The sequence below is a fragment of the Macaca mulatta genome, chromosome 10, assembly GCF_049350105.2.
Source record: "Macaca mulatta isolate MMU2019108-1 chromosome 10, T2T-MMU8v2.0, whole genome shotgun sequence".
Taxonomy (NCBI): Eukaryota; Metazoa; Chordata; class Mammalia; order Primates; family Cercopithecidae; genus Macaca; species Macaca mulatta.
Window position 1 is genome coordinate 98,432,184 of NC_133415.1, and position 71,571 is coordinate 98,503,754.

The following is a 71,571-nucleotide window of genomic DNA, read 5'->3' on the forward strand; positions in this document are numbered from 1 at the left end:
CGTTTCCCAATCTCCTTTGCAAATATGTGGGACCATGTGACTATATTATGGTCAATGGAATATAGATTAAAACAATAAACTTTGCTTCCAGGCCTAGCCCTTTAAAAGCTTCTGTATGAGCCCCCATGATGCCTTTCTTTCCCTACTGCTAGTTGGATATAGAGGAACCAGTAGAGAAGCCCCTGGGAGATGACAGAGCTACAGATTTAAGGAGCTACATTCCTTGAATTATGGCAGGGATAACTGCCCACTGACCACCCTCAGTGAAATGCATTGTGAATGAGAATAACCTCTCATGGGTTAACTGTATTAACCCCATGAGATTTGTATAAATCTGCTTGAATATTTGCTCCAGCAATTAACCAAACTGGTTCATTCATGGGTCTAACTGGGAAGGCAGAACTGGGCACCTCTGCTCATGATTGAATGGGAACAACTGTTGGGACTGCTGAGGATTACAATGAGAGAAATTAAGTCATAGGGAGGAATTTTTTTAAAAATACGCAGAGCCCTGAGGTTGCTGTAGCAATTTATTTGACAAAAGCTTCAGGGTAAAGAGGTCAAGGAAATAGCAGAAAGGTTACTAGCTAGAACCAGTGGGTGTCCCAAGAAGGAATTAGGCAGCACTCTTCTTAGACCAGATGTTCATCCTTCAGCCCACAGTAGTGATCAACCAATAGAATCTAGGGGTCTAGCATTGATTTAAGGGGCTCTCTAGAAGAGAAAAGTTAATCAAAAGTCAGGAATCCTGGGAGAAATCCATTTCTAAAATTAATAGCACCCTGGGCCCCAGATAAAAAGGACAGCAATTTTTCTGTTAAATCAGAAGTTACCCACTTTTAAGCAATTTCCCCCAAGAAGTTTGCCAACTGAACAGACAGATAAATACTAGGTCTTCTTGGGCCTGGCTGAGAGTAGAGAGCCCGTGGAGAGGCCCAACTAAGTAGTTAATAATTGGAACTTTGCATAAAGGAGGGATGTATGAACTGATGGGTGATGCTTTGAGGGAAGCAAAGGGAACTGAATAAGAGTGAAGAAAAAAGTAGAGGACCTCATGTCGGTGTCTTGGTTTATTTTGCAGTAAGGAGCAGCCTAGGTTTGGAGAAAGGAGGACATTGTCTTTTGCTGCCTGTTTCTTTAATCAGGATTTGGGTGGCTGCAGTCTTTGGAATAGTGGGTAACGAGCAGTGATGAAGCATGCCAAGGCCCTAGCCTTCCCACCCCAAGCAACTCACTCATTGTCTAAGCAGATGTTTCCACAGTAGGTCCAGCAGCATGTATGATTTGGACGTATACAGGTCCTTATTTTAGTACACCTTTTCTCACAGTACTTATATGGAGGCTGTACCCAGCACTGCTCAGTTTGTTGTATCAGGTCTAGAACTGAGATGGAAGAAGTTAGCAGGGTCCATCTATTCACAACTCAGACAAGAAACCCTTTTTAAGCTTAGCAATCCCTTCTGAAACTTGAGCTCCAAGTCACAAAGTATTTCTCTGCCTACCAAGAAAATCCCTTCCTCAAAGTATATAACCAGTGTCTTGTCACAACACCATCCTTGCATGGCCTGTGTTCCTCCATCTACATGTCCCTACAGTATTTCAGACTCTAAAGATAGGGCCTGGGACACCCTGACCATACATGACACCAACCACCAAATTTATTCTCATGTAACCTTAGATTTCAGGGCCTGCAATATGCTCTAACCCCAATTTCCATAGCCAATTTGCAGAATGGGAAACTGAACCAAGGGAGAATAGAAACTTGTTTTTCTCCCCTTCTTTTTTTTCTTTTTTTTTATTTTTTTGAGACAGAGTCTTGCCCTGTTGCCCAGGCTGGGGAGCAATGGCACAATCTCGGCTCACTGCAACCTCCACTTCCCAGGATCAAGCGATTCTCCTGCCTCAGCCTCCCAAGTAGCTGGGATTACAGGAGCATGCCATCATGCCTGGCTAATTTTTTTCTATCTTAATAGAGACAGGGTTTCACCATGTTGGCTGGGCAGTCTCGAACCCCTGACCTTGTGATCTGCCCACCTCGGCCTCCCAAAGTGCTGGGATTACAGGTCTGAGCCACTGCGCCCGGCCATTTTTCTCCCCTTCTATTGTTTCCCTGATGATGCCACCTAAGCCATCAGTCTCTCCATAAATTTCATTTTTTTTCCTGGCCCACAACCCTCCTGCTCAGTGCCTTTGTTGTCCACATTTTCTTATCGTATGAACCCAAACTTTGACCCACTAAGGATCCTTTATTTGTCTTTTCCATTTTTCATGTTCTAAAAGACTCTTCCCCTCCAACTAAATTAACGTGTTAAATATTACCCTTTTGTCATTCATCAGAGGCTCACCCAACTGAGGCACAAAGGTTCTGAAAATATGGGCTTGGAGGGAAGCTGTGTTGGTTTTTCCTCTACTGGTCTGACATTGGAAAATATTATTTCCTGCTAACTGATGTAATATAGACAAAAGATATGTTCCCTTTTCACATACCTAGTGCTGCTTTCAGAGCTGAGAGAGAAAACTTAAAGGCATTGGGAATATCTAACCTAATCTTGCTTGAATATCTCTACTTAAGGAGAGATCCTTTAAAGGCTGATTCTTGAAATGCAGACCCTGAATTAGCTACGATAGACATCCCAGAACTGGGCAGAGCACCCCCTCCCTTTTCACACCACCCACGGGGATCTCTGGTCCAGAGGCTTCCCAATACAGGCAGAAGCATCACAACTCCAGAGATGAACATGATGAGTGGAAGAATCCAGGGCTTCATGGTGGTCTCTGTGTGTGTTTGGGTTACGTTCTGGCAGAAGACAAGTCTTTTCCCAGTGCTGCTAGAGGTAGAAAATGGATTGAGGAGAATAGGATAAGCAACAGGGGGAAAGTGCTTATGACTATCATGTTATTCTTTCCCTTTCTAGTACCCAGTAGCATACCAACTAATTCCCAGGCTAGCCAGTGACTTCCCCAGGTTTCTTCTCATCTCATATTACATACCCCTTCCTTTGCAAAATTACTTCTTTTTAAAATGAATTGCTCCTTTCTGATTAAAAACAATAAATCTTCAGATTATACAATTTGTAAAACAAAAAATACAAAGAGGAAATAAATAAGCATTAGTAATTCCACCATCTAGAGATAATCAATATATGTCTATACTTTTATATTGTTGTCATTATTTTTATGAAATTGGACACATCAGTGTCCTGATATTTTATTTTAAAGCATATGAAACATGATGATATAAAGAAGTTTTAGTGAAGATCCTAAGACAAAAGGCACTAAAGCAATTTAAGAAGGAATTACAGACAGATAACAGGACTTGAGAAAAGATGATGGCTGAGAACTGTTAGGGGACTCAAAACTTTAATGCACTAAGATGGTCCAAAGTTGGAGGAATTGTAGAGATTTCAAAGATTTTATTGGTAAAAAGCTTTGCTCATGAAACCCGGAATGCTGCCTTCTAATTCCAAGTTGAAAAAAAAGGTTTTATGATACTACTCATTGAGCTTGCTATGTGATCCCAGAAGTCTATGGGAACACAGTAGACTTGTGTTTGAATCATGACTGAAGACTTTAAAGGGTGACTTTAAATCTGGCCAAAGTGGCCTGTAGTAGCAGAGAAGAGGGCTCTAATTTACGAAGTATCTGAACTGTAAATAGCCAGACGACATTTGATGTCTCCAATGAACCCTTGAAATCTCCCATGAAAGAGTCAAGACCAGAAGCACAGAACCAGCTCATGATAATATCTATTATACAAGAACTTTCCTACTCCTCTTATTGGTTCGTCCTCCCTCTATCCCTAGGAGACAGAAACTTGCTTTAGTCCGGAGTGGGTGGAGGAAAGGAATAGAATTACAAAGAACCAGAGCAGGGGGCGGGCGGCGGGGGAAAGAGATTCACCACATCCTGTTCCATAACTGGAGCTTCTGAAGGAGGGAGGAATCCATAGTTCTGAACAATTTATGGAGTTGTGACTAATTTCATGGACCTGGACATTTAACTTATTATATTGAGAAGATGTTTCATGACTGGAGAATCACATAAAATTTGCGGAGACCTACCTAAATTTTCCTGAAGAAGCAAGGAAATAAACTAACAATTCTGAATAAAATATACAGGGAGGCAAAAATATGCTCACAACATATAAGTCGTGACAAGAATTCAGCCATAATTATTATCGTTTCCTCATAGCATCAAGACCTGAATAGTGTCAATTTCTTCTTATAAAAATGTTCTGATGAACCTCCTTATAGTTAAAGCTTTGGTACATATATTGTTATTTTTATAGCATGAGTTAATAAAGAAAGATTTCTAGGCAAAAGACATTGTATTTCCCAGACTTTGGATACTTGCCGCCACATTTTTCTCACTAAGGGTTAGGTTACATTTCCACCTACTGGATATCAAATGCATGTCCCTCCACCCCTTGTTCTACTCTAGGCTATACAAAAGTCATTTTCATCACCACACTATTTGCTGATAGATATTTTACAGAGGAAAGAACATGGGCTCCGGAGTCAGATAGGCTTGAACTAGAATCCCAACCCCACCAACTTCTAGCCGTGGAGCCTGGGCCAGTCACATAATCCCCAGAGCCTGGTTTTCCCCATCCATAGTATAGAAAAAATATCAATACTCATCTCATAGGGTCACTGGGAAGATTAAAGAATATGTATGAAACACTAAGCATAGGACCTGGAATATAGTATACACTTCATAAATGTTAACTGTTAGCATTAAGCTCAGAATATCCTCCTCTAGATATTCGAAAACTATTTTCAATTACAATTGTTTTCTTTTTACTTTTTTTTACACTTAACCTTTTAATCTGCTTAGAATCTATGCCTCTGTGTGTGGAGGGAGAACGGGGAAGTTCATTCACTCAGTAAGTACTTATTAAGTGCCTAACTATATTCCAAGTTCTAGGTATTAGAATATAGTGGTGAACAAAACAGACAAAAATCCCCCCATTCATACAGCTGGCATTCTAGTTAAACAAGATAAGGAAATGCATAGATGGTAATAAGTGGTAAGGAGAAAAATAAGGAAACGGAAGAAAATAAAATAGCCTGCAGCTGAGTGACAGCTGAGGGGTAAGGGGAACTGGAGTATGGGAACAGCAGAAAAATCTTAATAAAATGGAATAGATAGACATTTTCGTAACACTGTAACAATGTAACTATTGCAATCCAAAAGCCAGCATTCCACATTATAAAACTGAAAGTACTCCCATTAAAATTAGAAATAGGAAAAAAAGATATGCACTATTAGGCCTACTTTTTAACATTATTTTCAAGTGTTTAAGCCACTATAATTAGAAAAGAGAAAAATTTGAACTATAAATAATAGAAGAGTGGAAGAGGAGCCTAATTACAACTGAAACTTCCCAGCCTTCTCCCATCTACCCCCCTCATTCTCTATCTGTTGCTCTACCTTTGTAGAACCAAATAGGAAGGGAAACAAGAGTCAAAGAAAAGGATAAAATTCTGACATGAATTGCATGTAACAAGGCAGTGATTTTCCCTCTGCCTGAAAGTCTTTATATTTGTTCAGAAGTTTTCAGTGAAGCAAAAGAGATTTCTCTGTGCTGTTCAGTGTGGTAGCCACTGGCCACATATGACTATTTAAACTCATTAAATTAAATCAAAATTCAGTTTCCAGTCATTTCAAGTATTCAGTGGCCACATTTAGTTAGTGGCTATTGTCCCCAAAGTCTTTCTCTGATGCATCTCAATCCATTCATACATGGGACAATGGGAACAGTTTACATGAACCTTTGATTTCTTGTGTGTCCTATTTAATATTCCTTATTGCTCAGGGACGGAGCACTTCCATCATCACAGAAAGTTCTACTGAACAATGCTGCTCTAGATGAATCCACCAAAATGACTCTGCTCAAAAGCAGGGGTAATGCTAGAAAAATTTTAAAGATGCCGAATTTTTCAAAGGAGGCTTTGAAAATGTATTCTCCTCTTAGCTTCTGTGAAATTTGGAAGCTGAAAAATACAAGTTTTAGGCACATGTCATTAGATGTATTGACTTTTAGGCAATCATTTTTAAGAGATTTGAGCAGAGGCAAGAGCAACAACTTAACTTGGCAACTTCATTGAGTCATGCTTAGGTAAGCTGGTAGAGACACAGGTTCTTAATGGAGAAGCTTGAAGGGCAGGAATAAGCATCTAAGAGTAGAACCACCCCTCCCCCTGCCCACCCCAAATATCTGATCTTCTGCAATTTCAGGGCTTCTACTTCTCCTTTCCTTTCTCTCCCTAGTCTCCTGCTCTTGCTAGCTAGCAATGGTAAGATACCCATTCCTTGAGCCTGAGTCCTTGAGAACCTCAGAGTGTTCTTCTGATTATGTGAATATACCAGCACATGGCAAGACTGGTGAACCATGGAGATACTCTGTTATCTGCTTACAGCCGGGGATGTGAGGGATGAGGTAACTGGGTGAAAGTGGGCATGGATTTCAGTAGGCCTCTGGATTCCTGGTACCAGCCCTTTGCATAAAGAAGGAGGAATACTGATATACAGTGACAGGAACACCATAAATCCAAAGCATTGGGTTCCATGAGGCTGTTTCTTTGTATTCCAAAATACCACCCCAGACCCAAGTTTTCCGGAGCTTTGAAATCTGTTCATTCACACGGCCTCATTCTTACTCTAGTTTTCTTAATTTCTTACTTGCCCCTTCCCCCTTAAAGGTATTCAGGAATCTAAGGATGCCTAGTCCCCTTTTTGCACACCCCCAAGTGTACTAAATGATCCCAGACAAGAGAAACATCATTATGCCCAGGCTGGGTACTTCTCAACTTCTCATATACAGAGTGCTGTGAATTCTTTGGTCATCCTAAGACAAACTGCAGGACAATTCAAAGACCCCCAGGATCAGAAAGACACAGAATGTGGAATCCTGGGCTTTCCAGATAATGTTAAAGATGAGTGTGCTAGATTTAGTGTCAGAAATGCTGCAATCTTGTTTTGTTTCTGTCCCTTTTACCTATGGAACCTCAGACAGCTCATGTCACCCCCTCTCAATTTTCTTATTTGAACAAAAGCGACAATAATCCCTACTTCACAGGAATAGTAACACCATCTGGGCTAGGAATTATTCCAAGCAAGCCACAAATAGAAGCTCATGTATCAAGACCTTTATCCTCACCTACCTCTGAAGGTGTCTGAGTTGAGTGTCTGTAGTAACTGACTGACAGCTCTTTTGTCTGGCCTCTTATTATGAAGTTGTTTGAAGTGGGGCTCAAACTGGGGGCAGAAGAGCAGAAAAACAATGTTCAAAGGCCAGGAACTTAATGGTGATTTTGGTTGTGACCGATTTTTAATTTCTACCCAGAAACTACATGTTGGCTGTATCACAGATTCTTTCCTTTGATATTCACCCATCCAGACGTACTCAATTTTCTTAGGTGCAGGTGGGATCTTCTGATAAGCTGGGAAGAACATTGTGTACCTGGATTGCGGCTCAGGCCACCCCCAGAAGACCCAAAGTACATGTTCCCAAGGTCTTTCGCAAATACTTCTCAGTCCATTTATACATAGGAAGTTGGAAACAGTCTACATTGACCTTTGACATCTTGTCTGTCCTTCCATCTTTCTCAGTATTGATTTTCTCTTACCAATAAAATCATACCATGATCTCCCAGCAAATGCCCTCTAACTTTTATGTAGCTAAAAAGAGACTGAATAAGAAGAATTTTAGAAAAAGTAGATGACCACCTAGCAAATGAAGGAAGTGACGTGACCAAATCCAGCACCAAGTTCTTGCCATGAGCTTGTTGCTTGAGGTGCAGAGGGATTTGCTCACCAAATGTCAGGGAAGGGCATTATATTGGGCACAAAATACATATGATTTGGAGATCACTAGCTCATTAGAAAACAGAACAGTCAAGTGGGCAGGAGGCAAAGAGCTTTGGAACCAAGGTAAAAAGGTATGGGAACAAACTGAAGGAAATTTTGACAGGGACTGAAAATGGTGCCAAACCTAGAGTGATTGAATTATGGATTTCTAAGACATTTATTTATATGGCAGGAAAATGATGCTCCATGCATGACAATCATAGTCTTTTGCTCTGTGTGGCCCAGATGCTGTAGATCCTTGATGGTCTGTCTGAGGAGCACGGTCACTAATGAGTAGCTGAGGAGTGCCAAGGACTCCTGCCACTCATGATTCTGGATCAAGCTATGCAGAATTTAGGACAATCTGTACACCCTTCTATTTTAGTTGAGAATTTCCCAGTGCAATATCTGAAATACTGTATCCAATAATTCTATATCCAGCAAAACTATCCTTTCCTGATGAAAGTAAAATAAAGACATTCCCAGAAAAACAAAGACTGAGAGAATTTGTTGCTAGCAGGTCTGCCTTTCAAGAAATACTAGAGAAAATCCTAAAGCTAAAAAGAAAAGACATCAGGTAGTAATGAGATCTATATTAAGAAACAAAGAGAACAGATAAAAGTAATTATGTAGGTAAATATAAAATTTGATATTAATATTTTTTAACAGATTGGAGTGACAATTGTTTAAAACAATGATAATAATCATTCAATTGTATTGTTAGGCTTAAAACATAAACATGTAATATACATGAAAAATAGCACAGCTGGGTGTGGTGGCTCATGCTTGTAATCCCAGCACTTTGGGAGGCTGAGGCGGTTGGATTACCTGAGGTCAGGAGTTCGAAAACAGCCTGACCAACATGGTGAAACCTCGTCTCTACTAAAAATACAGAAAATTAGCCTGGTGTGGTGGTAGGCGCCTATAATCCCAGCTACTCGGGAGGCTGAGGAAGGAGAATTACTCGAACCCAGGAGGTGGAGGTTGCGGTGAGTCAAGATCGCACCATTGCACTCCAGCCTGGGCCACAGAGCTTCTGTCTCAAAAAAAAAAAAAAAAGAAAAGAAAAACAGCACAAAAGAGGAAAGAAGGCAGGCATGTAAGTATAGTTATGATCATCCAGTTTAAAGACTTTGTATTTTTAAGTATGACAGCCATGGATTATTAAGTAGCATTATTTATTTTTCAGACATATAGGATTTGCTTTTGGTATTGATTTTCTATTTTCCCACATTTTCAAAAGAAAATATTGTATGGCATTAATCATTTGGAATTTTTGAGACTTTCTTTGAAATCTAGGTCATTGTAACTAAGCACTCAAACCTGCTCAATTGGGCCAGGTGCGGTGGCTTACACCAGTACTTTTGGAGGCCGAGGTGGGTGGATTGCTTGAGGCAAGGAGTTTGAGACCAGGCTGGCCAACATGGAGAAACCCCGTCTCCACTAAAATTACAAAAATTAGCTGGGTGCGGTGGTGTACACCTGTAATCCCAGCTATTCGGGAGGCTGAGGCATGAGAATCACTTGAACCCAGGAGACAGAGGTTGCAGTGAGCCAAGATAGCACCACTGCACTCCAGCCTGGGTGACAAAGTGATACTCTGTCTCAAACAAAACAACCTGCTCAGTCTACAACTTTGTATAGATAATTTATTTTTATTTATTGAGGCCGTTTTGTGTGCATGTGTGTGTGTACACATATGTTAAGGTTTCTTGATCTGTTTTTTCTTTACCAATATAAAATATTCTTGTCTAAATTGTGTAGTGTCCTCTATGTTGAACGTTAATTATATTGTATGATATTTAAATTGTTATATCATCTTTCTTTTTAATTCATATTTGGTGGAGCATCCTTTTTTATTCCTTTATTTTAAATTACTTCTTTACTTTTGGGAAACCACACATTGTTAAATCATTTAAAAATTTTAATCTGAGAGTCTCTGTCTTTTAATAAATGTCTCTAACCCATTTACCTTTAATAAATATTCTTATAGAAAATAATCTTATGTTAGGGCCTATCTCTGGCATCTTATTTCATATTTTTTATTCATCATGCTTTTTAAATATTTGTTTTTATTTCTCTCTTCAGGCATCTATTGGATGGATGAAATATCTTCTACTATTTTAAAAGCCATTATTGTATTCTGATTCCTCAGAGGATTTTTTATTTAAGCCCACATTACTTTTCCATATAGTCTTAAAGATTTCCAAAATTTGTAAGTTTTCCTAAAATAAGACAGCTCTTTCAGTATGCTAACTGTTCCCTTTAGTTTACCTTCTGACCTTGTTGATATTTTCTAGACAGTTTTTAGTTCATGATTATAATGGATATTGGTGTTTTATTCTCTTATTCTTTCTATCTCTTCCTTCCACTTTGTTCTTAATCCCTAAATTTTTAGACAACACCAAACTTTATGAATTGACGTCTCACTGTGCAAAACTGCTGACATGGCAGGCCTGCAGTTGCTATCTTTACAAATCCTGCTTACAAGGTTGGCTCTTGGTTGGCATCCATAAGCCTGAATTTTGAGAAAGTTCCCATTGTTCTCAGAACAAACAAGTATGGCTCTCTGTGCCTCAACCATTTGTACAAAAAACACGGTTTATGGTAGATATCTGCTTTTACTTTGGGAGTCTGGAATTTTGGTATATGCTAGGCAGAAGCTGCTATATGACCAGCCCCCAATAGAAACCCTGGACATTGTGTTTGTCTCTCATGAGCTCCCCTGGTAGACAACACTTCACACACGTTGTCACAACTGATGGATGGGGGAATTCAGCATGCCCTATGTGACTCCACCGGTCAATGGGAGAAGACACTTGGAAGCATGCACCTGATTTCCTCTGGACTTTGCCCCTTGTACCTTTTCCCTTTGTTGACTTTGCTTTGTAGCCTTTCACTGTAATAAATCATAGCTGCAAGAAAAACTATATGCTGAGTCCTGTGAGTCCTCCTAGCAAAGCACTGAACCTAGGGATAGCCTTGGGAACCCCAGCGTATTCACTCATTTTGCCCATATGCTTTTGTACAATCATTCTAGATTTATTTTCCTAGTGGAGCACATCCTTCAAGCAGGCTTTCAAAAAGGGTCTTTGTATGGTAAACATTCTGATGCTTTGTATGTCTTAGAACAATTTTATTGTGCCCTCATATTTTAAAAGTTCAGGATATAAATTTTCACTCGAAAAGTTTTTACCTTAAACATCTTGAAAATGCTACTCTATTGATTTATTGTCCTATTGTCACTATTTGAAAGTATAATCTCAGTATGATTATTTTTCTTCTTTGGATGATCTATTCTTTCTCCATAGGATATTTTAAAATTTCTTTGTATTTGATGTTCCTACATTTTATAATGTGGTTAGATATGCTAGTTTTCTTACTCTATTCTTTTATGATCATTTCCAGTCTGAGCTCTTTAATAGTTCTCTAATTTGGGGCAACTTTAATGCATTGTTTCATTAAATATTTTTTAACCTGCTAAATCTTTTTCTTTTAGAACTACTATTTGGATGTTTACACTTACACCTCTCACTTCCACATACCTTAATCTTCTTTTTTATTTTGAAACAATCTTAAAGTAGGAGAAAAGCTGAAAGTACAGTAAAAATAACTTTTCTTTTCCCTGAAACATTTGAGAGTAAGTTGCTTACTGGTGCCCAATCACCCCCAATGCTGTCATATACATTTTCTATAAAGAAAGACAAGTTCTTCTACATAAACACAACATAGCCATCAAAATCCAGAAATAAATGATGCCAATATCTACTCTAATCTATTTAAATATATTAATTATGTCTATTTTATGGATCATTTTAATTAATTCTGTATTTTTGCTATGAGTCATTCAGTGTGAGGGCAGAAACATTTCATGTAAATGTGATGTTCACTGCTAGGTTTGATCTGAAGGCCAAAAGGAAGCATAGGTTTGTTACTCTCATTCCATTAACCAGCTCAACTTGATGGGGGAGGTGATACAAACCTACACAGATTCGGCTTGTCAAACCTAAAACAGTTTAGGTTAAGTTAAGCTGAGTGTGCATGTTTGAGAAAGAGCTCAGGAGTGAGGAGGAAACTAATGGATGGGACCAGCTGACAATCTAACTGTGAAGATCTGGGTAAAACACTCAGAGAGAAATTCAGAGGAGCCCAAGCTGACACATTTCATTTTAATGATCATACAATTATTCGCCAAGAAAGACAAAATTAGGCCAGGAAAATGGCAAACAGATAGAAGCTTCAAGGATTTGGGGATTGTTACAAAGATCCCAAAATTAATCTGGATTTTCTTGCACCTTTATTTCAGATGGCACATCAAGCAACTCCTCTTATTCTTTTCTGTTTAAGCAGAAAAATCAGATCTGTGGCATAGGTTTTGAATGTTTTTAGGCCAGGCGTGGTAGCTCATGCCCGTAATCCTAACACTCTGGGAGGCCGAGGAAGGTGGACCACCTGAGATCAGGAGTTTGGGACCAGCCTGGCCAACATGGTGAAAACCCATCTCTACTAAAAATACAAAAGTTAGCCAGGTGTGGTGGCAGGCACCTATAATCCCAGCTGCTCAGAAGGTTGAGGCAGGAGAATCACTTTAACTCGGGGGGCAGAGGCTGCAGTGAGCCGAGATTGTGCCACTTCACTCCAGCCTGGGCAAGAAGAGTGAAACTCTCTCTCAAAAAAAAAAAAAAATTTTTTCAAATTGACAAGTAGTAATTTTACATATTTATGTGATACATAGTGATGTTTCAATATGTATAATGTATAGTGATCAGATCAAGTTAATTAGCATACCCGTCATCTCAAACATTTATCATTTCTTTGTGTTAGGAACGTTCAATATCTTCCTTCTAGCTATTTGAAATTATATAATATATTATTCTTACATATGCTCATCCTACAGTGCTATAGAACACTAGAACTTATTCCTCCTGTCCAGCTATGACATTGTATCCTTTAACAAATCTCTCCCACTGGGCGCGGTGGCTCACACCTGTAATCCCAGCACGTTGGAAGGCTGAGGCAGGCGGATCACAAGGTCAGGTGTTCGAGACCAGCCTGACCAGCATGGTGACACACCCATCTCTACAAAAAATACAAAACTTAGCCAGGCATGGTGGCGCATGCCTGTAGTCCCAGCTACTCGGGAGGCTGAGGCAGGAGAATCGCTTGAACCTGGGAGGTAGAAGTTGCAGGGAGCCGAGATCGCCCCACTGCACTCCAGCCTGAGCAACAGAGTGAGACTCTATCTCAAAAAAAAAAAAAAAAAAAAAAATCTCTCCCAATCTTCCCCTCCCACTATGCTTCCCAACTTCCGGTACCTGCTGTTCTACTTTTTACTTCCATGAGATCGACCTTTTTCCAGATATGAGTGAGAATATGTGGTGTTTAATTTTCTGTTCCTGGCTATTTCACAGAACATAAAGTCCTCCAGTTTCAGCCATGGTGCCATGAACAACAGGATTTTATTCCTTTTTATGGTTGAATAGGATTGTATTGTGTATATATATCATATTTTCTTTCTCCATTCCTCTGTTATTAGACACCTAAGTTGAGTCTGTATCTTGGCTATTGTGAATAGTGCTGCAATAAACATGGGGGTACATATGTTGATATGCTGATTTCCTTTCCTTTGGATAAATGCCTAGTAGTGGGATTGCTGAGTCATAAGGTAATGGAGTTCTATGTGTAGGCTTTTGAGAAATTGAGATACCATTCTCCATAGTGACTGTACTAATTTATATTTCCACCAACAGTGTATAACAGTTCCCCTTTCTCCACATGGTCAACAGCACTTGTTATTTTTTGTCATTTTCTTATTATTGGAGCAATCCTGACTGGTGTGAGACGATACCTCATTATAGTTTTCACTTGCATTTGCCTGATGATTAGTGATGTTGAGAGAACAATGAAAAGTCATTTTTTTCATATATTTGTTGGTCATTTATATGTCTTCTTTTGTGAATTGTCTGTTCAGATCATTTGCCCATTTTTTAAATTGGATTGTTTGTGTTTTTGCTGTTGAGATGTTTGAGTTTCTTGTATATTCTGGATATTAATCCCCTGTCAAATGAATAGTGTATTAGTTTATTCTCACATTGCTATAAAGATATTACCTGAGACTGGGTAATTTATAAACAAAAGAGGTTTAATTTACTCACAGTTCCACATGGCTGGGGAGGCCTCAGGAAACTTAAAATCATGTCAGAAGGTGAAGGGGAAGCAAGGCACATCTTACATGGTGGCAGGAGAGAGAGCTCATGCGGGGGAAACTGCACCTTTTAAACAATCAGATCTCATGACAACTCCCTCACTATCACAAGAACAGCATGGGGGAAACTGCCCTTATGATCCAATTACCTCCTACCAGATCCCTCTCCCTCCACACATGGGGATTAGAGTTCAAGATGAGATTTGGGTGGAGATACAGCCAAACCATATCAAATACTTTGAAAATATTTTCTCTCATTCTGTAGATTGTCTTTTCAATCTGTTGATTGTTTCCTTTGCTGTGCAGCAGCTTTTTAGTTTGATATAATCCAATTTACCTATTTTTGCTTTTGTTGCCCATGGTTTTGAGATCTTACATTAAAAATCTTTTTGTAAGATCATGAAATGTCCTACAGTGTTTCCCCTATGTTTTCTTCTAGTAGTTTTACAGTTTCAGGTTTTACCTTTAGACCTTTGATCCATTTTTAGCTGATTTTTGTATAGAGTGAGAGGTGAAGGTCTAATTTCATTAGTCTGCATATGGATATCCAGTTTTCCTAGCACCATTTACTGAAGAGACCATCCTTTCCCCAGTGAGTGTTCTTGGCATCTTTGTCAAAAATCAGTTGGCTATAGAAACATGGAGTTATTTCTAGGTTCTTTATTCTCTTTTTTTTTTTTTTTTTTTTTTTTTGATACAGAGTCTTGCTCTTGTTGCCCAGGCTGGAGTACAGTGGCACAATCTCAGCTCACTGGAACCTCTGCCTCCCAGGTTCAAGTGATTCTCCTGCCTCAGCCTCTGGAGTCGAGTAACTGGGACTACAGGCGTGCACCGCCATGTTCATCTAATTTTTGTACTTTTAGTAGAGACAGGGTTTTGCTATGTTGGCCAGGCTGATCTCGAACACCTGAACTCACGTGATCCACCTGCCTCGGTCTCCCAAAGTGCTGGGATTACAGGCTTGAGCCACTGCACCTGGCCCTAAGTTATCTATTCTATTCCATTAGTCTACGTGTCTGTTTTTATGCCAGTGCCATGTTATTTTCGTTACTACAGCTTGGTAGTATATTTAGAAGTCTTGAAGCCTGTTCCCTCCAGCTTTGTTCTTTTTGCTAAAGATTGCTTTGGCTATTCTGGGATGTTTGTGGTTCCATACATATTTTAGGATTTATTTTATATTACTGTGAAGAATGTCACTGGTATTTTAATAGGGATTGCATTGACTCTGTAGATGGTTTGGGGTAGTGTGGTAATTTTAACAATATTAATTCTTTCCATCCATGAGCATGGGAAGCTTTTCCATTTGTTTTATCCTCTTCAATTTCTTTTATCAGTGTTTTGTAGTTTTCAATGTAGAAGTCTTTTATCTCCTTGGTTAAATTTATTCCTAAGTATTTGTTTGTAGCTGTTATAAATGGGATTGCCCTCTTTGTCTCTTTTTTTAGCTGGCTTATTGTGCACAGAAACACCACTGACTTGTATGTTTATTTTGTATTCTGCAACTTTACTGAATTTGTTTATGAGTTCTTCAAGTTTCTTGGTAGAGTCTTTAAGTTTTTCTCTACATAAGAGCTCGTCTGCAAATAGGGTAAATATGACTTCCTCTTTTCCAAATGTAATGTCCTTCATTGTTTTCTCTTTCCTGATTGATCTAACTAGGACTTCCAGTACTATGTTGAATAAGAGTGGGTAAAGTGAGCAGCATGCTCATGGAGGCGGATGGAAGCTCCCTAGCCTTTCCCCCATATCTTCTTTCAGTTCTTAGAGGAAAAGTTTTCAGCTTTTCCCCATTAAGTGCATTGTTAGCTATGGGTTTGTCATATATGACATTTATTATGTGGAGGTGCTTTCCTTTCATACATAGTTTATTGAAAGTTTTTATCATAAAGTGGTGTTGAATTTTATCAAATGCTTTTTCTGTATCTACTGAGATTACCATATGGTTTTGTCCCTGATTCTGTTGATGTGAAGTATCACATTTATTGATTTGTCTACATTGAGCCATTCTTGCATTCCTATGATAAATCCCACTTGATCATGCTACATTATCTTTTTTTTGTGTTGTTGAATTGGGTTTGTTAGTATTTTGTTGAGGATTTTTGCACCTAATTTCATCAGGAATATTGGCCTGTGGGTTTCTTTATGTTGTCTTGTTGTTGTCTGGTTTTGGTATTTAGGTTATGCAGGCCTCATAAAAGTGAGCTAAGAAGAATTCCCTCTGCATCAATTTTTTGGAATCGTTTGAGAAGAATTGGTATTAATTTATATTTAAAGGGTCATAGAATTTGGTGGTAAAGCCATATGGTTCTGGACTTTTGTTTTGGGGGAGACTTTTTATCACAGATTCAGTCTCCTTACTTGTTATTCGTCTGTTCAGGTTCTTCTATTTCTTTTTGGTTCAGTGTTGGTAGGTTGTATGTGTCCAAGAATTTATCCATTTCCTCTAGGTTTTTGAATTATAAAGAATATCACAAAGGATACAGAGGAAGAGGTGCATAAGGTGAGATATGGGGGAAAGGCTAGAGAGCTTCCATGCCCTCCATGAGCATGCTGCTCTCCAACAACCTCTAAGTGTTCAGTGGTAGCCATCTGGAAGCTCTGACTTATAAATTTTATTTTGAAATTTCTGTTCAGTTTCGAGTAATTGTCTTTTTTTAGACTAATTCCTAAATATTTCCATTATAGTCTGAAATTGTCCTTTGTGATATAATTATTTAAAATTTTGTTCAGACTTTTTTATAGCTTAATATATAGTCACTTTTGTACATGTTTTATTTGTGCTTGAGAAAAATGTATTCCTTTACTTTTTCTATGCAGACTTCTGTATATTTTAATTAAGTCAAGCTTATTAATCATAAAGTTCAAATTACCCATCTCTTTACTAAATACTACTCTATCAATAATTTGAAAGTATAAAGTCCTTCTATATACCCATAAATCCTTCCCCTTATAAATTTGTCAGTACTTGAGCCTGCCACAATGTTGACTAGACTGCTTTAACAGAAAGCCTCCATCACATAATGGCTGAAATACAATATACTTTTTTATTTCTTGCTCAAATAATAATTCAAGATGAGTATTCTAAAACAATGGGTATCCCTTTTTTCATGTGATAAAAGGAGTCAAGGACCCAGGCTCCTTTCATCTTTTGGCTTCACTAGAATCTAGAACCTTGTTTTCATCTAAACTGAGCTGGTGGAAAAGAAAAAGAGTGTGAAAGAGACTTGCCCATCTTCTTAGGGTCTTGATCTAGTAGTGACAAGTCTGTTAGCCGAAATATTTACAATGTGGCACTGGCTGCAAGGTGGTTGGGTAAGGAAAATGCAGCTTCTGTCTGAGATGATGATTCTCCTCTACATAATCCCTCTTTGCTAGGATAATTATGATGGCATCCAGTCTCTAAATTGTTCATTTATGAGTGGACAAAAAGAAAAACTAGGAAAGAGGGAGCCTTTGGGAAGGGTCAAATACTCAAACACTACTCTCTAAACTATAGGTACAAATATCAGAATTTTTGAATTATAAAGGATATCGCAAAGGATACAGAGGAAGAAGTGCATAAGGTGAGATATGGGGAAAGGCTACAGAGCTTCCTTTGAATGTAAATTACAACTGTGGACTGAAGGAGACTGCATTAGGAGTTCAGAATGTCAGAATGAGGTTCAAATCTTTAGAAGATTATCATCATCAGAGGAAGAGGGTGATCTTCTTCCCAGCTTCCATGCCTACTGGGAGTCCAGTGACCCCAGGTTGTCCCCTCTCTCTCCTATTAGGGAAGAAGAAACATCTTCACTTCTGAGAGTTCATTTTCTTTATGATATTCAAGGTCAGTGACCACCTCCTCTTGGACAGCCTGCCAAGCCTTTGACTGATAGGTCTCTCCCCCTGTCTGAGCTCTAAGATATTTACTATGTCTCCCCATTAGCCCTTCTGTCCCATGCCCTACAATAGTCCTTCTTTCTGTGTGTATATGTGTATTTAAATTTGTATATGTATATGTGTGTATGTGTTTATATACGTTTATATATGAAACAGATACTCTTTCACTCAGGAATTCTAGCTCTCTTAGTCTAAAGAAATAAAAGATTTATAAATAAAGATGTTCAATATGACATTCTTTAGATTATTAGTAATTAGTACAATACAAATACTTGATTATTAGCATTTAAGTGAGAGCTGTGCAATTATGAAAATCCACATTTTGAGAAATACTTACATGATTAAATAAGGCTGGCAAAAATAGGTAACAAAAGATGTTTATATTAAAAGGATTGTTTATATTAAATATGGAGGGCAACTAAAAGATAATGCAGTGAAACATCAGTTAATTCTAAGCAACTCTTTCTAAAAATATATTTTTTCTTTTCTTTTTTCCATAAAACATTTTGTAGTTAGGAAGCAGAAATAAATGATATCTTTCATTCTATCAGCAAGAACACAAGACTGGTAATGTGAGAGGAGGAGGCGTCATTCCTGCAGAAGCCCTATCCCAGGTGAAGAAGGACAGGGCTAGGGGCAAACAAAAGGAGGAAGCCAAGACTCTCTTGCTCTGCCCCAACTTGGCCAGTGGAGGCAGTGAGGAGCTAAAGATCATTCCTTCTTTCTTTCCTTCACTCTCCACAGGCAGCTCTGCAGGGAAGTCTGTGACAACCTGGTCAGACTTAAGGCCCACGCTCTGGTCAGAGTCATGCCATCCCAGACTCTGCTGCCTGTCCTGGTTCTCTGTGTGTTGCTGCTTCAGGCCCAGGGAGGATACCGTGACAAGAAGAGGATGCAGAGTAGGTGATGGGCCACTGGATGGGTGAGGGGGAATTGGGTAGGGGGAATGGAGGGCCTGTGTCCAGTCTGAGTAGGACCTAGGAGTTGAAAACTCTCTGCATATCCAGCTGTGACCACAATGTTGTGTAAACTCTGGACTGTCCCAAATCATGGCCCTCCAGCCCCTTAGCTGGCCCTGGGTATAGTAATGGGAATGAAGAAGAAACCTACATATTTTGCTGTTCCTTCTCAATACTTAGAGATAAATGGCACATACCATAGTGAAAGGTACACCAGAGCTGAGAATCCAGTGGGAAAGAAGACAATTAGTTGATTTATGCATATTTGTGAGGAGTAAAGATTCAGAAGTGGTTATGACAGTAGGTGTAGGTGTAGAATGGATATAAGTGTAGGGAAATAGGACATAAGACAAGCAAAAGTTGGGGTACACAGACCCAAGTTAAGGTTATCATCAAACGGACAAGGAGAGTGGTGGTGGAAAGGAAACTAAAGAAGGGGCAGGAAGACTAGAGACAGTGACAGTGAGCAGAAGAGAAGGAGAGAAAAGAGGCAAGTTGATCCTCATCTGTGAGTTCTACTACTCAGAGACTAGGAGAGGGTTTGAAAGACGTCTCATGCTTCTTTGAGCTCTCACGATCAGACTATAGATTCTATGGTGGTGACTTCACCAAGGCCATGGCTAGTAAGGGAGATGGAGTTCTGATTGCTGGTGTATGGAGAAGGTCCAGGAAGTCCAGGCATTGTGGTCTATTGGGGTAAGATGTACAGTGGAGAGACAGGATTTAAAATATGACCAATCACTAGGATTTGGTGATGGGCAGGAAGGTAGTTCTATGAAGAAGGAATCCAGGAGTGTCATGAGTGAGACCTGGGTTCAAGGGTCTTGGAGGAAGCTTTAGCTTGAGAAAAATGTTCTCTAGGAAGCTGCATTTATTTACCCCTCTATCCTCCTTTTCAGAAACACAGCTATCCCCAGAAATTAAAGTCTGCCAGGAACGGCCTAAACTATATCTATGCAAACGCTTCTGTGAATCTCACCGAGACTGTCAAGCAAATAACATATGCTGTTCTACCTACTGTGGGAATGTTTGCATGAGCACCCTGTGAGTGGGAGACTGGGCTGGGATGTGCATCCTGCTTCCCAACTCCTCTATCCAAGACTGTGCCCACTTCTGAAGCACAAGGACTTCAAGTCACCAGCATAAGAACATCAACAGGAATGCCGCCCTCCCTACTGTCTGAACTCCTTGTCCCTGTCAAATAAACCAGAACAAATGTTCAGGGATCCTGCCTCTTTCGCTGCCACTACAGGTGATCATTGAGAGCCCACTGTAGCCCCCACAGACGCCCCACTCGTCTTGTGTCCTGGTGTTCAATTTCTCTTCCTGGCTATGCTTCTCTACCCTCCCTCTCCCTCTTTGGCCCATATATCCCTGCCAGCCCTCAGGAGGCCCAGCCCCTTGCTGTTTTTGCTCACTGAACCAGTACGAACTGCTCATGTGCAGCATCTCCTGATGCTAAGAACATTTCTCACTCTGGAGTCAGAAGGACCCTTAAGCATGAGATGGGTGGCAGTTAGAACCCGAGGTAAAGAGTGGGAGACCCCCAAGCACTGCTTTGGTCTCCTTAGCCTTGGTGCACCCCCATCCCATACTCCCCAATCTCTCTGTAATGTTCACATTACTGTCTATTTATCATTAGGATAATGAGTCCCAGAAGCCCAGCAAGCCCAAGGCCACAAGAGAGTGAGAGGATATGATGTGGCCAGAAGAGGGTGTTTCTTCTAGGCTGACTTTTTCCTCACTTCTCTCCATTACCTGAGACCAGAGGCATCCTAGTGAGAGTGAGTGCCTGCACCAACCCCAAAGCTCCTCCTATCCAGCACCCACCAATATGGCTACTCCTCTGATGGGACCCATTTTAGGCCTCAGGATCTGACACTCCAGTACCTTCCATTAACTGAAGAGTCCCTATCTTTCCCAAGCCCTCTTCCTTCGGGGCCAGTTCATTCTCTTTTCTTTAGATCAAGAGGAACACTAAGGGATGTGGAACAGGTGGTTCATGCTGCTGTTGCTAAGGAGTAATTGGCACAGAGTGGCTATGGGTCTTCCCTGTCATCCTGCTGTGAGTTAGTGGAAATTAATCAGTGTGGTACAGAATCTCCTACTCTGTGTAATTGCAACTCCTCTGAAATGATCCTGGGGTTAGATCCAGGGTTGGGTCACATGTAGCTAACTGGGACATGAAGCCAAACGTGAAGAGGTTTCAGGAGGACAAGCCATGCCCAGAGGCAGGTGTGCAGTGTTATGCTCCAGTCTAGTGCTTCTTGCTGGGCCATTCAATGAAATAGACATCAGAGAAGAAAACTTCCCGCATCAGACCAGAGGCTGTGAGCCACCTCTGAGGCATCACCAGGCTTTGGGTATCTCAGGTTTGTTTTCACCTTTCTCAAGAGCTTCCCTTGGACAAGGGTGTCTTAGGAAAGAGATCATCATCAACCACCAACAGACATCAAATGTAGTCGGTGGGCTGTAAGAGCATGATCTCCAAGAGACCTTATTTGGTATTTCCTTGGATAGCCTCCCTTACCAAGCATCCTCTCAAGCCATCTCCAAACACGCCTCCTAGACACTACAGGCATGTCTGCTTTTATTGAGCCTTGCTCTATTGCACTTCACAGCTATAGTGTTTCATACAAATTGAAGGTTTGTGGCAATTCTGCATCGAACAAGTCGTCTGGCACCGTTTTTCCAACAGCATGTGCTTACTTCATGTCTCTGTGTCACATTTTGGTAATTCTCAAAATATTTCAAACTTGCTGGGTGCAGTGACTCACGCCTGCAATCCCAGCACTTTGGGAGGCCAAGGCAGGTGAATCACCTGAGATCAGGAGTTCGAGACCAGCCTGATCAACATGGTGAAATTCCGTCTTTAATAAAAATACAAAATTAGCTGAGTGTGGTGGCGCATGCCTGTAATCCCAGTTACTTGGGAGGCTGAGGCAAGAGAATTGCTTGAACCTGGGAGGTGAAGGTTGTAGTGAGCTGAGATCTCGCCATTGCACTGCAGCCTGGGCAACAAGAGCGAAACTCCATCTCAAAAAAAAAAAATTTCAAACTTGTTTTATTATCATATCTGTTGTGATGATCTGTCATCCATAATCTTGGTTATTACTATTGTAATTGTTTTGGGGCACTATGAACTGCGCCCCTAAAAAACAATGAATTTAATGGATAAATGTTTGTATTCTGACTGCTCCAACAACTGGGCATTTCTCCATCTCTCTCCCTCTCCTTAGGCCTCTCTATTTCCTGAGACAAAATAATATTAAAATTAGGCCAATTAATAACTCCACAATGGTCTCTAAGTGTTCAAGTGATAGGAAGGGTTCTATGTCTCTCACTTTAAATGAAAAGCTGGAAATGATTACAGTTAGTGAGGAAGGCATGTCAGCAGCCAAGATATGCCAGAAGCTAGGCCTCTTGTGCCAGTTAGCCAAGATATGAATGCAAAGGAAAAGTTGTTGAAGGAAATTAAAAACAATAATTTCCAGTGAACACATGGATGATAAAAAAGCAAAACAACCTTATTGCTGATATGGAGAAAATTTTAGTGCTCTGGGCAGAAGATCAAACTAGCCACCACATTCCCCTAAGCCAGAAACCTAACCAAAGAAAGGCCCTAGCTCTCTCTCTCCAATATCAGAAGGCGAAAGAGGTGAGAAAGCTGCAGAAGAAAAGTTGGAAGTTAGCAGAGATTATTTCATGAGGTTTAAAGAAGCCATCTACATAATATAAAAGTGCAAAGTGAAGCAGCAAGTGCTAATGTAGAAGTTGCAGCAAGTTACCCAGAAGATCTTGCAAAGTGATGAAGATGTCTACACTAAATAACAGATGTTCAGTGTGGAAAAAGCAGCCTTCTGTAGGAAGATGTCATCTAAGACTTGCATAACTAGAGAGCAAAAGTCAATGCCTGGCTTCGAAGCTTGAAAGGATAGGCTGACTCTCTTGTTAGGGGCTGATGCAGCTGGTGACTTTGAGTTAAAGGTAATGATGATCATTTACCAATCTGAAAATCCCAGGTCCCTTCAGAATTCTGCTAAATCTACTCTGTCTGTGCTCTATAAAGGAGACACCATCTTGATGATAGCACATCTATTTACAACATGGTTCACTGAATATTTTGAGTCTACTTTTGACACCTAGACACCTACTGCTCAATTACAAAAAAAAAGATTTGTTTCAAAATACTACTGCTCATTGACAACATGCCTGGTCACCCAAGAGCTCCAATGGAGATGTACAAGGAGACTAATATTGTTTTCATGCCTGCTAACACAATATACATTCTGCAGCCCATAGATCAAGAAGCAATTTTGACTTTCAAGCCTTATTGTTTAAGAAACACATTTTATAAGGCTATAGATGACATAGATAGTGATTCTTCTGATGGATCTGGGCAAAATAAATTGAAAACTTTCTGAAAATGATTCACCATGATAGATGCCATTAAGAACATTCATGATCGACAGCAAGAGGTGAAAATATCAACACTAACAGGAGTTTGGAAGAAACTGATTCCAACTCTCATGGCTGATTTTGAGAGTTTCAAGACTTCATGGAGGAGGTCACTGCAGATGTGATAGAAATAGCAAGAGAACTAGAGTTAGAAGTTGAGCCTGAAAATGTGATTGAATGGCTGTAATCTCATGATAAAACTTGGATGGATGAAGGGTTACTTTTTTTTTTTAAGAGATAGGATCTCACTCAGTTGCTCAGGCTGGAGTACAGTGGCATGATCAGAGCTCACTGCAGTCTTGAACTCTTCAGCTCGAGCTACGCTCCCACCTCAGCTTCCCTGGCAGCTAGAACTACAGGCATGCACTACTGCCCTTGGCTTTTTTTTCTTTTTTTTCTTTTTTTTCTTTTTTTTTTTTTTGTAAAGACAAGGTCTCCCTAAGTTCCCCAGGCTGGTCTCAAGTTCCTGGCCTCAAGTGATCCTCCTACCTGGGCCTCCCGATGTGCTGAGATTATAGGCATGAGCCATGGCACCCAGACAAGGAGTTGCTTCTAATGGATGAGCAATGAAAGTGGCTTCTTGAATTAGAAACTTCTCCTGGTAAGGATGCTGAAAACATTTTTGCTACTTGGGAGGCTGGGGCAGGAGGATCACTTGAACCCAGGAGTTTGAGGCTACAGTGAGCTATGATCCTTACCACTGCACTCTAGCCTGGGTGGTAGGGCAACACCCTGTCTCTTAAAAAAAAAATAGCAACTCCTCATCCATGAAAGTTGTATCATTATACTGTTGAAATGACAACAATGGATTTAAAATATTATATAAACTTATGATAAAGCAGTAGCGGGATTTGAGAAGATTGACTCCAATTTTGAAAGAAATTCTTCCATGGAAAGAAATTCAAACAACATCACATGCTACACAGAAGTCTTTCATGAAAGAAATAGTCAACTGATGCAGCAAACTTTATTGTTGTCTTATTTTAAGAAATTTCCATAGTCACTTTAGTAACCACCACCCTGGTTAGTCAGTAGCCGTCAACATTGAGGCAAGACTCTCTACCAGCAAAACAATTATGACTCACTGAAGGTCAGATGATCACTAGCATTTTTAGCAGTAAAATACTTTTAATTATATACATTGTTTTTAACATATAATGCTATTGCACACTTAATAGATTATGGTATAGTGTAAACATAACTTTTATATGCAGCAGGAAACCAAAAATATGTGTGATTCTCTTTATTGTGGCAGTTGGATCCGAACTTGATCTCCAAGGTATGTCTGCATTAAGAGAGGCAAAATTAGCCAGGCACGGTGGCTCATGCCTGTAATTCCAGCATTTTGGGAGGCCGAGGCAGGTGGATCACCTGAGATCAGGAGTTCGAGACCTAGCCAATGTGGTGAAACCTCATCTCTACTGAAAATATAAAAATTAGCCAGGCGTAGTGGCACACACCTGTAGTCCCAGCTACTCAGGAGGCTGAGGCAGGAGAATCGCTTGAACCTGGAATTCAGAGGTTGCAGTAAGCCAAGATTGCACCATTGCACTCTAGCCTGAGTGACAGTGTGAGACTCCATCTCAAAATAAACAAGTAAACAAACAGAGAAACAATGAGAGGCAAAGTTACCTGCCAGGGGCCACATGGAGAGTAACCTTCCATGTCCAAATCCAGTGCACTTTGCCATGTAAACACACTATAGGTGTCTAACTGCTCTATTCCCTGTCACTGGTGCAAGTGCCATGAACCATGAATTTTACTAGAAGCAGTTGCTCCAATCACTGGTGTCCTGACCTATGTTCCAGAGAGCTCACTGGACAGCCTACCCTGCCCCAGGGAACTCAGAGGCTACACCTAGAATATTGCAGCTGGAAAAGGTGCCCATTTGGTTATGACGGTGTGCTCTGTCTTATATGGAAGCATCTGCATACCTCCATATTATTTACAGTAGGGTGGTGAGGACTCCTGGAAGACCTTGAACTTCATGGAGATATAGGAGGAATCAAATGCATATTCTGCCAAGATCTGGGTCTCCAAAATGTTAAGTCCTAGTCATCAGAGAATCACAGATGAGGTCTGGCCTGTTGGTGACCAAATGCATGGCATTATGGTTTCCACTGCTTTTACATTATTTGTTCTCTTCCTATGCTCCAGACATGCTCCTTCAAGATGTCAATGCAGATGGGATCATCCTAAAAGGATACTCCCCACCTCAAATATCATGATGTTGGGCAGCTCCTGCCTCATTTCCATACTTTGGCCACAGCTGATGCTCACAGTGAGTCCATACTGATGCTGTCATCAGCAATATGTGCCCCACCCCAATCTCTAGTTCATCCTAACAAACCCAGGATGCCTATATCATGCAGTACAGAAAGTTATCTGAAATGCAAGGGTTGGATTTAGGTGCTGAGTGCAATATCTATCACCAAGAAAAGTCCATTAGCCAAAAATATAGTTAAAATAACTATGACATGAAGCATTCAAGGACAGTCTTCTATCCAGGGGAAGTCTCTTATAACTCTGCCATTAAACATACATTCTTTAGGATTATACCCACGTGTCCAGTGTCTTAACTTGGGAAGAGTTCACTTCCTGAAAATTTTTAGTGACAGATGGTAAAAGGTAGAAAAGTAAGTAGCTGAGTGAAAAGTCACTAAACTTCAGATTTCTGAGGCTATTCTGGATCATTGTGGCTGGTACATGGTGACCCCTTGCCATGTTGATTCAAGTATTCTATTATTTAAAGACTTCTTGGACTATAGTTTTTTAAATTAATTTATTTATGTTTTAATTGACAAAAAATCATATATGTGGCCGGGCGCGGTGGCTCAAGCCTGCAATCCCAGCACTTTGGGAGGCCGAGACGGGCGGATCACAAGGTCAGGAGATCGAGACCATCCTGGCTAACACGGTGAAACCCCGTCTCTACTAAAAAACACAAAAAACTAGCCGGGCAAGGTGGCGGGCGCCTGTAGTCCCAGCTACTCGGGAGGCTGAGGCAGGAGAATGGCATAAATTTGGGACACGGAGCTTGCAGTGAGCCGAGATCCGGCCACTGCACTCCAGCCTGGGCGACAGAGCGAGACTCCGTCTCAAAAAAAAAAAAAAAAAAAAAACCGTATATGTTTATCATGTACAATATGATGTTTTGAAACCTGGATACGTTGTGGAATGGCTAAATCTAACTAATTAATATATGCATTACCTCACTTATTTTTTATGGTGAGAACACTCAAAATCCACTCTCTTAGTAATCTTCAGGAATACAATACATTAACTGTAGTCCCCATGTTGTACAGCAAATCTCTTGAGCTTACTTCTCCTATCTAACTGAAATATTGTATCTCCAACAACTCCCCAACGTCTACCCCTCAGACCCCAGTAGACCCCATTTTACCCTGTTTCTGTGAATTGAATTTCTTTAGATTTCACATTAAAGTGAGATTGTGATATTTATCTTTCTATGCCTACTTATTTTACTTAACATAAAGCTCTCTGGGTTCGTCATGTTGTTGGAAATGACAGGATTTCCTTCTTTTTAAAAGCTGAATAATATTTTATTGTTTATATATACACCACATTTTATTTATCTCTTCATCTGTTGATGGACACTTAGGTTGCTTCCATGTCTTGGCTGTTATGAATAACACTGCAATGAACATGGAGTGTAGATATCTCTTTGGCATACTGATTTTATGTTCTTTAGATGTATACCCAATAGTCTAATTGCTGGATAATATGGTAATTCTATTTTTAGGGTTTTTTAAGGAACTTCCATACCATTTTCCATATGGGTTACTAATTTGCATTCACACCAACAGTGTGCAAGAATTCCCTTTTCTTCATATCCTTGCCAGCCCCTAGGATATTTTGTTTAATTGATAACAACCATTCTAACAGGTAGGTGTGAGGTGATAACTCATCATGGTTTTAATCTGCATGTCTCTGATGATTAGTGATGTTGAGCATTTTTTTTCATCTACCTATTGGCTATCCATATGTCTTCTTTTGGTCCTTTGCCAATTTTTTAATAAGGTTATTTGCTTTCTGTTGAGTTGTTTGAGGTCCTTACATATTTTGGATATTAGCCCTTATCAGATGCATGGTTTCTAAGTCTTTTCTCCCCATTCCATAGGTTGTCTCTTAACTCTGTTAGTTCTTTTCTTTGTGGTTTGATATTATCCCACTTGTCTATTTTTGGTTCTCATTGCCAAGACCAATGTAATGGAGCTTTTCTTCTATGTTTTATTCTAGCACTTTTACAGTTTTAGGTTTTACATTTAATTATTTAATCCATTTAGAGTTGATTTTTGTATATGATGTGAAATAAGGGTCCAATTTCATTCCTCTTCATGTGAGCATCCAGTTTTGCCAACCCCTTTTATTGAAGAGGCTGTCCTTTGCCAATTGAGTTTTCTTGGTATCTTTGTCAAAATCAATTGACCATAAATGATTGTGTTTGTTTCTAGGTTCTCTGTCATATTCCTTTGATCTATGTTTCTGCTTTAAATGCCAGCATTATACTGTTTTAATTATTATTACTTTGTAATATACTTTAAAACCAGGTAGTGTGATATGTTCAGCTTTCTTGCTTTTGCCCAAGATAGTTCTAGCAATTTCGGGTCTTTGTGATTTCATATAAATTTTAAGGTTTATTTTCCTATTTCTGTGAAAAATGTCATTGGAATTTTGACATGATCGCATTGCATCTGTAGATCACTTTGAGTAGTATGCACATTTTAACAACATTATTAATTCTTCCAATCTGTGAAAACAGAATATCTCCACTTATTTGTGTCTTCTTCCATTTCTTTCATCAATGTTTCGGTGTCCAGTGTACAAGTTTTTAATCTCCTTGTTTAAATTTATTTCTAAGTATCTTTTTTTTTGGTAGCTATTGTAAATGGATTTTTCCTAGACTTCCCTTTTGATAGTTCATTTTTACTGTATAGAAATGCTACTGATTTTTCATATGTTGATTTTATGCCCTGCAACTTTATCAAATTTGTCCATTATTTCTAAACAGTTGTTTTAGGGTTTTCTGTATATCGGAGCATGTCGTCTGAAAACAAGGACAAATTAACCTCTTTCTTTTCAGTCTGGATGCCTTTTATTTCTTTCTCTGCCTAATTGCTCCAGTTAGCACTTTCAGTACTATGTTGAATAGAAGTGACAAGAAAGAGTGGGCATCCTTGCCTTATTCCTGACATTAGAGGAAAAGTTTTCAACTTTCCACCATTGAACCTGATATAAGTTGTAGACTTTTCATATATCGCCTTCATTGAATTGAGGTACGTTCCTTCTCTGCCTAATTTATTGAAAGTTCTTATCATGACAGCATGTTGAATTTTGTCAAATGTTTCTTCTGCATCTGAGGAGATGATCATATGGTTTTTGTCCTTCATTATATTAATGCGATGTATCACATTTATAGATTTGTATATGTTGTATCATCATTGGATCCTAGACATAAATCCCACTTGATTTTGGTACATAATATGTTTAATGTGTTATTGAATTAGGTTGGCTAGGACTTTGTTAAAGATTCTTATATTTGTTCTATTAGGCTGTTCTTGCATTGCAAAAAGGAATACTCAAGATTGGGTAATTTATAAAGAAAAGAGGCTTACTTGGATCACGGTTCTGCAGGCTGTGCAAGCATAGTGCCAGAATGTGTTTGGATTCTGGGGAGGCCTCAGGGAGCTTTTATTCATAGCAGAAGGCAAAGCAGGAGCAGGCACTTCACATGGCCAGAGCTGGGGCAAGAGAGAGAGATTGGGCAGGGAGGTACCACACACTTTTAAACAACCAGACCTCATGAGAACTCACCATCATGAGGACAGCACCAAGCCATGAGGGATCTGCCCCCATGACCCAAACACTTCCCATCAGGCCCCACCTCCAACACTGGGGATAACATTTCAACATGAGAATTGGTTGGAACAAATATTCAAGCCATATTATATATGTTTGCTATGGGTATTGGCCTATAAATTTCTTTTCTTGTAGTGTCCTTGTCTGGATTTAGTATCAAGGTAGTGCTAACCTTGTAAAATGAGTTTGGATGTATTTCCTCTTCTTCCATTTTTTGTAAGATTTTAGAAGGATCAATATTAATTCTTTATAAATGTTTGGTAGAATTCAGCAGTAAAGTCTTCAAATCCTGGGCTCTTTTTTTTTTTATAGGAGGTTTTATTATTGATTCAGTCTCCTTACTCTTTACTGGTCTTTTCAGATTTCCAGTTTCTTCATGATTCAGTTTTGATAGGTTTATGTGTCTAGGAATTTACCCATTTCTTCTTGCTTATATAATTTTTTGGTATATAATTGTTTATAGTAGTCTCTTACAGTACATTGTTGTTTATCTGGTATCAGTTGTTATATCTTTTTTCTTTCTGATTTCATTTATTTTAGTCTTTTCCCTTTATTTTTCATAGTCTACCTAAAGTTTTGCCAATTTTATTTAGCTTTTCAAACACCTGACTCTTAGTTTCACTGATCTTTTCTATTATTTTTCTATTTTATTTATCTATTACATCTATTTTTGCTCTGATCTTTATTATTTTTTTCCTTCTGCTAAAGTTGGACTTGTTTGTTCTTATTTTTCTACTTCCTTGATGTATAACATTAGATTGTTTACTTGAGATCTTTCTTCTTTCTTAATGTGGACATTTATTGCTTATCTAAACTTTCCTCTTAGAATTGCTTTTGCTGCATCCCCTAAGTTTTAGTATGCTGTGTTTCCAGTTTTGTTTGGCTCAAGATATTTTGTAATTTCTCTTTTAATTTCTTCATTGACCCACTGGTTATTCAGGAGCATGTTGTTCAATTTCCATGTGTTTGTGAATTTTCAGAAATTCCTCCTCTTATTGATTTCTAGTTTTATACCATTGTGGTCAGAAAATATAGTTGATATGACTTCAGTCTTTGTAAATTTGTTGAAACTTATTTTATGGCCAAATATATTATCTATCCTGGAAATTGTTCCATGTGCACTTGAGAAGAAAATATATTCAGCTGCTGTTGGATGGAATGTTCTGTATATGTTTGTTAGCCCATTTGGTTTAAAATCTAGTTCAACTATGTTGTTTTCTTGTTGATTTTCTGTCTACATGATCTGCTCATTGCTGAAACTGGGATATTAAAGTCCCTTTTTATTGTACATTATAGTGTAACTCTCCCTTCAGATCTTTTAATGTTTCCTTTATATTTAGATGCTTCAATCTTGGATGAATAGATATTTACCATTGGTAAATTTTCTTGATTAATTGACGTCTTTATCATTGTACAATCATTTTCTTTGTCCTGTATTACAGTTTTTGACTTAAAGTTTATTTTGTCAACATAAACATAGCTACCCTTGAGCTCTTTTGGTTTCTCTTTTGGAAAAAGGAAAAGGAATACCTTTTTCCACCTCTTTACCTTCAGTCTATGTGTGTCCTTAAAGGTGAAGTGAGTCTCTTTCATATAATTGGGACTTGTTTTTTATCTATTCAGTCACTCCATGCCTTTTGATTGGAGAATTTAATCTATTACATTCAAAGCAATTGTTGAGAAGGAAGGGCTTCCTACTGCCATTTTGTTAGTTGTTTTCAGGTTATTTTGCAGATCCTTTGTTCTTCCTCTCTTACTGTCTTCCATCGTGGTTTGATGGTTTTCTGTAATGGTGTGATTTGAATCTGTTCTTTCAATCTTATGTATGTCTGCTATTGGTTTTCACTTTGTGTTTACCATGAGGCTTTCAAAAAAATCTTAGAGTTATAATAGACTATTTTAAACTGATAACAATTTAACTTTGATAACATAAAAAACTATAAGCTTTTTTTTTTGGAGGCAGTGGGGGGCGCTGGGTGGGTGCAGTGGCTTATGCCTGTAATCCCAGCACTTTGGAGGCCAAGGCAGGTGGATCACTTGAGGCCAGCCTGGCCAACATAGCAAAACCTCTACTAAAAATACAAAAAGTTAGTTGGGCATAGTTGCACACGCCTGTAATCCCAGCTACTCAGGAGGTTGAGGTACACAAGAATCACTGGAAACCAGAAGGCAGAGGTGGCAGTGAGCCGAGATCATTCCACTGCGCTCCAGCCTGGGCAGCAGAGCAAGACTCTGTCTCAAAAAAAAAAAAACTATACACTTTTTCTCTGCTGCCACCATGCCCTGCATTTTAAATTTTTGGTATCACAATTTACATCTTTTTATATTGTGTGTCCTTGAAAAATTATTATGGCTATTAATTTTAATAACTTTGTCTTTCAACCTTCATACTAAAGATATATGTGATTTGCACACCACCATTCAGTATTAGAGTATTCTGAATTTGACTGTGTGCTTACTTTGACCATTGAGTTTTATATGTTTTGTGTTGCTAATTAGTATATTTTACATTAAGCTTGAATATTCCCTTTAGTATTTCTTGTAAAATCAGTCTGGTGATGGTGAACTCCCTCAGCTTTTGTTTGTCTGGGAAAGTCTTTCTCTCTCCTTCATTTCTGAAGGACAGCTTTGCAGGGTATAGTATTTGGTCTTGATAGTTTTTTTCCTCCAGCATTTTAAATATAATATATCATCTCTCTCGCTCCTGGCGTGTAAAGTATCTGCCAAGAAATCTGCTACTAACCTTATTGGAACTTTATTATATGAGATTTGTTTATTTTCTCTTGCTGCTTTCAGGATCCTCTCTTTGTCCTTAATTTTTGACAGTTTGGTTATCATGTGTCCTGGTGTAGTCTCGTTTAGATTGAATTTCATCGGACAATTTTGACCTTCCTGTACCTGGATATTTATATTTGTCTCCCAATTTGGAAATTTTTCTGCTAATATTTCTTTAACTAACTTTCTACCCCTTTGTCTTTCTCTTCTCCTTCATGAACTCCCATAACTTGAATATTTGATCTTTTGATGCTGTTCCACAAACCCTGTAAGCTTTCTTTTTTGTTGTTGTTGAGTTTTGTGTTTGTTTGTTTGTTTGTTTGCTTGTTTGTTTGCTTGAGACTTGCTTGTTTTTGAGACAGGGCCTCAGTTCTGTCACCCAGGGTGGAGTGCAGTGGCACAATCATGGCTCACTGCACCCTTGACCTCCCAAGCTCAAGTGACACTCCCACCTCAGCCCCCCAAGTAGCTGAAGCTGGGACTACAGATGCATGCCACCATGCCCAGCTAATTTTTTTTGTAGAGGGTAGGGGTCTTAATTTGTTGCCCAGGCTAGTCTCAAACTCCTGGGCTCAAGTGATACTCCCACCTCAGCCTCACAAAGTGCTGGGATTACAGGTATGGGCCACTACACCCAGCAATCTTGTAAGTTTTCTTTATTCCTTTCATTCTCTTTTTCTTCTCTGACTGTATATTTTCAAATAACCTATCTTCAAGTTCACAAGTGTTTTCTCCTGCTCAATTTCTCATCTATTCCATTTTTCATTTCATTGTATTTTTTAGCTCCAGTTTGATTGATATTTGATTTCTGTTTGATATGTTTTATAATTTCAATCTCATTAAATTTATCATTTTGGTCATTTTATTGTTTGCTTGATTTGATTGAATTGTTTCTCTGTATTTTCTTGAAGTTCACTGAGTTTCCTTAAAACAATTATTTTGAATTGTCTGTCAGGTAGTTCATGTATCTCCATTCCTTTGGTATCAGCTACTAAGAGATCACTGTATTCTTTTGGTGTTCTCCTTGTGTTTTTTGTTTTTTTGGTTTTTTGGTTTTTTTCTTATTGCCTTACATTAATGTGTGTGCATCTGAAGAAATAAGGACATTTCAGTCTTTGAAGACTAGTTTTTTTCTGGGGAAGCGCTTCATCAGTCATCTAGAGGTTCAGGAGAGGCCATCTGGCATGATCCAAGGTCATACTTGCTGCTGGAGTCCTCAGGCAGGCTGGCCTGGTTCCTGGGTCAGGAGATGGGTGGGCCTGGTGCTTGAGTCCACAGGGTTGGGCCTGAAGCCTGGATCCACTGGGGTGAATTTGTTGATTGGGTCTGCAGGAATGGTGTTGGAGCCAGGGTTCATGAAGGCAGGCCTGGACCTTGTATCATTGAAGGCCAGCCTCATGCCTGGGTACACAGGAGCTAACCTGGCTCTGGGGTGGGCCATAAGCCTGAATCTACAGAGTCTGGCCAAGTTCTGGGAGGGGGATGGCACCTGGGACTATTGAGATGGGTCCGGAGCCTGAGTACATCAGGGCTGTCCTGGAGCTTATGTCTGCAGGGGTATTCTTGGAGCCTAGTCTATGGGATCTGGCCTAGAACTGAAATCTACTGGGGTGGGCCTGGACCCTGGATCTGCTGTATCAGGTCTGGACTCTGGGTTCACTGGAGCTTGGGTGCACATGGACTGGCCTGGAGCCTACAGCCAGCCTAGTACTAGGGCTAGTGTGAAGTTTGGTCCACAAGGGCTGGTCTGGAGCCTCAGATCATGGGCACTGACCTGGTGCCTAGAGTCACTGGAGCTGTCCTGGAGCCTAGAGCCAGGAAGGCTGGTCCAGTTCTGAAGTCTGCTGAGACTCTCGAACCTCCAGTCAAGTGTGGGGGGTGGTGCTATGAAGACTGGCCTGGCACTGTGCAGGCCTGAGCTTGTGTCTGTGAGTATATTCCTGGTGTTTAAGGCCAGGGATGCTGATCTGGCACTGGAATGGGTGGGAAGCCTGAGGCCACGGGGGTTGACTTAGTACTGAGTGGTCCTGGATCTTGTATTTGTAGGGCCTGGCCTGGAGGCTGAGTCTGCACGTGCTGGTCTGAGGAGTAGGGCTGTGGGAATCAACCTGGTGCTGAGGTAGACTTGAAGCCTGAAGCTATGAGGGCCAGCCCAGTGCTGGAGAAGGTCCAGAGACTAGGGCCTTGGGGTCTGCCTGGCCCTGGGATGGGCTTGGAACATGATTCTGTTGGGGTTAGCCTGAAGCTAGGACTGCTGGGGCCTGTCTGCCACTGGGGCCGCTAGAGTTGACCTGGCACTAGAGCAGACCCAGAGATCAAGTCTGCTAGGCAGACCTGGAGCCTGGGGCTCCTGAGTTCAGCCTATTTGTAATTTCTTTTGTCTGACAATTAGAAACCTTACTCAAATTATCTTCCAGTTATTTACTTATTTGTTTAAACTTGTATATATGGAAAGTAGTTTTCCATATATATGGAAAGAATTGTTTATCCATATCTCTGTGAGAAACCATTTACCAAAGACCTGCTCTCTAACCTACTGAGTGAAAGTGCTACTGAAAATTCCCCACATTAAAAATGGGACAGAAATAAAATTCTGTTCTGTGAAGCCCATGAAATTAGCCTATCAGTTCTAAGCTTATCAGATGGGACGGCAAAAGTTGGAAGCTCGTCTACAATGTAGGAGAGGAACAATACTGGGGATTTGTAATAAGGGTACTCACGGGTGGTGGGATGATCTGAAAAAAGGCAAGGCCACTACTGGTAAATGAGTTTATTCGTCAAGTGTTTTGAGTTTATTCTGTCCAGCTGTCAGTAAAAATAGACTGGTGTTCCTAAAAGTAGCCACATGGTACTACTATGAGACCTCTTAAACATTTCCCGCCCACACAGGTGGCAGCCTGGTGGGAAGCTAGGGTTTTAGTAATATTCATCGGTTTTCTGTAAAAGAAAAAGATTAGATTTTTAGAAGCTAGAGAACTCTGAGAAACAAGCATTCATTCCCCCCGCTTAATAGTATCAATGTTCACCAGACAATGGGACAAGAATACTTCAACGTAACAACAGGAGTTGCCCACTTCTGAGTAGGTGAGGTATTGGTCTATTGAACAAAAAAAGGTGGAGACTTTGGGCCTGGCTGAGCCAAATGGCCCATGGAGAAGTCTGACTATGGAAGCAGTGGTTAGAAATCTGGACAAATTTAGGAAAAAATAGGAAACTATGGTGTAATACAAAGAAGACAACATGGACAGGTATTGATTATATAATGAAAGAAGCAATGGGGTCTAACCTGGTGTCTTGATTTACTTGCCAGTGAATTGCTTTCCAAGTTAAAGGGACATTGTCTTCCGTTATTTTTGTACCTAGAATTTGGGGTACCTCAGTCTTCTGTTTAGGAATAATAGCCTCTGGGAAGGGAATGAGAATCAGTGAAGATATACACCCAAGCAAACATCTCCCAACTCACGACATTTATCCAGCAGATGTTTCCACAATAGGTCCAGCAGCATGTGTAATTTTTGTCTTTACATCTAAAGGCTTTAGAACACTTCTTGGTACATTCTTTGACCTTTGGCTTTCCCCAGCACTCTTCAAGTAACAATTCCTTCCCTGAAATTTAGATGAGATGGTCAAAGGTTGATAGTACGTTTCAGCCAAGCATGGAAAGAAAAGCCCTTCATATGTTTAACAGTTCCTCCTGGAATCTGGGCCCCAAATCCCAACCAAGGTATCTATTTGCCTTTTAAGGGAATTGCCTTCATGAGCCTCCTCAAATTCCTGCCATTATACCTTCACTGACCCCATTGCGTCTTCACTGACCTCTTTTCCTTCTCGACCTCTGCAGGCTTTACCAGGGTTGCAGGCCTCTGGGTCCTCTCTGAGCATCCCAACGATACAATTCAGTCAATCCCCAGCATTCATGTGCCCTCCTATGAAATCTACATTTACATAACAGGAGATCTCAGGGCCTGGCATATCTTGTAGCCTCATTGCAATGCCTAATTTCACAGTGTGGGAAGCTAGGCCAGGTCAAGTAAGAAACAGATTCTCTCCCTTTTTCTTTCCCTACTTGCTGACTCTGTGTTTAATAACTCAGCCTCTCTTCAAATTCTTATCTCTCTCACTCAGTTTTCTTAGCCCCTCCATTCATCCCATTTTCTCATCATATGAGAGGTTGCCCCACTGAGAACCGATCTCAAGCCTCTTTCCTAACTTTTCACATTCTGAAAGCCTTGCCACTGAAACTAAGGATATGTATTAAGAAATGCCCATTTGGTACTCATGTGACAAAGTATACGCAGCTAGCTCACAGAGATACCAGTATAGAGCCACAGAATTAGCTCTATACTGACATCTCACCCTCAAAGACAGTCTAACATTGGAAAATGTTTTTATGTTTATAGCTTATGGTGTATATACACACACATATGTGTGTGTAAATATATATCTTATATATGATATATATTCATATATATGAATATATATAAATATTCATATATATTTAAATATAGATAGATACATAGATAGAGAGAGAGAGAGATGGAGAGAGAGAGATAGACAGATATTGCTATTTTCAAGGTTAAAAGAGGAAGCATTAAAGGACCTCAGCTTAGGGATTTCTTGAATCTCTGTGCATACAAAATTGTCTGATTCTCTGATGGGTGATCCTATGAAGGTGGGTCCTGAGTCAGATACAGCAGACATGAAACCCCCTCCCTTGTTCAGAAACAAGCTCATCCCACTCCTGTGGCCCTTAATCCAGCCTCACCACCTACTGGAATATTTTTTCTTCCTCATTTCTCCCAGCACAGACAGTAGCACCGTACAGACGAATGTCATAAGCATGAGTATCCACAGCTTCATGAGGCTGACCATATGTGTCTGAATATATGTTGTTGGAAGGATTGTTTTTCTTCCCAGCTGCTGCTAGAGATCAAGACATATAAATAGGGAAAGAGAGGTGTGAAGCAAGAGAAAGTGCTTGTCGAATTTCTTCATTCTCTATCTTCTCACTATTCCCCCTTGCCCTCTGCCTACCCAACAACTGGCACACCTAAGCTGAGTGTTAGCTTTGCCAAAACGAATCTCTCCATCTCACACCTCATGTTTTCCTTTTACTGGAAAAAAATGTAATGTGTTGCCTTATTTTGATTAAAACATAATTCAAATTCAGCTTACAAAAAAAATTTTGATCTTTTATTTTAGGTTTGGGCTACATGTGAAGGTTTGTTACACAGGAAAACTCATGTTGTGAGAGTTTGTTGTACAGATTATTTCATCACCCAGGTATTAAGCCCAGTACCCAACAGCCATCTTTTCTGCTCCTCTCCCTCCTCCCACCCTTCACCCTCAAGTAGACCCCAGTGTCTATTGTTTCTTCTTTGTGTTCATGAGTTCTCATCATTTAGCTCCCACTTATAAGAGAGAATATGCAGTATTTGGTTTGAACAAATTCTTTTTGAAAATGTGTTCAACATTTATTGAACACCTACTGTGTGACACATACTATTATACACCATACATAGAGAGAGGATCCTTAACTTGTGATGGTTTGACATACAACTTTTCAACTTTATGATGGTGCAAAAGCAATACACATCCAGTAGAAATCGTACTTTAAGTACCCATCAACCATTCTGGAGGTTTTTTGCTTGTTTTTTTTGTTTTTGTTTTTGTTTTTGTTTTTGCTGTTACATAATATTCCATTCTGTGAATATGTCACACAATATGTATTCATCTTCATGAAAATGAACATTCAGGTTGTCTGCAGTAGTTTCACTGTTGAAACCATAAAACTAAAGCAGCCGTGAACAAATATACTATTCTCCTGCACATGAATGAGAATTTTTCCCCTTTCCATCCATGCTTAATTTTTCTCTTTAATGTTTTTTTATTTTCAGCACAGTATTAAATACATTACATGAGCTATTCAACACTTTATTATAAAATAAGCTTTGTATTAGATAGTTTTACCCAACAGTAAGCTAATGTTAAGTGTTCTGAGCACATTTAAAGTGTTAGCTTACAAAATTCTTAAAACATAAAAAAGCACATAGAAGAAAGTGAAAATATTTCTAGTTATTCCACTATATCGATGTACAATATTCTATCTTTCATATTTGCATAGATATAAATACAGATTTTTTATAAAACAAAAATTATATAAGCTTGCTGTTATATAATGACTTTTTAAAAACTACTTCATTAAGACATAACTGACATACAAAAAGCTATTTATAAGACATCTTGGCCGGGCGCGGTGGCTCAACCCTGTAATCCCAGCACTTTGGGAGGCCGGGGCAGGCGAATCACGAGGTCAGGAAATCGAGACCATCCTGGCTAACACGGTGAAACCCCGTCTCTACTAAAAAATACAAAAAAAAAAAAACTAGCCAGGCAAAGTGGCGGGCACCTGTAGTCCCAGCTACTCGGGAGGCTGAGGCAGGAGAATGGCGTAAACCCGGGAGGCGGAGTTTGCAGTGAGCTGAGATCCAGCCACTGCACTCCAGCCTGGGCGACAGAGCAAGACTCCGTCTCAAAAAAAAAAAAAAAAGACATCTTTAGTGTATACAACTATAATGAGTTTGAAGACAAGTATACACCCATGTAATCATCACCACAATCTAGGCCATAAACATATCCATCGCCTCCAAAAGTTTCCACTGGCCTCTTTACTTATTATTTGGTGTGTGTGTGTGTGCGCGGTAAAAATAAGATCTGTCATCTTAACAAATTTTTAACTTTGCAATACAGTATTGCTAACTATGGACACTATGCTATACAACAGGTCTCTGAGATGTATCCATCTTGTATAACTGAAACTTTGTGCCCTTTGACTAATATCTTCAATCTCTCTGCTTGTTATTTGGTCTGTCCAGGGTATCTAATTCTTCCTGATTTAAGTTAGGAGAGTTGTATTTTTCCAGGAATTTATCCACCTCTTCTAGATTTTCTAGTGTATGTGTGTAAAAGTGTTCATAGTAGCCTTACATGATTGCTTGTATTTCTGTGGTGTCCGTTGTAATATCTCCCGTTTCATTTCTTAATGAGCTTATTTGGATTTTCTCTCTTATTTTCTTGGTTAATCTTGCTAATGGTATATCAATTTTTTTTATCTTTTCAAAAAACCAGCTTTTTGTTTCATTTATCTTTTGTATTTTTTTTGTTTCAATTTCATTTAATTCTGCTCTAATCTTAGTTATTTTCTTTTTTTATTACACTTTAAGTTCTGGAGTACATGTGCAAAACATGCAGGTTTGTTACATAGGTATACACGGGCCATGTTGGTTTGCGATACCCGTATTTCTCCTAATGCTATCCCTCCTCCAGCCTCCCACCCCCTCAACAGGCCCTGGTGTGTGAGGCCCGCCCCCTGTGTCCATATGTTCTCATTGTTCAACTTCCACTTATGAGAACATGCGGTGTTTGGTTTTCTGTTCTTGTGTTAGTTTGCTGAGAATGATGGTTTCCAGCTTCATCCATGTTCCTACAAAGGGCATGAACTCATCCTTTTTTATGGCTGTATAGTATTCCATGGTGTATATGTGCCACATTTTCTTAATCCAGTCTATCATTGATGGACATTTGGGTCAGTTCCAAGTCTTTGCTATGGTTAACAGGGTTGCAATAAACATACGTGTGCATGCGTCTTTATAGCAGCATGAGTTATAATCCTTTGGGTATATACCCAGTAATGGGATCGCTAGGTCAAATGGTATTTCTAGTTCTAGATCCTTGAGGAATCACCACACTGTCTTCCACAATAGTTGAACTAGTTTACAGTCCCACCAACAGTGTAAAAGTGTTCCTATTTCTCCACATCCTCTCTAGCACCTGTTGTTTCCTGACTTTTTAATGATCGCCATTCTAACTGGTGTGAGATGGTATCTCATTGTGGTTTTGATTTGCATTTCTGTAATGACCAGTGATGATGAGCTTTTTTTCATATGTTTGTTGGCTGCATAAATTCTTCTTCTAAGAAGTGTTTGTTCATATCCTTTGCCCACTTTTTGATGGGGTTGTGTGGTGTTTTCTTGTAAATGTGTTTAAGTTCTTTGTAGATTCTGGATATTAGCCCTTTGCCAGATGGATAGATTGCAAACATTTTCTCCAATTCTGTAGGTCGCCTGTTCACTCTGATGACAGTTTCTTTTGCTGTGCAGAAGCTCTTTAGTTTAATGAGATTCCATTTGTCAATTTTGGCTTTTGTTGCCATTGCTTTTGGTGTTTTAGTCATGAAACCTTTGCTCATTCCTATTTCCTGAATGGTATTGCCTTGGTTTTCTTCTAGGGTTTTTATGGTTTTAGGTCTTGTGTTTAAGTCTTTAATCCATCTTGAGTTGATTTCTGTATAAGGTTAAGGACAGGATCCAGTTTCAACTTTCTGCATATGGCTAGCCACTTTTCCCAACACCATTTATTAAACAGGGAATCCTTTCCCCATTGCTTGCTTTTTTCAGGTTTGTCAAAGATCAGATGGTTGTAGATGTGTGATGTTATTTCTGGGGTTTCTTCTACTGGGTTTGGATTTGGTTTGTTCTTGTTTCTCTAGTCCCTTGAAGTGTGACATTAGCATGTCAATTTGGGCTTTTTCAGTCTTTTTGATGTAGGCATTTAGGGGTATGAGCTTTCCTCTTAGCACTGCCTTTGCTTTATCCCAGAGGTTTTGATAGGTTGTGTCACTATTGTTGTTCAGTTCAGATAATTTTTTAATTTCCATCTTGATTTCATTTTTGACCCAATGATCATTCAGGAGCAGGTTATTTAATTTCCATATATTTGCATGGTTTTGTAGCTCCTTTTGGAATTGATTTCCAGTTTTATTCCACTGTGGTATAAGAGAGTGCTTGATATCATTTCAATTTTCTTAAATTTATTTTTTTTAATTTTTAATTTTTGGAAACAGAGTCTCGCTGTGTCACCCAGGCTGGAGTGCAGTGGTACAATCTCGACTTACTACAACCTCTGCCTCCCGGGTTCAAGCAATTATCATGCCTCAGCCTCCTGAGTAGCTGGGACTACAGGCCTTTCCTGGCTAATTTTTATATTTTTAGTAGAGATGGAGTCCCACCATGTTGGCCAGGCTGGTCTTGAACTCCTGACCTCAGGTGATCCACCCCCCTCAGCCTCCCAAAGTGCTGGGATTACAGGCATGAGCCACCACGCCTGGACCAATTTTCTTAAATTTATTGAGGCTCGTTTTGTGCCTATCATATGATCTATCTTGCAGAAAGTTCCATGTGTTGTTGAATAGAATGCGTATTATCCGGTTGTTGGATAGAATGTTCTGTATCTATCTGTTAAGTCCATTTGTTCCAAGATATAGTTTTAATCCATTGTTTATTTGCCGACTTTCTGTCTTGATGATCTGTCTAGTGCTTTCAGTGGAATATTGAAGTCCCCCACTATTTTGTGTTGCTGTCTATCTCATTTCTTATGTCTATTAGTAATTGTTTTATAAATTTGGGAGCTTCAGTGTCAGGTGCATATTTGTTTAGGATTGTGATATTTTCCTGCTGGACAAGGTCTTTTACCATTACATAATGTCCCTCTTTGTCTTTTTTAACTGTCATTGCTTTAAAGTTTATTTTGCCTGATATAAGAATAGCTACCCCTGCTCACTTTTGGTGTTCATTTGCATGAAATGCCCTTTCCACCCCTTTAATTTGTTGTGAATCCTTATGTGTTAGGTGAGTCTCTTGAAGTCAGCAGATAGTTGGTTTGTGAATTATTTTTCCATTCTGCAGTCTGTATCTTTTCAGTAGAGCACTTAGGCCATTTACATGTGTTTCCAGAATTTGTTTCAAGATTTAGAGCTCCTTTTAGCAGTTCTTGTAGTGGTGGTTTGATAGGGGTGAATTCTCTCAGCATTCATTTGTCTGAAAAAGACTATCTTTCCTTCATATATGATGCTTAGTTTCACTGGATACAAAACTCTTGACTGATAATTGTTTTATTTGAGAAGGCTGAAGATATGGCCCCAATCCCTTCTCGCTTGTAGGGTTTCTACTGAGAAATCTCCTATTAATCTGATAGGTTTTCCTATATATGCTCCCTGGTGCTTTTGTTCACAGCTCTTAAGATTCTTTCCTTCATCTTAACTTTAGATAACCTGATGACAATGTGCCTAAACAATGATCTTTTTGTGATTAATTTCCCAGGTGTTCTTTGTGCTTCTTGTATTTGGATGTCTAGGTCTCTAGCAAGGCTGGGGAAGTTTTCCTCAATTATTCCCCCACATATGTTTTCCAAACTTAGATTTCTCTTCTTCCTCAGGAACACTGATTATTTTAGGTTTGGTTGTTTAACACAATCCCAGATTTCTTGGAGCCTTTGTTCATATTTTCTTATTCTTTTTTCTTTGTCTTTGTTGGATTGGGTTAATTAAACCTTGTCTTCAAGCTCTGAATTTTTCTTCTACTTGTTCAATTCTATTGCTGAGACTTTCTAGAGTATTTTGCATTTCTGTAAGTGTGTCCAAAGTTTTCTGAAGTTTGTGTTGTTTTTTCTTTATGCTTTCTATTTCCTTGAATATTTCTCCTTTCACTTCTTGTTTCTTTTTTTTTTTTTTTTTTTTTTTCCTTGCGTCGGGTTTTACCTTTCTCTGGTGCCTTCCTGATTAGCTTGATAACTAACCTCCTGAATTCTTTTTCAGGTAAATCAGGGATTTCTTCTTGGTTTGGATCCATTGCTGGTGATCTAGTGTGATTTTGGGGGGGTGTTAAAGAGCCTTGTTTCATCATATTACCAGAGTTGGTTTTCTGGTTCCTTCTCATTTGGGTAGGCTCTGTCAGAAGGAAGGTCTAGGGCTGAAGGCTGTTGTTCAGATTCTTTTGTCTCACCAGGTGTTCCTTTGATGTAGTACTCTTCCCCTTTTCTTATGGATATGGCTTCCTGAGAGCTGAGGTGTAGTGATTGTTATCTGTCCTCTGGGAATAGCCACCCAGCAAGTCTACCAGGCTCTGGGCTCCTATTCATCATAAGACAGCTGAATATTTGTAATTTCTTCTCTTTAGAAAAAGGTGTCATTGATGATATTCTTTCAATTGGAATTTTATTAAATTCATTATTAACTTCAGATCACAAATTTATAGATCTAAAATTTGTAGATTCTAGGTAAAGTATACTGTCTATTTTATAACCTGGATAGTTGTTTCTATCTTTTTCTCCACCAGGATTGGTTTATTTTACCAGTAGAATACACATGTTGTCTTACTATAAGAGATAAATTATCCCTCATTTGTCACCACACAAAATTGTTGGCATAGCATGGGACAGAGAACAAAACCTGAACACTAGAATCAGAGAGACCTGGGCCCAAATGAATCCCAATCCCAACACATTTAGTTTAGGGCCTCAGTTTCCAATATATAATATGAGAGTTATATTAGTATCACATTCACATTGTGAATGCATGAAGCCCTGAACATAGGGCCTGGCACACAGATCATGCAAATAAATGTTGGCTGCCATTATTATTATTATTATTATTATTATTATTATTAAACTCTCTTTTCTCCTCCAGAGGGGTGGAAGTTATTTAATTTCATTGACTTCTTAAAACTTTCAACTATTTAACCTACTTGGAATTAATTCTACTGATTGACTGAGGTCCTAGCCTTCATTCATCTGTCATAAATTCATTCATCCCACAAATATTAAATGACTACTGTAAGCCTGGCACTATTATAAGCAATGAGGATACAGTAGAGGACAAAGCTGACAAAAATCCCTGCCCTCATAAAGTTTGCTTTATAGTCAAGGGAGAGGCAATAAATAAGGTATATAAAAGAAAGATACAATATGCTATATAGAGATTGGTGTAAAGGAGAACAAAATAAATTTTTTAAGGTTCTAGGACTCAGAACACAAAAAATGCAAAATAAGTGCTGGCTATTATTTCAGGCAGCTCATTGGTGGTGGGAGTTAGGGCTTGGAAAGAGGGAGTTAAGTACTGTTCAAAAAAAAAAATTCATCAATTTTTTCTTCACTCCTTTCTCACTCCCAGCCTGCTCCTTCACTCTCCTGAATCCAAACAAAAAGAAAGAGGAGAGAAACAGATACAAAGGAGAAGTCTGGATAGGATACTATGAATTGCACCATCATGGGAGAGATATTGTCCCTTCCCTGCAAGTAACCAATTTTCCCTGAAAGTCCCATTTTTGCTTCAATGTTTTCAACCAAGCAGAAGAAAATATGCATCAATCAGTTGAAATCCTTCAAAGGCTCAAAATTAGGAATAGTACCTACGGACATTTTAAAAGGTACAAAGCCTTTGAGAAGGACTAAATTTATTCTCCTCTTGGCACATATGAAAAATTATAAAACAGAAAAATAAAAAAATTGAGGCACATGGGCCATAAAATGGGTTGCCTTTAACTCACTTTAAGCTATTATTTGGAAATAATTTCAAACTTACAGGGGTAAGAATAGTACAAAGATCATCTGCATACCGTTTACCCAGATTCACCTATTTCCTTTCCCTCTCTCCCTCTCTCCCTCTCTCTCTCTCTCTCCCTCTCTCTCCCTCTCTTATTTTTTGAGCAATTTGAGAGCAAGTTTCATTTGTCATGGCCCTCATTTTTAAATACTTCCGTGAGTATTTTTTTTAATACTTTAAGTTCTAGGGTATATGTGCACAATGTGCTGGTTTGATACATAGGTATACATGAAATATGTTGGTTTGCTGCACCCATCAACTCGTCATTTACATTAGGTATTTCTCCTAATGCTATCCCTCCCCCAGCTCCCCACCCCCTGACAGGCTCCAGTGTGTGATGCTCCCCACCCTGTCTCCTAGTGTTCTCATTGTTCAATTCCCACCTATGAGTGATAACATGTGGTGTTTGGTTTTCTGTCCTTGTGATAGTTTGCTGAGAATTATGGTTTCCAGCTTCATCCATGCCCCTACAAAGGACATGAACTCATCCTTTTTTATGGCTGCATAGTACTCCATGGTGTATATGTGCCACATTTTCTTAATCAAGTCTATCATTGAGGGACATTTGGGTTGGTTCCAAGTCTTTGCTATTATGAATAATGCCACAATAAACATACATGTGCATGTGTCTTTATAGTAGCATGATTTATAATACTTTGGGTATATACCCAGTAATGGGATTGCTGGGTCAAATGGCATTGCTAGTTCTAGAACCTTGAGGAATTGCCACACTGTCTTCCACAATGGTTGAACAAATTTACACTCCCACCAACAGTGTAAAAGCATTCCTATTTCTCCTCATCCTCTCCAGCATCTGTTGTTTCCTAATATTTTAATGATCTCCACTCTAAGTGGTGTGAGATAGTATCTCATTGCAGTTTTGGTTTGCATTTCCCTGATGACTAATGACGATGAGCATTTTTTCATGTGTCTGTTGGCTGCATAAATGTTTTTTTTTGAGAAGTGTCTGTTCATATTCTTTGCCCACTTTTTGATGGGGTTGTTTAGTTTTTTCTTATAAATTTGAGTTCTTTGTAGATTCTGGATATTAGCTCTTTGTCAGATGGGTAGATTGCAAAAATTTTCTCCAATTATGTAGGTTGCCTGTTCACCCTGATGGTAGTTTCCTTTGCTGTGCAGAAGCTCTTTAGATTAATTAGATCCCATTTGTCAATTTTGGCTTTCATTGCCATTGCTTTTGGTGTTTTAGTCATGAAGTCCTTGCCCATGCCTGTGTCTTGAATGGTATTGCCTGGGTTTTCTTCTAGGGTTTTATGGTTTTAGGTCTAACATTTAAGTCTTTAATCCATCTTGAATTAATTTTTGTGTAAGGTGTAAGGAAGGGACCCAGTTTCAGCTTTCTGTATATGGCTAACCAGTTTTCCCAGCACCATCTATTAAATAAGGAATCCTTTCCCCATTTCTTGTTTTTGTCAGATTTGTCAAAGATCAGGTGGTTGTAGATGTGTGGTGTTATTTCTGAGCCCTCTATTCTGTTCCATTGGTCTATATATCTGTTTTGGTACCAGTACCATGCTGTTTTGGTTACTGTAGCCTTGTAGAATAGTTTGAAGTCAGGTAGTGTGATGCCTCCAGCTTTGTTCTTTTTGCTTAGGATTGTCTTGGCAGTGAGGGCTCTTTTTTGGTTCCATATGAACTTTAAAGTAGTTTTTTCCAATTCTGTGAAGAAAGTCATTGGTAACTTGATGGGGATTACATTGAATCTATAAATTACCTTGGGAAGTATGGCCATTTTCATGATGTTAGTTCTTCCTATCCATAAGCATGGAATGTTCTTCCATTTGTTTGCATCCTCTTTTATTTCATTGAGCAGTGGTTTGTAGTTCTTCTTGAAGAAGTCCTTCACATCCCTTGTAAGGTGGATTCCTAGGTATTTTATTCTCTTTGTAGAAATTGTGAATGGGAGTTCACTCATGATTTGGCTCTCCGTTTGTCTGTTATTGGTGTATAGGAATGCTTGTGATTTTTGCACATCAATTTTGTATCCTGAGACTTTGCTGAAGTTGCTTATCAGCCTAAGGAGATTTAGGGCTGAGATGATAGGGTTTTCTAAATATACAATCATGTCATCTGCAAACAGGGACAACTTGACTTCCTCTTTTCCTAATTGAATACCCTTTATTTCTTTCTCTTACCTGATTGCCCTGGCCAGAACCTCCAATACTATGTTGAATAGGAGTGGTGAGAGAGGGCATCCCTGTCTTGTGCTGGTTTTCAAAGGGAATGCTTCCAGTTTTTGCCCATTCAGTATGATATTGGCTGTGGGTCTGTCATAAATAGCTCTTATTATTTTGAGATACGTTCCATCAATACCTAGTTTATTGAGAGTTTTTAGCATGAAGGGCTGTTGAATTTTGTCTAAGGCCTTTTCTAAATCTATTGAAATAATCATGTGGCTTTTGTTGTTGGTTCTGTTTATGTGATGGATTACATTTGTTGATTTGCAAATGTTGAACCAGCCTTGCATCTCAGGGATGAAGCCGATTTGATCATGGTGGATAAGCTTTTTGATGTGCTGCTGGATTCGGTTTGCCAGTATTTTATTGAGGATTTTCACATTGATGTTCATCAGGGATATTGGTCTAAAATTTTGTTGATGTCGATGCTATTCCTTTCTGTTTGTTAATTTTCCTTCTAACAGTCAGGTCCCTCAGCTGCAGGTCTGTTGGAGTTTGCTGGAGGTACACTCCAGATGCTGTTTGCCTGGGTATCACCAGCAGAGGCTGCAGAATAGCAAATATTGCTGCCTGATCCTTCCTCTGGCAGCTTCGTCCCAGAGGGGCACTCGGCCATATGAGGTGTCTGTCGGCCCCTACTGGGAGGTGACTCCCAGTTAGGCTACACAGGGGTCAGGGACCCACTTGAGGAGGCAGTCTGTCCATTCTCAGAGCTCAAACACCATGCTGGGAAAACCACTGCTCTCTTCAGAGCTATCAGACAAGGACATTTAGGTCTGCAGAAGTTGTCTGTTGCCTTTTGTTCAGATATGCCCTGCCCACAGAGTTGGAGACTATAGAGGCCTAGGCCTCGCTGAGCTATGGTGGGCTCCACCTAGTTCGAGCTTCCCGGCGGCTTTGTTTACCTACTCAAGCCTCAGCAATGGTGGATGCCCCTCCCCCAGCCAGGCTGCCACCTCACAGTTCGATCTCAGACTGCAGTACTTGCAGTGAGCAAGGCTCTGTGGGAGTGGGACCCACTGAGCCAGGCCCGGAAAAGAATCTCTTTGTCTGCCAGTTGTTAAGACCTTGGGGAAAGCACAGTATTTGGGTGGGAGTGTCCTGATTTTCCAGGTACAGTCTGTCACAGCTTCCCTTGGCTAGTAAAGGGAAATCCCCCGACCCCTTGCACTTCCTGGGTGAGGCGACACCCCTCAGAGGCGACACCCCTCAGAGGCGACACTCTGCTTTGGCTCACCCTCCATAGGCTGCACCCACTGTCCAACCAGTCCCAGTAAGATGAACCAGGTACCTCAGTTGGAAATGCAGAAATCACCCATCTTCTGCATCAATCACGCTGGGAGCTGCAGACCAGAGCTATTCTTATTCGGCCATCTTGGAACCGCCTCCTCCATGAGTATTTCTTAACAACCTGAGCATTATCTTACATGGTCATACTACAGTTATCAACTTTGTTAAATTTAACCTTGATCAAACATACTTTTATCTATTCTATCATGAGTATTAAATTTTATCATTTCACCCAATAATGTCCTTTGTCTTTTATGAAGTTCAAATTTTGGAAGAATACAGCCAACCTTTTCTTCGAACTAAATAGTCTTCAATTGGGGTTTATCTGAGATTTCCTTAAGATTAGATATAAGTTATGTATTCTCGGTGGGAATAGCATGTAGGTGATGCTGTGTCCTTCTCAGGATATCACATATGGAGGCACACGATGTCTATCCATGTTATCGTTCTCTGCCTCAGTTTCTCCATTTGAACAACATAAACAATAATTTATTCCATAGAGGGATAGTGTTGGCATGATGCAGGGGCATGATTAGGGCAGGGAACCCATCCAAGCAAGACAAAGGTGAAAGCTTTTACAGGCTCACACTTTCAGCCCCAGGACCTTGACCCCCACCTACCTTTGAAGATGTTGGAGTTGGAGGTGCTGATACCTACTTGACTGGTGGCTCTTCTTCCTTGCCTCTAGGAACTGCAGAGCCCCTACACAGTGAGTAGGTGGTGAGCAGAACAAATCAATTATGCAGATCTTAGTCATGCTTCTGGTCGTGGCAGATCTGTAAGTTCTGTCCCAAACCATAAGTTCGGTACATATAGAACATTGTCCCTGAATTCCTATTCAAGGAATACTTTCTTCTTTTTGCTGCAGGCAATATAGATAGAGACAGAACACTGTGGACCTGCAGAATCCTCTCCTCCCCAACACACACACAAGTCTGGTTGATTGTGGACACTCAGACACAAGTCTGGGTGATCTATTTTTTTCTAACATTGTGTGAGGACCTTCATAAAGTCTCATCCATCTTTATATTAACTTCTCCATTGCTAGCATCAGCCTAACACCACCTTATCAGCAATCTCTTGTGACTTTTGTGAGGAAAAGAGAGATCTCTTCCAAGAGGGCTTGGAAAATGTCACATAACATGTAGATTTTAAATATGTAGACTTAAACTAAACTCAAATCCTACCTCCCACTTACTCTAGGAAAGTCACTAATCATCTCTGTGCCTCAATTTCCTCTTTTTTAAAGTGAGAATAGCAGTACTTTCTTCATAGGATTTTTGGGAGGATTCCATAAGTTATTTTGTGTTAAGCACTGAGACCCAATGTCTGGCATATAAGCAGTGCTATGTACGGTTTGTTAAATAAACCAATAAAACACTTATTGAAGTATTCAGAATCACCCAGCTGAACACCAAATTCACTATGAGTCAAATATTTAACATGTATTAACCAATACTCTTAATGACCCAGTGAGTTTAGTGCTAAACATTTATATTTTGCAGATGCAGAAACTGAAGCACCGAGGCGCTAAGCAACTTGCCCAAGGCCACACAGCCAATAAGTGATAGATACAAGATTTGACAGGAAGTGAATCCAGAGCCAGGTGTGCAAGATGGTGAAGCCCACAACTTTTCCTGGGTCTCAGAGCCACGATACATCTTGGGCTTATTCCCATCACCAAGAGCCCTCTCTCTAGGCACCCTTACAGTGCTAGCACAGGGGCATAATGGGAAGGGAAATTTCAGGAGCTGAGCTCACTGTGAGAGGCTCTGAGTAAGTCGTGACTGGGTCTAGGAATATTCCCAGAGTTGTTTGGTTGGGATGAGAAAGTGGGAAAGTGGGAGAGAAGCAAAGCCTGTGGATCATACTAACATTTTCTTCTCTAGTTCTATTTCCTTGCCTCTTCCCACTTTAAAATATATTTTTGGCTTTGGCCTCTTCCTGGGACCCCCCCCATCATTTTATATCATTGACTTCTCTCCATAGGAAAAAAAAAAAGGTTTCTTTTCAGGATGTCATTTTTTGCTCTTGTACTAATACAAGAGCAACTCATGCTTAGTGCATAAATCTTGTAAAAATATGAAAATGACAATTAAATTTAAAAATAACTGTTAATCTTGTCAACCTGTGCTAACATTTGTGCATATATTCTAGTAGACTTTTTCTTATATACATATATGTTTTTACATAGTGGATAATCCTGTGAATATTTTTATGTTTAACCTTTACAATAAATGCTTTCCTGTATTCCTAAATATTTTCAAAAATTTCATAAATTGGTAGATTACTCTGCCAACTAATCACCAGTTGTTGACAAGTTTGGTGGTTCCAGTTTTTCCCTATTGTAGAAATTCACTATTAGTTACATAATTATAACTAAATCCTTGAGTATTTATTTATTCCTTAGGAAAGCCAATAAAAGTAGAAATACACGTAAGTTAGAAATACACATAATTCAATCTGTGCATAAATATTACCAATTCTCTCTTCATAACATTTAGGCTATACTTGCACCAACAAAGAAATGGTCTGGGCTGGGTGCGGTGGCTCACACTTGTAATCCCAGCACTTTGGGAGGCCGAGGCGGGCAGATCATGAGGTCAGGAGATCGAGACCATCCAGGCTAACACGATGACTACCCCGTCTCTACTAAAAATACAAAAAATTAGCTGGGCATGGTGGCGGGCACCTGTACTCCCAGCTACTCAGGAGGCTGAGCAGGAGAATGGCGTGAACTCAGGAGGCGGAGCTTGCAGTGATCTGAGATCGTGCCACTGCACTCCAGTCTGGGTGACAGAGTGAGACTCCGTTAAAAAGAAAAGAAAAGAAATGCTCTGAAAACGTCAGACCATTTCCTTCATCTTGACCCTGACAATAGACATTCAGAGGATTCAGATAGATGGTAAGTCGGAGGAGCCAGCAGGTTATTGACTATTCACAGTTGTCTAGTGCCACAATCGCAGGCTTTACACTCATCCGATGGAAACTTAAAACACATCTTTACAGAGGCAGATACTAAAAAATTAAAATTAAAATTAGAAAACCATCTTTATCATTTGCTAACTCCATGACCTTGGGTAACTCATTTCACTTATGGAAAAACTCCATTTAGTCACATGGAAAAATGAGAGTACAGGCATACCTCAAAGATATTACAGATTCAGTTCCAGGCCACCCTAATAAAGTGAGTCGAACAAATATTTTGGTTTCTCAGTGCATATATATAAAACGATATGTTTACACTATACTGTAATCTACTAAGTGTGTGACAGCATTATGTATAAAAACAGTGTACAAGGCCGGGCGCGGTGGCTCAAGCCTGTAATCCCAGCACTTTGGGAGGCCGAGACGAGCGGATCACGAGGTCAGGAGTTCGAGACCATCCTGGCTAACACGGTGAAACCCCGTCTCTACTAAAAAATACAAAAAACTAGCCGGGCGAGGTGGCAGGCGCCTGTAGTCCCGGCTACTCGGGAGGCTGAGGCAGGAGAATGGCGTAAAAACCCGGGAGGCAGAGCTTGCAGTGAGCTGAGATCCGGCCACTGCACTCCAGCCTGGGCGACACAGCGAGACTCCGTCTCAAAAAAAAAAAAAAACAGTGTACATATCTTAATCCAAAAGTACTTTATTGATAGAAATCAATAACAACATCTCTCAAAACCACACACTTACATGTGCTTGTTAGTACATGCTCCTGTTCCTGAATGACTTTTTTGTAAACAACAAAATTAAGAAAGAAATCAGGAAGTTTTTTAAAACTAATAAGAACAAAGATACAACATACCAAAATCTCTGGGACACAATTAGAGCAGTGTTGACAGGAAAGTTTATAGCACTAAATGCCCACATCAAAAAGTTAGGAATATCTCCAACTAACCTAACATTACACCTAGAGGAACTTGGAAAACAAGAGCAAACCAACCCCAAAGCTAGTAGAAGAAAAGAAATAACCAAAATTAGAGCTGAAATGAACAAAATGGAGATAAGAGAAACCATACGAAAGATCAATGAAACCAAAGGTTGGTTCTTTGAAGGATAAATAAGACTGGTAGACCACTAGTTAGACTAATAATGAAGGGGGAAATCCAGATAAACACAATCAAAAATAACAAAGGAGATATTACCACTGACCCCATAAAAATACAAACAAACATCGGAGACTATTACAAACACCACTATGCACACAAACTAGAAAACCTATACAAAATTGATAAACTAGTGGAATCATACAAACTCCCAAGATTAAACCAGGATGAAATTTAACAGACCAATAACAAGTACCAAAATTTAATCAGTAATTTAAAAAAAAAAAACTTACCAACCAGAAAAAGCCTTGGACCAGATGGATTCATAGCCAAATTCTACCAGATATATAAAGAAGAGCTGGTGCCAATCCTACTGAAATTATTCCAAAAAATTGAGGAGGAGGGACTCCTCCCTAATTCATTCTATGAGGTTAGCATCATTCTAACATCAAAACCTGGCAGAGACACAACAGAAAAAGAAAACTTCAGACCATTATCACTGATGAACATAGATGTAAAAATCCTAAACAAAATACTAGCAAACCAAATTCAGTAGTACATCAAAAAGCTAATCCACCACATTGTTTCCTGTTGGGAGCTCCCTGCAATACCCACCCCGCCCAAAAAAAAACTAATTCACCACAATCAAGTAGGCTTTATCCCTGGGAAGCAAGGTTGATTCAACATATGCAAATCAATACATGTGATTCATCACATAAACCGAACTTTTAAAAAAAATGATCATCTTAATAGATGCAGAAGAGGCTTTTGATAAAATTTAACGTTCTTTCATGTTAAAAACCCTCAACAAACCAGACATCAAAGGTACATACCACAAAATAATAACAGTCATCTCTGACAATCCCACAGCCAACATCATACTGAATTGACAAAAGCTGGAAGCATTCCTCTTGAGAAGCGGAACAAGACAAGGATGCCCACTCTTACCACTCCTACTCAATATAGTATTGAAGTCTAGCCAGAGCAATCATGCATGAGAAAGAAATAAAAGTCATCTAAATAGGAAGAGAGGAAGTCAAACTATGTCTCTTCACAGACAATACAAGCCTAGAAAACCCTGTAGTTTCTGCCCAAAAGCTTCTAGATCTGATAAACCACTTCAGCAATGGTTCAAGATACAAAATCAATGTACAAAAATCAGCAGCATTTCTAGCAGCGTTTCACTCACATGAAATGCAGAGAAATACGTCCAAGCTGAGAGTCAAATCAAGAATACAATCCCATTCACAATAGCCACAATAAGAATAAAATACCTAGGAATACAGCTCACCAGGGAGGTGAAAGATCTTTACAATAAGAATTATAAAACACTATATCAGAGACAACACAAACAAACAGAAAAACATTCTATGCTCATGGATAGGAAGGGTCAGTATTGTTAAAATAGTCATACTGCCCAAAGCAATTTACAGATTCAATGTTATTCCTGTATACAAACTACCAACATTTTTCACAGAATCAGAAAAAGCCATTCGAAAATTCATTTGGAAGCAAAAAGGGCCTGAATAGCCAAAACAATTCTAAGCAAAAAGACCAAAGGTGGAGGCATGATACTTCTGGACTTCAAACTATACTACAAGCCTACAGTAACCAAAACAGCATAGTAGTGGTACAAAATCAGAATCATTAACAAATGAAACAGAATAGAGAACCCAGAAATAAAGCCACACACCTACAACCATCTGATGTTCAACAAAGCTGACAAAAACAAGCAATGAGAAAAGGACTTCCTATTCAACAAATGCTACTGGCATAACTGGCTAACCATATGCAGAAGAATGAAACTGGACCCTCACTTTTCACCATATACAAAAATCAACACAAGATGGATTAAAGACATAAATGTAAAATCTAAAGCTATAAAGACCCTAGAAGAAAATCTAGAAAATGCCATTCTGGACATTGGCCCGGACTTCATGATAAAAACTCTACAAGCAGTTGCAACCAAAACAAAAATTGACAAGTGGGACCTAACTAAACCGAAGAGCTTCTGCACTGGAAAAGAAGCTATCAGGGGAGTAAAAGACAACCTACAGAATGGGAAAAAATATTTGCAAACTATGCATCCAACAAAGGTCTAATATCCAGAATCTATAAGGAACTTATATCAACAAGCAAAAAACAAACAAGCAAAAAACAAACAAAAAAATTTAAAATGGGCAAAGGACATGAATGGACCCTTCTCAAAAGAAAACATACATGTGGCCAAAAAGCATATGATAAAAATGCTCAGCATCACTAATCATTAGGGAAATGCAATTCAAAACCACAATGAGATACTATCTCACACCAGTAGGAATGGCTGGTGTGGAGAAAAGGGAATGCTTATACACAGCTGGTGGTGTAAATTATTTCAGCCACTGTGAAAAGCAGTCTGGAGATCTCTCAGAGAACTTGAAATAGAACTACCATTTGACCCAGCAATTCCATTACTGAGTATATACCCAAGGGAATAGAAATTGTTCTACCATAAAGACATATGCCTGCATATGTTCATCACAGCACTGTTCACAATAGCAAAGACATGGAACCAACCTAGGTGCCCATCAATGGTGAACTGGATAAAGAACATGTGGTATGTATACACCATGGAATACTACACAACTATTTTTAAAAACAAGATCATGGCCTTTGCAGACACATGGATGGAGCTGGAGGCCATTATCCTAAGCGAATTAAGCAGGAACAGAAAACCAAATACCACACATTCTCACATAAGTGTGAGCTAACCATTGAGTACACACAGGCACAAAGAAGGGAACACTAGACACTGGGACCTATTTTAGGGTGGAAGTTGGTAGGAGGGTCGGATTGAAAAACTACCTATCGTGGATTATGCTTATTACCTGGATGACAAAATTATCTGTACACCAAACTCCCACACACAATTTATCCATCTAACAAACCTGCACATGTACCCCTTGAGCCTAAGAGTGGGAAAGGCAAAAAAAAAAAAAGAATACTGTATTGCTAAAAATGTTAACGATTATCTGAACCTTCAGCAAGTCAAAATCTTTTTGTTAGTGGAAGGCCTTGCCTTGGTGTTGATGGCTGCTGACTCATCAGGGTGGTGGCTACTGAAAGTTAGGGTAGCTGCAGAAATGTCTTAAAATAAGGCAATGAAGTTTGCCACATTGATTGACTGCCCTTCACGAACAATTGTGCTGTAGCATGCAATGTTGTTTGATAGCATTTTGCCCACAGTAGAACCTCTTTCAAAATTAGAGTCAATCCTCTCGAATCCTCCCATTGCTTTATCAACTAAGTTTATGTGATATTCTAAATCATTTGTTGTCATTTCAACCATTCATTTCCTTCCTCAGCATGCTTACTAGGAGAAGTTTCCATCTCAATAAACCACATTATTTTCTCATCCATTCAGGTTTTATCATGAGATTCCAGGAATTCAATCACATCTTCGGGCTCAACTTTAACTCTAGTTCTCTTGTTATGTCCACCACAGCCGAGGTTACTTATTCCACTGAAGTCTTACACCCTTCAAAGTGATTCATGAGAGTTGGAATCAATTTCTCCCAAACTTCTTTTAGTATTGATATTTTAGCCTTCTCCTGTCAATCATGAATGTTCATCTAGAATGGTGAATTATTTCCAGAAGGTTTTCAACTTACTTTCCCAAGATCCATGAGTGAAATCACTATCTATGGCATCTCTGGCCTTATAAAATGTATTTTTTAAGCAGTCAGACTTGAAAGTTAAAATTGCCCCTTGCTCTAGGAGCTGAAGAATGAATATTGTGTTAGCAAGCATGAAAACAACATTAATCTTCTTGTACATCTCCATCAGAGCTCATGAGTGACCAGGCACATTGTCAACGTGCAGTAATATTTTGAAAGAAAACTTCTTTTCTGAGCAGTAGGTCTCGAACACAGACTTAATATAAATCATCATGTAAACAGATGTGCTATCATCTAGGCTTGGTTGTTTCATTTCTAGAGTGCAGGCAGAATAGATTTCGTATAATTCTGAAGGGACTGGGGATTTTCAGAATGGTAGATGAGCATTGGCTTCAACTTAAGGTCACCAGCTGCACCAGCCCCTAACACAAGAGTTGTCCTGTGCTCTCTAGCTAAGAGAGTCCTAGATGGCATCTTCTTCCAACAGAAGGCTGCTTCCTCCACATTGAACATCTATTGTTTAGCATAGACACCTTCATCACTTATTTTAACTAGATCTTCTGGGTAACTTGCTGCAGTTTCTACATCATTGCTTGCTGCTTCACCTTGCTCTTTTATTTTATGGGAATTGCCTCTTTCTTAATCTCATGAACCAACCACTGCTAACTTCTCTTCTGCAGCTTCCTCACCTCTCAGCCTCAATAGAATTGAAAAGAGTTATAGTCTTTCTCTGGATTAGGCTTTATCTTAAGAGAATGTTGTGGATGGTTTGCCATTCTATTCAGACCACTAAAACTTTCTTCATATCAGCAAGAGGCTGTTTTTCCTTCTTATCATTCATGTGTGCACTGGAGTAGCCCTTTTGATTTCATTCAAGAACTTTTTCTTTGCATTCCCAACTTGGCTAACTGATGCAAGTGACCTAGTTTTCAGCCTGTCTCAGCTTTCGACATGCCTTCCTCACTAAGCTTTATCATTCCTAGCTTTTGATTTAAAGTGAGAGATGTGTGACTCTTCCTTTCATTTGAACACTTGACGACCATTGCAGGGTTATTAACTGGTCTAATTTCAATATTGTTGTGTCTCAGAGAATATGAAGGCCCAAGAAGAGGGAGAGAGATAGGGAAAAAGCTGGTCAGTGAAGCAGTCAGAACACACACATTTATTAATTAAGCTCATCATCTTATACGGGCACTGTGCCCCAAAACAATTACAATCAAGGACCACTGATCACACGTCATAATAACAGATATCATCATCACGAAAACGTTGGAAATATTATGAAAATTACCAAAATGTGACACAGAGCCACTAAATGATCACATACTTTTCAAAAAATGACACTGAAGGCTGGGAGCGGTGGCTCACGCCTGTAGTCCCAGCATGTTGGGAGGCCAAGGTGGATGAATCACAAGGTCAGCAGGTCGAGACCATCCTGGCTAATATGGTGAAACCCCATCTCTACTAAAAACACAAAAATTTAGCCCGGCGTGGTGGCGGGCACCTGTAGTCCCAGCTACTCAAGAGACTGAGGTAGGAGAATGGCGTGAACCCAGGAGGTGGAGCTTGCAGTGAGCGGAGATTGTGCCACTGCACTCCAGCCTGGGCGACAGAGCGAGATTCCATCTCAAAAAAAATAACAATAACAAAAAAAAATAACACTGATAAACCTGTTCAAGGCAGGATTGCCACAAATCTTCAATTTGCACCTGCAATATCTAAGAGGCACAATAAAATGAGGTATGCCTGTAATAATAGAGTATATCTCATTGCCTACTATTAGAATTAAGTGAGCTAAATGATGTGGTTTTTTAACAACATCTCAAGTAGATTTATTATCAGTAATTAATAGTAATAGTACACAAAGTGGAGAGCAAAGGAACCATGCAATTAAAACTTTAATTTAATTTTTAGTAAATTTTAAAATTTACTAAACTTTTGAGTAAGTTTATGTTGTACCAACATTTTTTGCCAGTGCGTTCAATCCAATTCCTTCTTTAAATTTTATTTTTAATTGACAAATAATAATGATATATATTTATGAGGTACAATGTGATGTTTTGACATGTTTACATTGTGGATTATTAAATCAAGCTAATTAACAAATCTATCACCTGACATAGTTATCTTTTATAATGTGGTAAAAATATTTAAAATCTACTCTTTTAGTAATTTTAAAATATATAATGTGTTACTATTTATCATAATCACCATACTGTGCAATAGACCCCTACAGCTTATTTCTCCTGTCTAATCAAAATTGCATATCCTTTCATCAACAGAATCCCTTTCCCGGTTCACCCCCTCCTCCAGCTTCTGGTAACTACCATTCCACTCTCTACTTCTGTGAGCTGGACTTTAATTTTAGAGTCCACATGTAAGTGAGGTTATGCATAATTTGCCTTTCTGTGCCAGGCTTATTTCACTTATCATAATGTTCTCCAGGTTCATCCATGTTGTCACAAATAACAGAATTTCCTTTTTTAAGGCTGAATAGTAGTCCATTGTCTATATATACCACATTTTAATCCATCTATCTGATGATGAATACCTAGGTTGATTCCATATCTTGGCTATTGTGAATAATGCTACAGTGAACACTGGAGTGCAGATATCTTTTGACATGCTGACTTCAATGTCTTTGGATGTACACTCGGAAGTGGGATTGCTGGAACATATGATAATTCTATTTTTCATTTTCTGAGGACCCTCCATGCTGTTTTCCAAAATGGCTGTACCAATCTACATTCCCACTAACAGTGTGCAAGGATTCCCTTTTCTCCACATACTTGCCAACATTTATCTTTCATACTGTTGATAATAGCCAATCTACCAGGCGTGAAGTAATATTTCATTGTGGTTTTTATTTGTATTTATCTGATGATTAAAAATGTTGATCTGAGCTTTGTCAACAACAAGTAAAAATAAATAAAAAGAAATGTTGAACATTTTTGCATATATCTGTTGGCCATTTGTATGTCTTCTTTTGAGAAATGTGTATTCAGGTCCTCTGCCCATTTTTTTTAAAAGGGTTATTTGTTTTCTTGCTTTTGAGTAGTTTGAGTTTCTTACATTTTTTGGATATTAGCTCCTTATCTGATTTATCATTCAAATAGTTTCTCCCAATATGTGGGGTGTGTCTTCACCGTGTTGTTTCCTTTGCTGTGCAGAAGCCTTTTAGTTTAATACAATATTATTTCTCTATTTTTGCTTTTGTTGCTTGTGCTTTGGGGGATCATATCCAAGAAATCACTGCCAAGACCAATGTCATGAAGCTTTCCCACTATGTTTTCTTCTAGTAGTTTTTACAGTTGCATGTCTTACATTTAAGTCTATAATTGATTTTGAGTTTATTCTAGTATAAGAGGTAAGATAAGGGTCCATTTTCATTCTTCTGCATGTAGATATAGTTTTGCCCACACCAATTATTGAAGGTACTGTCCTTTCACCATTGTGTGTTCTTTGGGTCCTTGTTGAAAATCAATTGACCATAAAGGTATGGGCTTATTTCTGAAATCTCTAACCTATTCCATCAGTTGATGTGTCTGTTTTTATGCCAATAGCATGCTGTTTTTATTACTATACCTTTGTAATATATTTTGAAATCCAGCAGTGTGATGCCTCTATCTTTGTTCTTTTTGGTAAAGTTGGCCTTGGCTATTCTGGGTCTCCTGTGGTTCCATATGAAGTTTCAGATTATTTCTTTCTATTTCTGTGAAGAATGACATTAGAATATTAATATGGATTGCACTGAATCTGTAGATCACTTTGGATAGGATGGACCTTTTACCAATATTGGTTCTTCCAGTTCAACATAGGATACCTGTCTGTAAGTTCCTCTAGTAAAAACACACTTTACTGACAAACTGGATTTCTCTGGTTGTTTTTTGGTTTCTTGGCTCCTTCAGCATTTGGGGGCTACTTTGCACATATGGCCCTCACATGAAACAGTCCTTTTGGCATTTCTTGTGAGACAAATCTAGTGTTGGTTAATTCTCTCTGCTTTTGTTTGTTTAGGAAAGTCTCTAATCTGTCCTTCATGTTTGAAGGGTAGATTTTTGAGAGTTAGCAGGTTTTTCCTTCAGCACTTCGAATATAACATCCCACTGTCATCTGGTCTTCAGGGTTTCTGTGAAAGCCATATTGAGCCTTCATCTAATGTAATATGTTTGTTTTTTCTTCCTACTTTGAGTATTCTTTCTGTCTTTGATTTTTGATAATTTTATTATTATATGTCTTGTGGATTTCCTGTTTGGGTTGAATTTCATTGGTGACTTCTGAGCTTCCTGCACCTGGATGCTGTCATCTTTCCCCAGATTTGGGAAATTTTCAGCCATTATTTCTTTAAATATGCTTTGTGGCCTCTTTCTCTCTTGTCTTCTCCAGGAATTCCAATTATGCAGAGGTTAATTTGCCTGATGATGTCCCATAATTCTTGTAGACCTTCTTCATTCTTTTTTTTTTTTTGCTTTTGCTTTTTGTTCCTCTGATTGGTGATTTCAAATGTTCTGTCTTCAAGCTTGCTAATTTCTCTGTTTGCTCAAGTCTGCTGTTGAAGTTTTCTAATAAGTTTTTCAGTTCAATTATTTTATTCTTTATTACTAGCATTTCTATTTGTTTGTTTGTTTGTTTTCACTGTTTCTATAAATCTTCAATTCTTCTGGGACCATTCCTGGAGCTTTGTTGGTTTCTTTTGATGGTATTGAATATTCCTGAGTTTTCACAATCCTTGTATCTTTACATGGATGCCTGCATATTTGAGGAGACTGCCAACTCTTCCAGTTTTTGCAGGTGCTCTTTGATGGTGTTAGACCTTTACTTCTTAGTATTAGAACTTAAATATTGGCCTGTTGTTGCTTCACACTGTAGAGAGGGCTTAATAGTGAGCATCAGAACTAAAACATTACACTGGACCTAACTCATTGCCCTGTCATTGTTTCCCAGCATGAGGAAAACTTATAGTGAGCACCAGAGCTTGAATGCCCTGGAACTATATTGCTGCCCTGCTGTTGTTTCTCAGTATGGGAAAAACTTAGGTGGGTACTGAAAATCTTGACCTTTTGGTTGTTTGTGGGCCAGGGAAAGGCTTCACATGTGCCCCTGGGCTTGTGGATTTGGGCCTTCCCATAAATTTTGTCCCCTACAAAACTCTGGCCCCACCCAGTCTCTTCAATGTGGCATCCCCACTGATCAAAGCACTGAACAACCACCAAGATCCACATGCCAGTTGCTGCAATCAGTGCCCTACTCTTTGTCCCCAATTCACCCCAGGTTGTTCAGCCATCTTGGTTCTCTAGTGGGATGAAACTGGAGTGGACTTAACATTAAGATTCCTAGACAAGTGGGAAGATCAAATATCCACCTCCAATTCCTTCTTCTCATCTCAGCAAATTTGGGTCTAGGGAAGTTCTCTGTGAGTGGTATTATGATGGCCTGGGAGAGGGGGTGGCACAGGTCGAAATGACCGTTTCTCTTACCTGTCACTGTTTCTCTCAATTCTATGAGTCCAAGAGGTTTCTCCACTTCTCAAGTTCTGGCGTATTCAGGGTGGCATTCTTGTCTTTGAATAGTTTTTCATTTTATTTTAGTGTCAGGGAGTGATCCCAGGAGATCTATTCTGCCATCTTGTTGACATCACTTCCTAGTTTAGTCCTGAGATATCAGGGAAGGATTAAGAAGCACATGGTTTTCCCCATCCTGGGAAAATTCTCCAGGACCGGGCAAACCAGCTCTTGCACCAGAGACACATCCACAGAGTAGCCTTTCTTGTATTGTCACTCTCTGCAGCTCATATCCTTGTTCTGGGCTGTGAGGCAGGCACTAAGGACACTCTTTAGGTAATAGTGGAACCCAGAATGAAGAGAAGGCAAGCTGGCCTCAGACAAGAGAAAATTTGTCTTAAGTTTTTGATGTCACAATTTGTATCTTTTTATAATTTGTATCCCTTAACAAATTATTTCAGGTTTCATTGTTTTAAATAGCTTTGTCTTTTAATGTTATTAAAGATATAATTTATTTACCCACTGCCATTACAGTATCAGAGTATTCTGGATTTCACAATTATTTACTTTTATCAGTGAATGTTATACTTTCATATGTTTTCCAGTCACTAATTAGTGTCCTCTTCTTCAGTTTGAAGAACTCCCTTTAACACTTCTTGCAAGGCAAGTCTAGTAGTGATAAACTGTCTCAGTTCCTGTTTGTCTGAGAAAGTCTTTATCACCCCTTCATTTTTGAAAGAAAAGATTTCTGGGTATAGTATTCTTGGTTGACAGGGTTGGTTTATTCAGGATTTTTAATATAACATCCCACCTCCTTCTGGCCTACAAAGTTTCTGCTGAAAAATCTGCTGATAATCTAAGGGAGAGTTCTCTTGTGTGTAACAATTCACTATTTCCTCACTGTTTTTAAAACTTTCTCTGTCTTTTTGCATGTATGGCAGGGGGAGGGTAGTGAGTATTCCAGTTTCTTCCATCCTATGGCGAAGGTGAGTGCCGGTATTTATCTCTCCCTCTCTCTGCACTAAGCTGGAGAGATAATCTGTGACAAATGCCTGTATTTGTGTTCAAACTGCACCCTCTGATCCTGGAGAGATAGCTGCTTGATATGGTTAGAATCTGTGTCCCCATCCAAATCTCATGTCAAGTTGTAATCCGCAATGTTGGAGGTGGGCCTGGTGAGAGGTGATTGGATCGTGGGGGTAGATCCTTCATGAATGGTTTAACACCATCTCTTTGGTGCTATTCTCATGATAGTGAGTGAGTTATCATGAGATGTGGTTGTTTAAAAGTATATAGTACCTCCCCCACTCCGCTCCTACTCCAGTCATGTGAAGATGCCTGCTCTGGCTTTGTCTTCTGCCATGAGTAAAAGTTCCCTGAGCCCTCCTCAGAAGCAGATGCTGCTATGCTTCTTGTATAGCCCATAGAACCATGAGCCAATTAAACCTCTTTTCTTTATAAATTATGCAGTCTTGAGTATTTCTTTACAGCAATGATAGAATGGACTAATACACACTGAAAGTGGGCCCGTTGTATGCCCATGTCTTTGTTTTCTGTAGTCCCAGGCCACTTAGGAATGCAAAGTCTCATTGGGAATGCAAAGCCCCATTAGTCCCCAAAGGTAGATTGATAAGGAGACAGTCCCTTGGATGGAAACTATAGAAGTTTTTGTAGTCAGTACATGGACAAGCTTCTTCCAGGAAGAATGGGTCAACTGGATTTATCACTGGGATGAACCAAAGGAAAGGGTCAGAAAGTGCTTAGCTCAAGCTCAGGATGACAGGGAGCTACTCTTTCTCCCCTTAGGTCCTCAATGCAAATTCATTAAAAGCAAGGTCAACAAGTAGCCACCAAAAGAGTAAGCAGGAAACCCCTTGCAGAGAGAAAATAGGAGCTGAGCATTCTAGTCCCTTTTCTGCACTGCTCCCAGGAGATGTAGCCCCTGGAAGTGTTATTATGCCCATTTAAAACCACCTTTTTGCCTGGGTGCAATGGTTCACACCTGCAATCCCAGCACTTTGGGAGGCTGAAGTGGGTGGATCACTTGAGGTCAGGAGTTCAAGACCATCCTGGCCAACATGGTGAAACGCTGTCTCTACTAAAAATACAAAATATTAGCCGGACATGGTGGTACATGCCTGTAGTCCCAGCTACCCAGGAGGCTGAGACAGGAGAACCGCTTGAACCCAGGAGGTGAAGGTTGCAGTGAGTCAAGATTATGCCACTGTGCTCCAGCCTGGGTGGCAGAGCGAGACTCTGTCAAAAAAAAAAAATTGTATGCGATCTGGGAAGACTTGCATATGCATAATCCCTTCAACTTGTAGAGCTAGGAGGTTTCAGTTCAGGTGGTAGCTGCTATAAAAGTTGGGCCACTCAATGCATGGCATAAACCCCTCACAGGGAGAAACAGGGAACAGCATTTTTAATGTACTTTTCTGTACTGCTCGAAGATTTTGAGGCCCCCAGAAGTACATGTGCACCTGTATAAATCTACCATTTTTGTCTGTGGTCTAGAGAGATTCTCATATGCCTAGTCCTCTCTGCTCCTAGAGCTGGGAGTTTTAGAGTGCAATCCTTCCAGTAGAAGCTGCAAAAGTTGAGGCATTCTACATGTGGACAAACTCTCTTCAAGAAGGAGTAATAGACCTGGAGTTATCACTGGGGTGAGCCAGGGAAAAAGGCTTGGGAAGTGCCAATCTGCTTTCTGAGGCTACCAGCAGGCTATTTGCCTCTTTAACTCCCCAATGCAAGTTAATTAATGCAAGTTAATTAGAAGCCCAGGCACCAAGTAGCCCCTAGAAGAGTGTCATAAACCCCTCCCAGAGAAAAACAAGAAGCTGCATTTTTTAAGCCCTTCTCTGCACTGCCTCCAGAGAGTGAGGCCCCTGGAAGTTCTTGTTCTGTAGCATAAAACCACTGCTTTTTTCCTGTAGGTCACAAAGACTTACATATTCCTAATCCCCTCCACTTCCAGAGTTGATTAATTGAGCCGAACCATAGGGAATTTCGGAGATAAAGTACTATATGTGAGACTCAAACCCTCCTCTCTACAGGGAGAAGTTGTGTATTAGGGATTCCTTTCCTGGTTGTATGGCAGTGTCCAAGGTGAAGTTCATGCCTGAGTGCACCTCAGCTTTTCCCACTCATTTGATGCAGATGTTTTTTCTCAGTTGCCCAATGTGTAGAACTCTCTCGATTGGTTTCTGTCTTTTTTCAGAGAGAATCAATCACTGAATAGTTTGTTCAGTTTGTTTCTTTGTGGGTGAAGGGAGAGTCATGAGTCTCCTATTTCAACATGTTGCTGAAATCATCTAAGGGTAAGCCTTTAGGCTTGGTAACAATAACTTCTGGATAGGAGACTTCCCTTGAATCTTTCACAGCATGAACATTCTAACTATTTTTGTGCCAACATGCATTTCATGGTGGAAGAAATCACAATCACCAAATGCAACTTTACATTTCAAATAATCCTGTAGTTCATGAATTAGGCATTCTGAGTTTGGAATAATGCAGACTGTTAACAGAAGTAGGGGAGGGACAAACATTGCTGGTGACGACATTGGTATAGAACCACCTGTGAGCATCAAATGCAGCCAAAGTACAGAAACAAGGTAGGGACAGATCAGTGTCATGTTGCATACATGAGATGGCAGTATCCTTCTAGAGTCTTCCCATTTACATTCACTTCGAAAAGCAACACAGCCTAGGAGATATAAAGAGAACAAACAATGCAAAAGCAGTGGCAACCATAAGACTATGTGTTTGCTCTCAAACACAACAGGCCTCATCTCTGATTCTTTTCAGGCTAGAATTTGACATTTTGGAGATCCAGATTTTGGAAAAATTTGCCTTTGCTTCTTCCTCTGCCTCCAAGACATTCACGTTCTTCTAAGAGTCCTCACTACCTTATTTTACACAATATGAGAGCACATAGATGTTTTCATAGAAGAGAGAGCACACAGTCATAACCAAATGGGCACTCCTTTCAGCTTTGAGTTCCCTGGGGCACTGTGAGTTGTCCAGAGAGCTCTCCAAAACACAAGTCAGGGCACCAGTGATTAGAAGAAAGCAGAGCAACTGCTTCCAGTAAAATTCATAGTCTATGATGCTCACGCCAGTGACATGGAATAGGTCAACCTGACACCCATGGCATGTCCACATGGTACAGTGCACTGAACTTGAATGGGGGAGGTTATTCTCTATACGGTCCCTGACAGGTAAATTTGCCTCTCTTAATAGTGTCTCCTAGCAGTGTTTGGAGATGGCCTGAGATGACGCTTGCTAAGGGAGGCTATCTGAGGAAGCACCAAATAAGATCTCTTAGAGACCATGCCCTTATAGCCCACCTACCTCTGATGATGTCTATGTTGGTGGTTGATGATGATCTCTTTTCTAAGACTCCCTTGTCCAAGAAAAGCTCTTGAGAAAGGTGAAGACAAACCTGAGATACCCAGAGCCTGGTGATGCCTCAGAGGTGGCTCACAGCCTCTGGTCTGATGCGGGAAGTTTTCTTCTCTGATGTCTCTTTCATCGAACAGCCCAGCAAGAAGCACTAGATTGGAGCATAACACTGCACACCTGCCTCTGGGCATGGCCTGTCCTCCTGAAACTTCTTCACATTTGACTCCGTGTTCTGATTAGCCACATGTGACCCAACCCTGGATCTAGCCCCAGGATCACTTCAGAGGAGAAGCGATTGCAGAGTAAGGGAGAGTCTGTACCACAGTGGTTAATTTCCACTAACTCACAGTAGGATGACAGGCAAGATCCACTGCCACTCTGTGTCAATTACTCCTTAGCAACAGCAGCATGAACCACCTGTTTCCCACCCTTTGGTGTTCCTCTTGATCAAAAGAAAAGAGAATGAGCCCCTAAGGAAGAGGGCTTGGGAAAGATAGGGACTATCCAGTTAATGGAAAGTGCTGGAGTGTTCAATCCTGAGACCCAAATTGGGTCCCATTAGAGGAGTAGCCATGTTGGTGGGTGCAGGATAGGAGGAAGTTTGGGGTTGGTGCAGGCACTCACTCTCACTAGGATGCCTCTGGTCTCAGGTAATGGAGAGAACTGAGCAAAAAGTGAGCCCAGAGGAAACATTCTCTTCCGGCCACATCATATCCTCTCACTCTCTTATGGCCTTAGGCATGTCGCTGGCCTTCCTGGGACTCATTATCCTCATTGTAAAGAGAGAGCAATCTGAAGCTCAGAAAGAGATTGGGGAGCATGAGGTGGGGGTGCACCAAGGCTAAGGAGACCAAAGCAGTGCTTGGAGGCCTCCCACTCTTCACCTCGGGTTCTAACTACCACCCATCTCATGCTTAATGGGTCCTTCTGACTCCAGGGTGAGAAATGTTCTTAGCATCAGGAGATGCTGCACATGAGCAGTTCCTCCCCCTGGGAGTACTGGCTCAGTGAGCAAAACAGCAAGGGGCTGGGCCTCCTGAGGGCTGGCAGGGATACATGGGCCAAAGAGGAAGAGGGAGGGTAGAGAAGCATAACCAGGGAGAGAAATTGAAGACCAGGACACAAGACAAGCGGGGCACCTGTGGGGGCTACAGTGGGCTCTCAATGATCACCTGTAGTGGCAGCAAAAGAGGCAGGATCCCTGGGCATTTGTTCTGGTTTATTTGACAGGGACAGGGAGTTCAGACAGCAGGGAGGGTGGCATTCCTGTTGACGTTCTTGTGCTAATGGTTTGATGTCGTTGCGCTTCGGATGTGGGCACAGTCTCGGATGGAAGGGTTCAGGGAGCAGGATGCACATCCCAGCCCACTCTCCCACTCACAGGATGCTCATGCAAACGTTCCCACAGAAGGCTGAACAGCATATGTTATTTGCTTCACACTTTTGGAAATATGAACAGTGGTGGATGCATAGATCTATGCTGGGTCGCTTCTCACAGACCTTGATTCCTGAAATGGTGCAGAAGCAGGGTCAATGAAACCATGCACCTACAGAGCACCCTTCTCAAGCTTGAAGTTCCTCCATGGCCCCAGAACCAAGGCCCCCCTGACCACTACAACTCTCCTGGATTCTTCAGGGAACTTCCTTCCGGCCCATCACCAATCCTAGTGATTGGCAGTATCTTAAATTCTGTCTCCCTGCTCTGCATCTCACTCCAGTAGACCTCAATGCCTGGGTTTCCTGGACCCTCACCATACACTTGCATTCAGAACTCTGTCTCCCCATTAATCATGGTGAAGTCACTCCCATAGGAGTCACCTTAGTGAAGTTGCCCCCATAGAATCTACAGTTTGACCCTGAGAGCTCAAAGAAGCCTGAGACATTTCCAAGCCCTCCCCTATTCTCCAGAATTTGCAGAGCCCAGACAAGAAAATGAACTTGCCTTTCATCCCTCCCTTTCCTCTCCTCACTGTCACTGTCCCTAATATCCCTTCCCACCACCACTCTCCTGGCTCCTTTGATGATACACTTAACTTTGCCCTGTATATCCCAACTTTTCATTGCTCTATGTCCTTTTTACCCTATACTTATACCCATTTCTACACCTACACCTACCCTCATAACCACTTCTAGATGTTTACTGCTCACAGATGTGCATAAATCAAAGAATAATTGTCTTGCTTTCCCATTGGATTCTCAGTCCTGGTACACCTTTCACTATGGGATGTACCATTTGTCTCTAAGTATTGGGAGCAAACAACAAAAGATGTAGGTTCCCCCTTCATTCCCGCTACTGATCCCAAGGCCAGGTAAAGGGGTTGGAGGGTCATGGTTTGGGACAGTCCAGAGTCTGCACAGCATTGTGGCCAGAGCTGGATATGCAGAAAGGTTCCAGCTCCTAGGTCCTACTCAGACTGGACACATCTCCTCCGTTCCCCCTACCCAACTCCCCCTCACCCATCCAGCAGCCCATCACCTACTCTGCATCCTCATCTTGTCATAGTATCCTCCCTGGGCCTGAAGCAGCAGCACACAGAAAACCAGGACAGGCAGCAGAGACTGGGATGCCATGACTCTGACCAGAACGTGAGCCCTAAGTCTGGCCAGGCAGTCACAGACTTCCCTGCAGAGCTGCCTGTGGAGAGGGAAGGAAAGAAAGAAGGAATGATCTTCAGCTCCTCGCTGCCTCCACTGGCCAAGTCAGGGCAGAGCAAGAGTCCTTGCTTCCTGCCTTTGCCTTCTCCTAACCTTGTCCTTCTCCATACAGGATAGGGCTTTTGCAGGAATGACGCCTCTTCTCACATAACCAGTCCTGTGTTCTTGCTAACAGAGTTTTTCTTTTCTGAAAGGTACTATTTATTTCTGCTTTCTAGTTACAAAATGCTTTACAGAAAAAAAGAAAAGAAAAAATATCATTTTTTAAAAGGCGCTTAGAATTAACCTATATTTTATTACATTCTCTTTTAGTTCTTCTGTAAACCATCTTTTATTTTCTCATTTTTGAATCACCTATCCTTTGTTACCTACCTTCTGCCACCTTTATTTAGTCATGCAAATATTTACAATGTCATTATTTCTCAAAAAGAAACGACATAAGTTTTTTTTTGGGGGGGGGGTGAGGGTAGCTACAGATAGACACTCCAATTTCCATAGTTGTGAAGGCAGAAATCATATCATGAGCCCCTTTAAGAGGTGACTATTTGCACATAATGGATGTGTTCATTATAAATTCCTTTTTTTTCTTTTAGACAGAGCCTCACTCCACACCAGGCTGGAGTACAGTGGCGTGATCTTGGCTCACTGCAACCTCCACCTTCCGAGTTCAAGCAATTCGCACCTCAGCCTCCTGAGTAGCTGGGATTACAGGCACGTGCCATCACACCCAGATAATTTTTGTATTTTTAGTAGAGATGGGTTTCTGCCATGTTGGTCAGGTTCATCTCAAACTCCTGATCTCAATTGATCCACCCATCTCAACCTCCCAAAGTGTTGGGATTACAGGCGTGAGCCACCACACTCGGCCTAATTATAAATTATTCTTAACAATTCATTACACAAAACCCTATATGATTGAGCTATATTTTTAATATTATTTTAAGTTCTGGGGTAAATGTGCAGGATGTGCAGGTTTGTTGCATGTGCCATGGGGGTTTGCTGCACCTATCAACCCATCACCCAGGTATCAAGCCCAGCATGCATTAGCTATTTATCCTGATGCTCTCCCTCCCTTGACAGGCCCCAGGGTGTGTTGTTTCCCTCCCTGTGTCCATGTGTCCTCATTGTTCAGCTCCCACTTATAAGTGAGAACATGGAGTGTTTGGTTTTCTGTTCCTGTGTTAGTTTGCTGAGGATAAATGGCTTCCAGTTCCATCCATGTCTCTGCAAAGAACATGATCTCATTCCTTTTTATGGCCACATAGTATTCCATGGTGTATATTTATCACATTTTCTTTATCCAGTCTATCATTGATGGGCATTTGGGTTAATTTCATGTCTTTGCTATTGTGAATAGTGCTGCAATGAACATACGCATGCACGTGTCTTTATAACAGAATGATTCTATTCCTTTAGGTATATACCCAGGATTGGGGTTGCTGGGTCAAATGGTATTTCTGGTTCTAAATCTCTGAGGAATCATCATATTGTCTTCCACAATGGTTGAACTAATTTACATTCCTACCAACAGCGTGAAAGCATTCCTATTTCTCTACAACCTCACCAGCATCTGTAGTTTCTTGACTTTTTAATAACCTCCATTGTGACTGGCATGAGATGGTATCTCATCATGGTTTTGATTTGCATTACTCTGATGTTGAGCTTTTTTTCATGTTTATTGGCTGCATATATGTCTTCTTTTGAGAAGTGTCTGCTCGTGTCCTTTGCCCACTTTTTAATGGGATTGTTTGTTTTTTCTTATAAATTTAAGTTCCTTGTAGACTCAGGATACTAGACCTTTGTCAGGTGGATAGATTGCAAACATTTTCTCCCATTTTGTAGGTTGTCTGTTCACTCTGATGATAGTTTATTTTGCTGTACAGAAGCTCTTTAGTTTAATTAGATCCCATTTGTCAATTTCTGCTTTTGTCGCAATTGCTTTTGGTGATTTTGTCATGAAATCTTTGCCCATGCCTATGTCCTGAATGGTATTGCCCAGATTTTCTTCTAGAGTTTTTATAGTTTGGGGTTTTATATTTAAGCCTTTAATGCATCTTGAGTTAATTTTTGTATAAGGCATAAGGAAGAGACCCAGTTTCAATTTTCTGCATATGGCAAATAGTAGCAAAAAGAGCTGTGATTATTATATTAGAGTCAAACAAAATATACATTGTGTCAAATATTGTTAAAAGAACCAAAATCATGATTATATATTGATATAAGGGCCAATTCATCAAAAAGATATAAAAATTATAAACATATACACACCAAGCGATAGAGCTTCAAAATATATGAAGCAAACACTGACAGGATTGAAGGGAGACATAGCACTACAGTAATAGTTGGAGAGTTCAATATCCCATCATGGCATAATAAGAAATATATTTGATCTTTGTCCCCAGTTCCTGGCACAAGGTTCCTAAAACTCTTGGAATTTCCTGAGTGATAGGTGTGTCTTTTGTTATTCATAAGGAGCCCCTTTTGATTCCACCTGAGTTTCTGCTAATGAGGTTACTTGGAGTGGGGCCCCTAGGTAGCCTCAGGTTGGAGCTGGTCACCAGAAAAATCAAGTGATTAGAGGGTTGGAACTTTTAGACCCACCCACTCTCCTCCAGGAAGTTAAAGAAGGAAGGAGTTGAAGCTCTATAAAACCTCTTAAACAATAAGATTTGATGAGCTTCTGAATTGGTGAACATATCCATGTGCCAGAAGGGTGGCACACCCAACTCACAAAGATAGAAACTCCTGTGCTTGGAACCCTTCTGAAGCTCACCCTACTTACTTCATCTGGTTATTCATTTGTATCCTTTATAATAAACTGATAAACTTTAAGTAAAGTGTTTCCTGAGTTCTGTGAGCTGTTCCAGCAAATTATCAAACTTTCAGATGGGATTGTGGGAGCCCCTGATTTATAGCCAGTAGATCAAAAGTGCAGGAGGCCCAAGACTTGCAACTGGCACCTGAAGTTGGGAGTAGTCTTGTGAAATCAAGCCTATAAGCTATGGGGTCTGCACTAACTTCAAGTAGTTAGTGTCAGAATTAAATTAAATTTTGGAACACCCAGTTGGTGTCCAGAGATAGGAGAATTGGTTGTTGGTGTTGGAAAGCATTCCAGGCCCTCTTTCAATAATGAATAGAATACGCAGACAGAAAAATCAATAAGGAAATAGGGTACTAAACAACACTATAAACCTAAGACAGACCTAAGACAAGAAGGGAATGCATATTCTTCTCAAGCACATATGGAACATTCTCCAGGATAAACTACATGTTAGGCCACAAAACAAGCCTAAATAAATTTTAAAAGATTGAAATTATACAGGCCAGGCGCGGTGGCTCACACCTGTAATCCCAGCACCTTGGGAGGCTGAGGCGGGCGGATCACAAGGTCAAGAGATG

General features: G+C 39.9%; 4 protein-coding genes across 5 annotated transcripts; 1 reads left to right on the forward strand and 3 right to left on the reverse strand.

Moving 5' to 3' along the window:
- Window positions 1-514: 514 nt before the first annotated feature.
- On the reverse strand, window positions 515-20,208 carry WFDC9 (WAP four-disulfide core domain 9). Its single transcript, XM_015148970.2, has 5 exons — window positions 20,127-20,208; window positions 7,167-7,260; window positions 2,677-2,825; window positions 1,236-1,383; window positions 515-714 (listed from the first exon to the last, which is right to left on the reverse strand). Exons 3-5 carry the CDS (start codon window positions 2,765-2,767, stop codon window positions 684-686), a joined length of 270 nt encoding a protein of 89 aa, XP_015004456.1. The 5' UTR covers window positions 2,768-2,825; window positions 7,167-7,260; window positions 20,127-20,208; the 3' UTR covers window positions 515-683.
- WFDC10A (WAP four-disulfide core domain 10A) lies at window positions 18,744-20,112 on the forward strand. Its single transcript, NM_001193444.1, is given in 2 exon segments — window positions 18,744-18,834; window positions 19,794-20,112. Coding segments are annotated over 2 exon segments (240 nt in total). The 3' UTR covers window positions 19,943-20,112.
- A 14,554-nt stretch (window positions 20,209-34,762) lies between the features above and the next one.
- Window positions 34,763-52,314, reverse strand: WFDC11 (WAP four-disulfide core domain 11). 2 transcript variants are annotated; one of them, XM_015148827.1, is made up of 5 exons: window positions 52,253-52,314; window positions 48,552-48,633; window positions 36,780-36,930; window positions 35,471-35,613; window positions 34,763-34,944 (listed from the first exon to the last, which is right to left on the reverse strand). In XM_015148827.1, the coding sequence occupies exons 3-5, from the start codon at window positions 36,877-36,879 to the stop codon at window positions 34,924-34,926; spliced, it is 264 nt and encodes an 87-aa protein (XP_015004313.1). In that variant the 5' UTR covers window positions 36,880-36,930; window positions 48,552-48,633; window positions 52,253-52,314; the 3' UTR covers window positions 34,763-34,923. The 2 variants fall into 2 exon arrangements, with proteins under 2 accessions (XP_015004313.1, NP_001180374.1); NM_001193445.1 differs by lacking the exons at window positions 48,552-48,633; window positions 52,253-52,314 and having other exon boundaries at window positions 34,924-34,944; window positions 36,780-36,879.
- Window positions 52,315-66,727: 14,413 nt separating this feature from the next.
- WFDC10B (WAP four-disulfide core domain 10B) lies at window positions 66,728-68,812 on the reverse strand. The gene is made up of 2 exons (XM_002798115.4): window positions 67,998-68,812; window positions 66,728-67,025 (listed from the first exon to the last, which is right to left on the reverse strand). Exons 1-2 carry the CDS (start codon window positions 68,086-68,088, stop codon window positions 66,895-66,897), a joined length of 222 nt encoding a protein of 73 aa, XP_002798161.2. The 5' UTR covers window positions 68,089-68,812; the 3' UTR covers window positions 66,728-66,894.
- Between the last annotated feature and the right edge of the window lie 2,759 nt (window positions 68,813-71,571).

What these genes read in the sequence shown, in the direction of transcription:
- WFDC11 (XM_015148827.1), bottom strand. Translation starts at nt 36,879, where the DNA reads ATGGTCAGCCTCATGAAGCTGTGGATACTCATGCTTATGACATTCGTC. An exon ending in GAGGAAGAAAAAATATTCCA is followed by an intron (nt 35,614 to 36,779) that starts GTAGGTGGTGAG and finishes TCTAAATTTCAG; the next exon opens with GGAAGGAATTGTTACTTGAA. An exon ending in ACATCTGCTGGATAAATGTC is followed by an intron (nt 34,945 to 35,470) that starts GTGAGTTGGGAG and finishes TTTCTTTTACAG; the next exon opens with AAAACCGATGAATATTACTA.
- WFDC10B (XM_002798115.4), bottom strand. Translation starts at nt 68,088, where the DNA reads ATGGCATCCCAGTCTCTGCTGCCTGTCCTGGTTTTCTGTGTGCTGCTG. An exon ending in TGACAAGATGAGGATGCAGA is followed by an intron (nt 67,026 to 67,997) that starts GTAGGTGATGGG and finishes GCACCATTTCAG; the next exon opens with GAATCAAGGTCTGTGAGAAG.
- WFDC9 (XM_015148970.2), bottom strand. Translation starts at nt 2,767, where the DNA reads ATGAAGCCCTGGATTCTTCCACTCATCATGTTCATCTCTGGAGTTGTG. An exon ending in CCTCTGGACCAGAGATCCCC is followed by an intron (nt 1,384 to 2,676) that starts GTGGGTGGTGTG and finishes CTTCCATCTCAG; the next exon opens with TTCTAGACCTGATACAACAA. An exon ending in AACATCTGCTTAGACAATGA is followed by an intron (nt 715 to 1,235) that starts GTGAGTTGCTTG and finishes TTTCTCTTCTAG; the next exon opens with AGAGCCCCTTAAATCAATGC.